The following is a 72,089-nucleotide window of genomic DNA, read 5'->3' as shown; positions in this document are numbered from 1 at the left end:
CTTGCTTCACTCTCATTTCTTTTCCCAGTTTTTCCTCTCTCTCTCAATCTCTCTCTCCCTCTCTCTCTCTCTCCCTCTCTCTCTCAATTTTCTTTGAGGTTTTACACGTAGCTACTGTGGTTTAATTGTCTTCTTCTGGGTTTGTGTCTTGATCTTCCCTGTCTCCATAATGACTTTTTATTGTCAGGTTCTTGCTGTTGTTGTTTGCTCATTTTTCCAGACTATTTCTTGACTTTTAACTTTATGTCAAAGTTGGACTCTGCTCCCATAGTGGAGAGAACATTGTCCCAAGCTTCAAGTTGTTTTTTTTTCCTTGTTTGTTTATTTATTTTTCTGTTTTTGCACTGCTCAATCAAAATTAGTGTTTTGTTCTTCCAAGGCAGTATGATCTAGTGAGAGGTGTGGTCACCACTCTCCTAGACTGTGCTAAGGACTGAGAGCTTCCACAAACACTCCTCTATGCCCTTGGTCCCCTGTGGGCCTGAGTGTTCTTACTCTTTCTGATCCTGTAAATGCAACTCAGGCAAGGGATAGTGCTCCTCTTAGCCTGGGACCTGAGACAAACCTCCCTCCAACCCTACCATAAGAAACCACAATCACTCCTCACATCAGTGGAACTTGTTCCCCTGGAGCCACAAGTGCCAATGAGACAGTAGTTCCATTTTTTTCCCTGGGACCCAGAAGTATGCAAGGGCAATACAATAGAGTCCTTTGCCGATTGCTGGCAAAGGGTATCTTGTAGTCTTCTTCTGACCACTTGTCTGAACCCCCCATCTGTGTGCTGAGAGCTCCTGAAGCTACTACAATGCTGATGCAGGAACCCTGAAGGCCTGGCCGGCACTATGTTCCTGGGGTCCACTACTAGCAGGGTGAGACAGACCTTTCCTACTGACCTCTTAAGTTGTCCTAACCTGGAGAATTTGTTCACTCTGACCTTTTATTGTTTCTGATGTTCCTGGATTCAATTTTAGGTATTATTTTAAAGTTGTTTGGAGGGTATTTTGGGAGAGTTCAAGTAAGTTCCTGTTACTCTTCCATCTTGGCTCTGCTCTTTCCTTAGCTCTATTTATTTGAATGAGTGAATACTTGAAAACTATTCCTTCAATATTTCTACCACTTTAACTTCTCTTTCTTTGAAGGTTAGTTCATATGTAGTGTGTTCCATAAAGGCTTTTCAACATTCATCCAGCTAAAAAACACTTCTTTCTCATATTTTTAGAGGATTTCATCCAGGCCCCCCCTTTTTTGTCTGTCCCATATTCTACCTTGTATAATGTTTATTTCTATACATGTCTTATCCTCACTTTACAATGCCCTTCCCTAATTCTTGTGATTGTAAGGTACATGACAGCAAAGATCATATTATTTTCACCTTTATACTCCAGAGCAACTAGCACAGAACCTGCCCCATAATATCCACTTCGTAAGTGTTGAATTTGTGCAACTCAATTTCTTGCTTTACAATTTTGCAAAAAGCTGTGTGTTATTACCCTTCTCTTTTCCCTCAAATCAGCAAGCACTTATTAAACACCTACCATGTGTAAGACACAGTTCTAAGTGAAGTAGATACAAAGAAAGCTGAAAGATAACCCCTACTCTCAAAGAGTTCACAATATAATAGGAAAGAAAACATGCAAACCCCAATTTACATATCTGTGTGTATACCTGCATGCACCTACACATACGTATGTATATATGTATACACATACACACACATATGTATGTTTCAACACATACATAGAGATAATCACAGAGGGAAGTCACTAGCATTCCAAAATAGAGAGATAACCCTGAATTGGAGGAGTAGCCTAGCATGGACAGAGATGCTAACTAGGTTTAGAAAAAAAAGGGGGGATTTAATGAAAATTTTGAGCAATTGATTTCCAACTTCTAATGCACCCCCCCAAAAAATGATAAAGAGACAGAAATGGAAGACATTGAAGAACTATGCAACACTCCAATTTTTTTCAAATTTTCTTTTTAAAAATGTGCATTCTATACACAGAAAAACCCATGAAGTCCATGTTGGCACCTGTTTCAAGAATATGCATTTTTGTAGCATGTAATTCTGCCAATGGCAAAAGGTTTGCACAAAAGCAGAAGAATTCATTTAGTCAGCCCTGACTCACAGATATGTATATTGTATTGTTTGGAGACTTGGCTAGAACGAGCAAGGGAAATAATTCTCCTGAAATGAGAAGAATCAGCAAAACATTTGGGAAAAATGAAATGAAATGAAAGAATAGAACAAATGAAACAAGAGAAAGATTGTGGGAAATGTGCTGAATTCTTCTAATTCATGCAGCTTTGGTAGTTTGGGGGAAAATGGATTTCTAATGATGTTTTTAAAGAACGGTTCTTATTTAGTGAGGCTAATGCAATTCCTGCTGCTTTCTCAGTTTGTGCCTTGAGTAACTGAATTAAAGAAGGAGAGCTTTTGCTCCTGCTGGAGTGACAATCTTCCTGGTTAGCAATAGCTGGAAGAATCTTTAGCCAAAAGCACCGATACTTAGAAATGAGGAGTCTCATTTTGTTTCTTGTTCCCTCAATGGAAAAATGGACTAAATACCACTTCCCCATGTCTAGGCAGTGTAAGGGCCTTTCTGGTGAGAATTATAAAATGCAAAACGATCTTCATTTTCAGACATAGCATCCCTGCTGATTCAACAGAATTTGTTCCAGAATTCAAGTTATAAGTCCCTAGTGGAATGTAGTCTCCTTGATGATGGGGGCTACTTTATACATTTCCTTTCCACAGGCTGAATGCTCAAGAGATCATAGGTAATAGAGTTTTATATTTAGAGTAGGAAGGGACTTCTTAGGCCATGTAATTTAACTCTTCATTTTACAGATGAGCAACTTAAGAACAAAAGAAGCTACGTGACTTGCTTTTGTCTCTGTTTTTAAAGCATACTGCACATAACAGACATTTTATGAATGGTTATTGCTGAAATAACTGAAATTCGGGAAGACTTCAAGTCCCAAAATAGAAAGACTAGGAATCAGGAGAAATAAAAATAATATAGAAGAGTGGGCCATGAAAATAAGGCTTTGATACCATTTATCATCTCCTAACCCTCTGTCAAACAAACTCTATCCCACTACTAAAGATGAACAGAAAAGCAATTGTCTAAATTTATTCAGAAAGTGGAGTCTTCAAAATATAATTAATGGAAATCTCCCATATGGCTTCAGACTTTCAATTTTCTCCAATCTGAATATGAAATCTTGCATGGTTTATAATTACGAAAGAGACTTCCTTAGAACTATAATTATGCACACAGCATTTTTTCTGTATCTCTGCTTTGAGGTACAGTATTTCCAAAGCACACTTGTCAAATCTGATTTTCCTTTTAATGAAGTCATGCTGGCTGACTTCCCCAATTTGCATGTTTTTGAGTCATGCAAAGAAAGACAGGTGCCACTCTCTGGATGCTAGATGACACTGCTAGGCAGATACACTTGTAGTGGACATGCAAGAAATGAGACTGGGGAATGAATGGGCACTGTAACCATGGGTTTAGTGTCCAATGTAATTGGTATGAGAAAGGGAGTCAAAGGTCTTTACTTTAGGAGATAATATCTGATCACTCTGATTTAAAGACACCTCAACATTCCTTTTTTACATCTACGTGATTATTCTTTATTGCATCATAGAAATGAATTTCTTCTGCTAGAGTTGCTAGGTGAGAGTCATCAAGGTATAATACAGGCTACTACAAAACATGACAAAAATGAGAGACCACCAAGCCTCTATGGTTCATTTTGTCCAGGAACCAGTAACATGTAATAAGTGGATCATGGAATCCATGAAAAGAACCTTAGAAGACATTGAGTTCAAACCCTCATTTAAAAAGTGAGGTAACTAATGTCCCAAGAGATGAAATGACTTGGCCAAGGTCACACTGGTAGTTAAGTATCAGAATGGAGTTCTAACTCAGTTCCTCTGACTCCACATCCAAAACTTGAGGTCCCATTGTTCAATGAAAGAAAGTGTTGCAGAACAAGCTCCTTTTCTTCAGAAAGAAAGTAAATTCTCAAGAGCAGGGACTGTTTCATTTTTGTCTTCATATTCCCATTGCCTAAAACTGTGCTTGGGATTTTCTAGGAACTTAATAACTGTTCCTTGATTGACTCTTGAAGCAATATGCTAGGTTTTTTAAGGTTAATAAATATACAACATATTAAGCTATTGCTGTTTGTCTTTTGTTTTTGACAAGGACCAATATACTATAAATTATGTATGTATTTTCTTAAGAAATTTATACTCATTGTCATTTTGCAATCAGACATAAGAACTAGCCATCCAAAACTCATTATTTACTCAGCTAACTATATTAATATATTCATGATAAAAGGCTGCTTTCAGCCAATGCAAGAGCTGGAATTTGCTCCTGCTAGCATGTCAAATAATAACTGAGATGTCAATATAACCACACTTTACCTTGATTGTTATCAAGGCCACCCCTCCTTCTAAAATCAACATCTATAACAAGTTTTGTAATGTTGATCTGTAAATCTAATTAACTGTTGCTTCAATAAAATCTGCATTCATGATTAATTATATCTCTTAAAGGGAAATGGTGGGTAATTTTTTTAAAATGATAAAGTTAATACAGATCACTTTCATAAGCTGAGCATCAGTAATTTCTACCAAGCAAAGGTCACAGAGGAGAGAGTTCTTTATAAAGACACAGGAGAGAAAGAATATCAGTTAAAAAAATAACACCCTTACTTGGCACAGGCATACATTTATTGTGGTGGTAGAAAAGTTCATAAAAATTCCATCCTTCAAGACAATGAGAGCAAAATGTTAAAAAGAAAAAAAAGACAAACAAAAAACCTAAAGGATGACTCGTACATATGGGTGTCATGTTAATAGAATAAATTTTAATCTAATTTCAATTTTCCTTCCAACTACAATAGTGGGCCCTAACCAATTCATATTGTTTATTACTACCTTTGGAGGGTTAAAAGTGAACCTTTTAAAATAAAAAAACCCAACACTTGTTTAATAAAAAAAAAATCTGGGGTGGAGCCAAGATGGTGGCATGAAAACAGGGACTTACTTGAGCTCCCCCCAAAATCCCTCCAAATACATATAAAAATGACTCTAAACAAATTCTAGAGCTATAGAACCCATGAAATGATAGACTAAAACAGGTCTTGAGCCCAAGATGGCCTGGATGGTCACTGGGAAGGATCTATCACACAGTGCTGGGAGCAGAGCACAGCCCAGCATGGGCTACACCAGAAGAGACCAGGCCAGAATAGACCTGATATAGCAGGCCTCAGGGCACTGAATCACTGGCAGCCATGGCAGTTTCCAGACTTCTCAATCCACAAACACCAAAGACAACAAAGCAGGTGAGTGGTAAAATTGTTGGACCTGGGTGAAAGAAGTGGTCAGTCTGGCCCCAGGCCCAGCGTGGTGGAGGCAGCTGCAGTAGCAGTGGCAGTAGCAGTAGCAGTGAGCTCCTTCCACAGCTCCAGGCCCACAGACGGTGGTGGGAATCAGGTGGCTGATCAGAGCACCAGTTCAGGGATCTCTTTGCTGGAGCTGACGCAGCATTCTTTGGTCTACCCTGCTTGGATCTGGGTTGCAGTCCTGGTTGGCAGTCCTTGGTAGAGGAGGAGCACTGGTGTGGTACAGGTTGTGGTGGATGTGGGGAGAGAGCCCTCCTGGTAGCTACACAGCAGAAAGAAGTGCCTGAGATCACTCACATACCAGAACACAGGCCAGGAGAGGAGTACCGTACAACCTCAGAATAGAAGTAGCTCTGAAATTAGCAGTGCAAAACCCATGAAGATAGGGACATAGCACTGTCCACTCTGAAAGCAGTCATACCTTGACAAAGAGCTAAAAAGTCAAGTAATTGGCTGGGAAGATGAGCAGGCAGTGTGAAATAACTCAGACTATAGAATCTTTCTTTGGTGACAAAGAAGATCAAAACATACAGTCAGAAGAAGTTGACAAATTCAAAGAGTCTACATCAAAAGCCTGCAAGAAAAACATGAATTGGTCTCAGGCCATGAAAGAGTTCAAAAAGGATTTGGAAAAGCAAGCAAGAGAAAGAGAGAACAAATTGGGAAGAGAAATGAGAGTGATACAAGAAAATCATGAAAAACAAGTCAATGACTTGCTAAAGGAGCCCCAAAAATACTGAAGAAAATAGTACCTTAAAAATAGACTAAACCAAATGGCAAAAGAGGTCCAAAAAGCCAATGAGGAGAAGAATGCCATAAAAGGCAGAATTAGCCAAATGGAAAAGGAGGTCCAATAGATCACTGAAGAAAATAATGCCTTGACAATAGAATGGAGCAAGTGTAAGCTAGTGACTTCATGGGAAATCAAGAAATTATAAAACAGAACCAAAAGAATTGAAAAAATGGAAGACAATGTAAAATATCTCAGTGGAAAAAGCACTGACATGGAGAATAGATTCAGGAGAGATAATTTAAAAATTATTGGACTACCTCAAAGCCATGATCAAAAAAAAAGAGCTTATACATCATCTTTCAAGAAAATATCAAGGAAAATTGCCCTGATATTCTAGAACCAAAGGGTAAAGTAGAAATGGAAAGAATCCAACTATCACTCCTCGAAAAATGTCCCAAAAAGAAAACTCCTAAGAGTATTGCAGCCAAATTCCAGAGTTCCCAGGTCAAGGAGAACATGTTGCAAGCAGCCAGAAAGAAACAATTTGAGTATTGTGGAAACACAGTCAGGATAACACAAGATCTAGCAGCTTCTACCTTAAGGCATTGAAGAGTTTGGAAGATGATATTCTGGATATTGAAGAAGCTAGGATTAAAACCAAGAATCGCCTACCCAGAAAAACTGAGTATAATACTTCAGGGCAAAATATGGATTTTCAATGAAATAGAGGAATTTCAAGTCAAATAGAAAATTTGACTTTCAAATTCAAGAATCAAGAGAAGCATGAAAAGGTAAACAGAAAAGAGAAATCTTAAGGGACTTACTAAAGTTGAACTGTTTTGTTTATGTTCCTACATGGAAAGATGATATTTGTAACTCATGAGACCTTTCTCAGTATTAGGGTAGTTGAAGGGAATATACATACATATAGACATACGGCACAGGGTGAGTTGAATATGAAAGGGTATTTAAAAATAAAATTAAGGGATGAGAGAGGAATACACTGGGAGAAGGAGAAAGGGAGAGGTAGAATGGGGTAAATTATCTTATACAAAAGTGGCAAAAAAAAACTCTTGTAATGGAAGGGAAGAGGGGGCAGGTGAAAGCAAATGAGTGAATCTTGGTCTCATCAGATTTGGCTTAAGTAGGGAATAACACACACATTCATTTGGGTATCTTACCCTACAGGAAAGTAGGAGGAGAGGGGATAAGAGGGGGATGAGAGAAGGGAGGTCAGATTGGGGTAGAGGTAGTCAAAATCAAACACTTTTGAAAATGGACAGGGTCAAGGGGGGACAGGATAGGATGGAGGGACATATAGTTTCACAACATGACTATTATGGAAGTGTCTTGCCTAACGATACATGTATAACCTATATTGAATTGCTTGCCTTCTCAAGGAGGGTGGGTAGGGAAGGAAGAAGGGAGAGAATTTGGAACTCAGAGTTCTAAAAACAAATGTTAAAAAATGTTTTTACATGCACCTAGAAATAAGATATATAGGCAATGGGGTATAGAAATCTATCTTGCCCTACAAGAAAGTAAGGGGAAAGGGGAAGGGAGGGGAGAGGGATGATAGAAGACAGGACAGATAGGGGAAAGGGGTAATCAGAATATTTGGGTTGGGGGAGAAAATTTATAACTCAAAATCTTGTGGAAATAATGTTGAAAACTAAAAATAAATTTTAAAAAATCATGGAAATTTAGAGTTGGAAGATAAGCCAGAAGCCATTTAGTCTCATTCATATCTGAAACCAACTTTTTTATTTGCCCCTCTAAACAGAATTTCTTTGTTGTCATTCCATTTATCTGCAACTTTAAATCTGGTTTCATTTGTTGCAAGAATGTCATTATGGATGGGTGTCAGTTTCTCTACTAGTACAATAATTTCTTGGTTGAAGGATAATAATTAGCATTAAGAGTAATAGTAGTTAAATTAACCATGTGCCCAAAGGAAAATTAAGTTTAAAAATGGGGAGGGGAGCAGAACCAAGATGGCTGAGTGAAAGGAGGGATATACCCAAGTTCTCTCGCAAATTCTTTCAGACACCGCTAAAAAAGTTAAAAAATATATATATACATATATATATATACACATATATATATATACATATATATGTATACATATGTATGTGTGTGTGTGTGTGTGTGTGTGTATGTATGTATGATAAATTGGGAGGAATCCCAGGGAGAAAGCTCTAGGATTAAGGCGGGCAAGGTAAGACTTCTTGCAGAATGACTACAAAGATATGAAATATCAGTTTTGTAGTCTATCCGTCACTAAAACACTGGAGTTCCAGAATCTGGAGTTTTGAGGCAGGAGATTCATTACCTAGATCAACTGTTTCCAAAAAGATTCTTTTTTTTTTAAATTTATTTAACATATTTGGTTTTCAGCATTGATTTTCACAACAGTTTGAATTACAAATTTTCTCCCCATTTCTACCCTCCCCCCCACTCCAAGATGGCATATATTCTGGTTGCCCTGTTCCCCAGTCAGCCCTCCCCTCTATCACCCCCCTCCCCTCTCATCCCCTTTTCCTTTCCTTTCTTGTAGGGCAAGATAAATTTCTACGCCCCATTGCCTGTGTATCTTATTTTTAGTTGCATGCAAAAACTTTTTTTTTTTGTTTTTGAACATCTGTTTTTAAAACTTTGAGTTCCAAATTCTCTCCCCTCTTCCCTTCCCACCCACCCTCCCTAAGAAGTCAAGCACTTCAACCTAGGCCACGCATGTATCATTATGTATAACCCTTCCACAATACTCATGTTGTGAAAGGCTAACTACATTTTGCTCCTTCCCAACCCATCCCGCTTTATTGAATTTTCTCCCTTGACCCTGTCCCCTTTCCAAAGTGTTTGTTTTGATTACCTCCACCCCCATCTGCCCTCCCCTCCATCATCCCCCCCTTTTGTTTTTTTTTATCTTCCTCCCTCTTCTTTCCTGTGGGGTAAGATACCCAACTGAGTATGTATGGTATTCTCTCCTCAGGCCAAATCTGATGAGAGCAAGCAAGGTTCACTCATTCCCCCCTCACCTGCCCTCTCCCCTCCTCCCACAGAACTGCTTCCTCTTGCCACCTTTATGTGAGATAATCCACCCCATTCTATCTCTCCCTATCTCCCTCTCTCAGTATGTTGCTCTCTCATCCATTAATTTCATTTTATTTCTTTTAGATATCTTCCCTTCATCTTCAACTCACCCTGTGTCTGCTCTCTCTCTTTTACATATATATATATATGTATATATATATAGAAACACACATATATATATATACATACATACACATGCATACATATACACATAGATACATACATACACATTCACTTATATATATACATAAGCATATATATATATATGCATATTCCCTTCAACTACCCTAATACTGAGGTCTCATGAATCATACACATCATCTTTCCATGGAGGAATGTAAACAAAACAGTTCAACTTTAGTAAGTCCCTTGCAATTTCCGTTACTTGATTACCTTTTCATGCTTCTCTTGATTCTTGTGTTTGAAAGTCAAATTTTCTATTCAGTTCTGGTCTTTTCACTGAGAAAGCTTGAAAGTCCTCTATTTTATTGAAAATCCATATTTTGCCTTGGAGCATGATACTCAGTTTTGCTGGGTAGGTGATTCTAGGTTTTAATCCTAGCTCCATTGACCTCCAGAATATCACATTCCAAGCCCTTCGATCTCTTAATGTAGAAGCTGCCAGATCTTGGGTTATTCTGATTGGTTTTCCACAATACTCAAATTGTTTCTTTCTGGCTGCTTGCAATATTTTCTCCTTGATCTGGGAGCTCTAGAATTTGATGACCATATTTCTAGGAGATTTCTTTTTGGGATCTATTTGAGGAGGTGATCGATGGATTCTTTCAATTTCTATTTTGCCCTGTGGCTCTAGAATATCAGGGCAGTTCTCCTTGATAATGTCTTGAAAGATGGTATCTAGGCTCTTTTTTTGATCATGCCTTTCAGGTAGTCCAATAATTTTTAAATTATCTCTCCTGGATCTATTTTCCAGGTCAGTGGTTTTTCCAATGAGATATTTCACATTGTCTTCCATTTTTTCATTCCTTTGGTTCTGTTTTATAATATCCTGATTTCTCATAAAGTCACTAGCTTCCACTTGCTCCAATCTAATTTTTAAAGTAGTATTTTCTTCAGTGGTCTTTTGGACCTCCTTTTCCATTTGGCTAATTCTGCCTTTCAAGGCATTCTTCTCCTCATTGGCTTTTTGGAGCTCTTTTGCCATTTGAGTTAGTCTGTTTTTTAAGGTGTTGTTTTCTTTAGTGTATTTTTCAGTATTTTTTGGGTCTCCTTTAGCAAGTCATTGACTTGTTTTTCATGGTTTTCTCGCATCCTTCTCATTTCTCTTCCCAATTTTTCCTACTACTTCTCTAACTTGCTTTTCCAACTCCTTTTTGAGCTCTTCCATGGCCTGGGACCAGTTCCTGTTTTTCTTGGAGGTTTCTGTTGTAGGCTCTTTGACTTTATTAATTTCTTCTGTCTGTATGTTTTGGTCTTCTTTGTCAACAAAGAAAGAATGCAAAGTCTGAGACTGAATCTGGGTGCATTTTCGCTGCCTGGCCATATTCCCAGCCAATTAACTTGACCCTTGAGTTTTTCAGTGGGGTATGACTGCTTGTAGATTACAGAGTTCTATGTTCCACGTTTGGGGGGGAGGTGCCCACTCTGCCACACCAGCACTCCTCCTTCCCCAAGAACCCCCAACCCGAACTGGGCTTAGATCTTCGGCAGGCTGTGCACCCCTGCTCTGATCCGCCACTTAATTCCTCCCACCAGGTGGGCCTGGAGCCGGAAGTAACAACAGCTGTAGCTGCCCCACCTCCACTGCCCCCAGGGCTGGAAGCCGAACCAGGAACTCCTTCCACTCCCGCAGCTTTTCCCACTAACTTTCTCCACAGTCTTTGGTGTTTGTGGGTTGAGAAGTCTCGTAACTGCCGCAGCTCACTGAATCAGGGCGCTAGGGCCCCCTCCACCTGGCTTCTGGTCTGGATGGTCCACGCCGCTCAGGCTGGGCTCTGCTCCACTCCGTTCCCAGCTCCCAGCTCCCAGCTCCCAGCTCCGAGCTCCGTGTGGGATAGACCTCACCTAGAGACCATCCAGGCTGTCCTGGGCTGGAGCCCTGCTTCCCTCTGCTGTTTTGTGGGTTCTGCCGTTCTAGAATTGGTTCAGAGCCATTTTTTATAAGTTTTTGGAGGGTCTCGGTACAGAGCTCACACTATCCCCTGCTTACCAGTGGCCATCTTGGCTCCGCCCCCTCCAAAAAGATTCTCAATAAAATAATCGGTGAAGAAGTGTGAGGACCGCATTCAGATGTAAATTTCTACAGACAGGGACTGCTATTTGTTTTCTTTTTTTTTATTTTTGTTTTTCTATCCCAAGTACTTAGTACCATTCCTAACCTATAGAAGGCCTTCAAATAATAGGCATTTAATAAATGTTTATTGATTGGTTGTTTTCACTGAGAAGGCTTTCTTCACAAAATGGAATTTGATGTATTTTAAGCCAGGTGTTTCTATATGCTAGGTTTCAGGCCTTTAGAGCAAAATGGAGAATCAATCAGATTTGAGGCCTTTACAAAAAAAAAGCCAAGTAGAGTACAGCTGGGCCTCTGCTCTATGGTGAGAAACACATGGTAAAATCCTTATTATGAGATGGAGTAGAGAGGTCCCAGAAAATTGAAGAGAAGAATTATGATCTCTCTCTCTCTCTTCAACCCAAAACACAAAAGGTGTGACTAGGGCTAGGCGACCAAGATTTTGCCTGAGGTCAGCAACATCTACCACTTCTTCCTCATGGCAAACCACTGACCCTGGGCCTCCACTAGCCTTGTGGTGTATAGTTGCATGGCACTACCTCCAAGGGTCAGTAATCAATAATAGCATCTACTACCTCACAGGGTTGTTGTGAGGATCAAAATAGATGTGATGGCTAATTTTGATAGACTTGGCTCTTCTCAGCAATGCAAGATACTAGGGTAGATCCAAAAGACTCATGATGGAAAAAGCTATCCACATTCAGAGAAAGAATTGAAGAATCTGAATGTAGATTAAAGCAAACTATTTGTGCTCTCTCTCTCTCTCTCTCTCTCTCTCTCTCTCTCTCTCTCTCTCTCCCTCTCTCTTTCTCTCTCTCGGCAGGGGGTGTTGTTTCTTCTTTCTCATGGTTCATTCCATTGGTTCATTCCATCGGTTAAATTCTTTACAACTTGACTATTGTGAAAATAAGTTTAATGTGAAGGTATGTGTAGAACCTATATTAGATTACAATCCATCTTGGGGCAGGGGGAGAAGGGGAGAAGAAAGGAGGAGAAAATTTGGAACTCAAGATCTTGTGGAACTGAGTGTTGTTAAAAAGGAAAAATAAATTTTAAAAACTTTAAAAACACCCACCAAAACCATTATTCCTTGAGACATTTAGTCTTCTCACATTTCTCTGCCCCTGACAAATAAAAATAAACTGGATAATATGAGGATAATTACAGATAACATCTGTTGTAAAGGATGAACAGAAAAAGGAATTTTATGAAGAATTTAACAAGATCTTCCAAATAAAGTTAATGTATCCTTTGATTCTTTGTAACTACCATGCAGATGCAAGCTTGAGAGGACAGTGAAACTTATACATTAAATATGGGAAGAAGAAATAAAAGGTAAAAAAAAAACCAACTTACACTTGTAGAATACCTTGGAAGCATTGTATCTCTAAATTATAAATATTTTCTTCAATAAAAGTCAGAAAATGCTGGATATGTCAAGCACCAAAAATTGCAAAAGATGGATATTACCTTCTCCAATAGACAATGAATGATTCATTACCAATGCAAAGCCCTTGCAGAATAAGTTGCCCATACATGTGTGGCTGGGTCACAATTAGGTCAAAATGAATAGCAAACTAGAAGAAAGGAAATAGAGATGTGTTTGACTGCAAGGGTTCCAACCAGATCTGCTTAAACAGTCAACTCAGAAAAATGGAAGATAAATAAAAGTGAATTTTTCCTCTTACTATATGTAATACTTTCTTAAGTAAGTATATACATTTAAATATGTGAAGAACAAAAGAAATCAATTTTTTATAAAATGCTAAGTAAAACAAAAACAGAAGGATGATTTCAATGTTTCAATAAATTTCTCTGTTTTATCCACTGAATTAAATTCAGCAAACATATTAAATGCTAGTGTGCAAGGCACTATGCCAAGCACTAGGGATAAAAAGGCAAAACGAAACATTTCTAGCTCTCAGGGAACTTATTTTCTATTGTGGAAGGAGAAAGTTTAAAGAAAAAAAGTGTTACATTTATATACTATACCAAGCTAGTAACAAGTTGTCTTAGGTATTTAACATGAATTTTAATGCAATTTAAGGTTATCTTTGATTAAGTATTGGTTACTAGTGGCATGCTTTGCTTTTGGTTCTGGTTTTTTTTTTCATTCTATATCACTTTATATATCTTCCTATATTCATTTTGATTCTTGAAATTCATCATTTATTATAGCACAAAACTATATTAATGCACCACAACTCATTTAAATTTGCTATTAATCAATCACTGGGCATGGTTTCTTATCTTTTTAAGCTATAATGAATAGATTCTAGGAATATTTGTGTACAAGAATAAAATTTTCCTGTCAATACTATCCTTCAGGAATAAATCTAATAGTGAGATTGCTGGGTCAAAGACTATGAATGGATTTTTTAAAAAATTTAATGATATAATTTCATGCTGTTTTCCAAAATGATTGAACCAATTGGAAAACATATCAACATTGTTTTGGAAACCATTTCCTCCCACCTGATCAACATTCAATTTTATAATATTTTACTACATTTGCCATTATGAAGCACGTTCTTATTTTAGAACTGGATTGATGTGAATTTCTACAATTTATTTCTAGTTCTTCAAATAGTTTCTGACTATGTTTTTCTTTCAATATCTGCCCATCCCTATCCTTTGACCACTTTTCAGTTAATAGCCCTTGATTCGATTAACACTGCACATATCTGAAAGTGTTAACAACAAAAAAGACAAAAAATAAAAGAAATGTGTGTGAGTTGAAGAATACTTGTTCTTGTCAAGCAGGGAGATCTAGCATTCAAAGACTACTAGTATAAAATACCTGCTCCTTTGTGGTAAAGAAAAAAAACACTGAAGAATGACTAAAACACTCCTGCCTCAGAAACATCAAAAGCAGTTGAAGTGGAAAAAAAAATGTGGCATGAGAAGCAGTCCAGCCAGATTGTTATGGGAACATCCTATGTGTAGATGAAATGTCAAGTACAATATATAGATGTGAAATGGAACCACTTTGTTAGAAGTTCTAGAATTATCTATTTTCATCAGTAAAAGTAGAGGAAGCAACACATTTGGAGACTTCCACTATAGTACTCAACAGGCTATGTAATATGAAATAAGGAAGGACAGATAGACCTAATCAAATGCATAAAGAAAAAAATCAATTCTGAATATAACAAAATTTTGTATTTTATTATAAACTTAATAACTAACATCTAAAAATAAATTTAAAAGAGTAAATACATACAGTAGGGAAACAAATTACACAAAGGCATTAGAAATTAACAGATAGGAATGAATCAAATGACAGTTAAGTTTTTATGTTCTGCATCCCATTTCAGAACTGTCTCAAGTTCTATTTTCTTTTCTTCTCTTTCTCCCATTCTCCCCATTTCTCTCCCTATTTCACTCTCCTTTATTCTTTTTCTATCTCTCTCTCTCCTCTCTGTCCCTCTCTCCCTTTCTTCACCCCTTCCTTCTTCTCTTGCCTCCCATTTCCTCCTGCTAGACAATGTGCATACATAAAGTTCTATTTTGGTTGATTTCTCTTTGCATCATTTCAGTTAGACCTTTCCATATCTCCTTATATGTTTCATATTTATCATTTTTGTGGTACCATAATAGTCTTCTAAATATACTATCACTTATTTATAGATGCCACAATTTTATAAGCATTCAAGGATTTATCTAAAAATATCTCAAAGCAAATAGATTTTAAGGAATGGAAAGGAAAACATAATATTTTTATGAAAATAAAAAATAGGATCAAGAAGAAATCAAAAGCTACTGCCCTACATGCCACCTTTTCTTTATAAAATCTTAGTAAGAAGAAGTTACCCAGGTAATACCTTCAGTGACAATGAAATTTTGTACTATTTCATATCATTCTTTGTGGGCTATTATTTTCAATCATGGAGAACTCATGGTAAGCATAAGAATAATGCCTGTTATCACTGAATAAAAAGGATCCTATGCATTCCTCTCCATGAGGAGCCCTTTTGTCCTTGGTGCATATTTCATTTTTTAACGCCAACATTTTGCGAAAATGACAGAGAAACGCAGAAAGTTGGAAAAGATTAAAGCCCAGAAAATGAAACAGCCAGGTGATGCCAATACCTAAAAAAAAAAAAAAAAATCTTAGTAAGAATGATCAATACATGCATCAAAGATATCCTTTCTTTATGAAAACATGAGATGAAAGCACTCTTGTTCTTAATTGAAAGTTTTCTATAGCAGACCACTGTTGTATCATCTTAAAGTAATCTGAGGTATAGAAAATACAAGATCGTGGTTGATCCATTGTTACTGACCCCCAAAGCAAAGAAAAACATTTTAAAATGTTTTCTTCATTTCTAATTACACATAAAATCCAATTTTAACATTTTTTATTTGACTTCTAAATTTTCTCCCACACTCCTTTCTCCCCCCAGTTGAGAAGACAAGCAAGATTATATGTATGTATTTATGCAAAATATATTTCTTTTTTTTTTTTTTAAAGAAAACAGATCCCTCAAAAAAAAGAAAAATTGAAGAAAGTGGGGAGGAAAGTATGCTTTGATTTCTATTGGTTATTTCTCTGTAGGTGGATAGCATTTTTCATCTTAAGCCCTTTGGAATTGTTCTAGAATCATAGGTTCCTGAAGTCAGTAATACTGCCCTCTGGGGAGGTGGCACTGGAACAATTGGGGTGGGGGATAGTGACCTTGGGTGCAATTGGGAGACATCGAATAAAAATAAGAGGGCATGGAAGTATAAGGAAAGAAGAGAAGGGAAGAAAATTTTGAAAAACCATTCATACACATTTCATCTGTTGTGTAACAGAGATAAAATTGTAGTGATTACATTATTATCCAAACAAACCCACAAAATGCAAGTTAAAACTGATCAGTGGTCAAGTCCACTAACAGGTCTTAACAAGCAATTCTTGGCAGGCAAGCATGTCATGCATTGTCAGGAAGTTCAACATGTATCATCAGGAATATGTGTGTGTAATGAGTTGTTTATAATATAATACTATATGGTTACATGACACAATATTGCATCATCAAAATTACAATGCAGAAAAAATATATAATAAATTACTAAATTTAAGATGTGTCATTTAAAAAATATATTTTATATTTTTTTGAAATGACACAAATTATTAAAAAAAAATCCTTTTAATGAAAGTAAATTTCCAGAGGAGGGGCACTAAGTAATTTTTTTTTTTTTGTAAAAGGAGCAGTAGGCCAAAAAATTTGGGAACCTCTGTTTTAGATTATTGTATTGCTGAGAATAGCTAAGTCATTCATAATTGATCATCTTATAATATTGCTGTTACTGTTTACAATGTTCTCCTGGTTCTGTTCATTTCAGTTAGCATCAGTTCATGTAAGTCTTCTCAGGTTTTTTCTGAAAGCATGTTGCACCTCATTTCTTTGATCACAGTAGTATTCATTCACAGTCATATATCATATGCCACAACTTGTTCATCTATTCCCCAACTGATGGATATCCTTACATAGATAGATAGATAGATAGATAGATAGATAGATAGATAGATAGATAGATAGATAGATTGAAGGTAGCCATTAAGCTCAGATCTGGAGAACTGGGAGAGACTGAGAACTGGAAGAGCTGCAGAGACAGAGAGACAGAGAAAGAACTGCAGGGGCTGAGAGGACTGCAAAGACAAAGAGACAGAGAGTCACAGAGATGAAGAGACATAGGGACAGAGACAGAGAGAAATGCAAGAGATCTCAGAACTGTGGAAGGAGAGGATGCAGGTAAGCAGACAGTTAGGATTCATGAGTGAGTGTTTATTATAAGGCCCTAGCAGAGGTGAAGGTTACAGGATGGCTTGGCTCCTTACTGCAATATTATGTTTTAATTTCCTTGCTGTTACACTGAAGTGGACTTACTGGTTTTGTGATAAAATTGTTGTTATATTGAATTGGAATTATTGGTTTGGGGATTTGATCCTCTGGCGTCTGAATAAATGTTTTACTTCTTCTGCCTTCTATATAGAGAGTCTCTTATATTTTGCGATTCCAAACTATACAGGCATATTCAACATCACCATCGATATCATGACTCTTGCATTACTGATACAAGTATATTTATGTATGCATGAATGTATGTATGCATGTGTGTGTATACACACACATATATGTGTGTGTTTATGTATATATGTATGTGTATGTATATATATATATGTATATAGATATAGATATATACACACACCTATATATCATATGGGTCCTTTTCCTTTAAAAAAAATCTCTTTGGGATACAGACCAAGTAGTGGTATTGCTGGGCCAAAGGGTATGCACAGTTTCATAGCCCTTTGGGCATAGTTCCATATTGCTATCCAGAATATTTGGATCAATTCACAACTCCAACACTACGTTAGTGTCCCAATTTCCCCACAACCTATCCAACATTCATCATTTTCCTTTTCTGTCATATTAGCCAGTCTGATAGGTGTGAAGTAGTACCACTTTTTCACACCACCATTTTCCCAAAAATGCTGCTATGAATAATGCTGTAAGTCTGCAAGTGATAGAAAACCAAATTTTCAGAACATCAAAATTAACATTGAAATATGTTAAAAATATTTTTCATATAGGAGGTGACTTCTCTGAGCTTCTCAAGAACACTTTGACAATAAGATTCACGTTCTTCACACTGGCACAGTAGTAAAATCCTATAAAATCAATGTAACTACAGTTAATACCTATACTGTAGTAGTGATGTAAGTATTAAACTGAAGCTTTTTTTAATATATGTGAGGTAGAAGGGGGGAAAGCCAAAGTTCAATCTAAATTAACACAAAGCTATTTAGGAAAAAATAAGAAAATCAGAGTTTTAAGAGCTTAGGAAATTGTGAACGGCTCAGGTCTTTGGCATATGAATTTGGGAGTTAATGGATTTCTATCAGGAACACATTAATACTGACAAAAATCTCCTTTATTCCCCTAAGTGGCCATGATGAGTTTCATGCACTTAGAAAGATCCCAGAGTCTGTACTTGATTTTTTCCATGACCAAGATCACTGTCATAGCCCTCCACAAATCTATTTGAATATGTAGTGCTCCCCTCCAATGCCAGGCAGCTGAATGAGATGATATGGGTTCTAATCTTGACTTCTCCTCATCTTTTCAAAGGATAATCATACCTGTGATTCCTATTCCACAGAATTTTTCATAGACAATGAATGTGATAATATTCATGAATCTTTAAAAATTAAAAAAATTATGTGTATGTATATATGTATAGACCCATAAATGATAATGAATAGAGGGTAACTTCACCTATCCTGAACACAACTGAGAACTAGCAAGGAACTACAACAAAGGGGCTCTGAGCAATCAAAATAAGTGGTCAGAAAGCACATTGATACCTTCATGCAGAAAACTCAATAGAAGAGATTATCCATGACAATAAAAGGAAGTAGACTGAAATTTGTCATACTGTCTTGATCGCTGTACTTTCCTCCTTCACTTTTGAGCTCCCTACACTGGCCTCATGCCTAGTGTCTTCTCCTATTAAAATCTACTCTTAGGAAACGATTAAACATTTATAAATTACACTCCAGTGTGAATATGTTATATTTAGGCTCCCTTAGACATGAGGTTCACATGATAAGGTAGACTATCCAAACTGCCAACAATTTCTTTGAAAGGCCATCTCATAATAGGTTCCAAAACACCAACCTTTTGCCACGTAATGATACTAACAAGTACTGCCACATACTCCGTGGATAAGGAATCTGGAACACTGGGAAAGACATATAAAAACAAAGAATATAGGCATACACACATGTATGCATGTCTATATGTATGTATATATATATATGAATATATGTGTGTATGTTATATATATGTGTGTGTATATGTATATATATAGTCTTTGAATACATGCTTATATTACTATATACATATATTTATATATAGTCTTTGTAGTCCCATGTATATGTATGTATATTCTTCGTTTTTGTTTTATGGGTCATCTCCAGTACACTGATTGGGGAAAATTTATAATGCAGAGGTGTTTCATCCTGTATATAGTCTAAATAGCTAAAGGCACAAACATGAGGAAATGTAATTAGATCTATTTTGTAATGGTGCTTCCTCTTCATTAAATACCCATTCAGGTGAATCTCCCAAATTTTACTTCCAGTAGATCTCAATGGTTTGGTGATATCCATTTCCTGAGTTCTGAAGAGATCAGGTGTAGGATTGTCTTGTTGCATTGAGGATTCAATTTGTATTATGAATTTTTTTAAATTTTTCTTAATTTATTTAATATATTTAGTTTTCAGCATTGACTTTCACAAAAGTTTGAATTACAAATTTTTCCCCATTTCTACCCTCCCCCCACTCCAAGATGGCATATATTCTGGTTGCCTTGTTCCCCAGTCAGCCCTCCCATCTGTCACCCCACTCCCTTCCGATCCACCTTTCCCTTCTTCTCTTGTAGGGCAAGATAAATTTCTATGCACCATTGCCTGTGTATCTTATTTCCTAGTTGCATGCAAAAACTTTTTGTTGTTATTGTTGTTTTTTGAACATCTGTTTTTAAAACTTTGAGTTCCAAATTCTCTCCCCTCTTCCCTCCCCACCCATCCTCCCTAAGAAGGCAAGCAATTCAACATAGGCCACATGTGTATCATTATGTAAAACCCTTCCACAATACTCATGTTGTGAAAGATTGACTATGTTTTGCTCCTTCCTGACCTATCCCCCTTTATTGAATTTTCTCCCTTGACCCTGTCCCTTTTCAAAAGTGTTTGTTTTTGATTACCTCCTCCCCCTGTCTGCCCTCCCTTCTATCATCCCCCCTTTTTTATCTTCTTCCTCCTTCTTTGCTGTGGGGTCAGATACCCAATTGAGTGTGTATGGTATTCCCTCCTCAGGTCAAATCCAATGAGAGCAAGATTTACTCATTCCCCCTCACCTGCCCCCTCTTCCCTTCCTACAGAACCACTTTTTCTTGCCACTTTTATGCGAGATAATTTACCCCATTCTATCTCTCCCTTTCTCCCTCTCTCAATATATTCCTCTCGTATCCCTTAAATTGATTTTATTTTTTTAGATATCATCCTTTCATATTCAACTCACCCTGTGCCCTTTGTGTGTGTGTGTGTGTGTGTGTATACACACATATATATATACACACATACACATATATATATACATATATGTACGTACACATATACATACATAGACACACACATTTGTATATATATGTATACGCACACATATATATATGCATATTCCTTTCAGCTACTATGATATTGAGGTCTCCTGAATCATACACATCATCTTTCTATGTAGGAATGTAAACAAAGCAGTTCAACTTCAGTAAGTCCCTTATGATTTCTCTTTCTTGTTTACCTTTTCATGCTTCTCTTGATTGTTGTGTTTGAAGGTCAAATTTTCTATTCAGCTCTGGTCTTTTCACTCAGAAAGCTTGAAAGTCCTCTATTTTATTGAAAATCCATATTTTGCCTTGGAGCATGATACTCAGTTTTGCTGGGTAGGTGATTCTTGGTTTTAATCCTAGCTCCATTGACCTCCAGAATATCATGTTCCAAGCCCTTCGGTTGCTTAATGTGGAACTTGCCAGATCCTGTGTTATCCCGATTGTTTTTCCACAATATTCAAACTGTTTCTTTCTGGTTGCTTGCAGTATTTTCTCCTTGACCTGGGAGCTCTGGAATTTGGCGACAATGTTCCTAGGAGTTTTCTTTTTGGGATCTATTTGAGGAGGCAATCTGTGGATTCTTTCAATTTCTATCTTACCCTCTGGTTCTAGAATATCAGGGCAATTCTCCTTGATGATTTCTTGAAAGATGATATCTAGGCTCTTTGTTTGATCATGGATTTCAGGTAGTCCAATAATTTTTAAATTATCTCTCCTGGATCTATTTTCTAGGTCAGTAGTTTTTCCAATGAAATATTTGACATTGTCTTCCATTTTTTCATTCCTTTGGTTCTGTTTTATAATATCTTAATTTCTCATCAAGTCACTAGCTTCTACTTGCTCCAATCCCATTTTTAAGGTAGTTTTCTCTTCAGTGGTCTTTTGGCTAATTCTGCCTTTCAAAGCATTCTTCTCCTCATTGGCTTTTTGGAGCTCTTTTGCCATTTGAGTTAGTCTATTTTTTAAAGTGTTGTTTTCTTCAATATTTTTTTCAGTATTTTTGGGGGGCGCCTTTAGTAAGTCATTGACTTGTTTTTCATGGTTTTCTTGCATCATTCTCATTTCTTATCCCAATTTTTCCTCTACTTCTCTAACTTGCTTTTTCTACTCCTTTTTGAGCTCTTCCATGGCCTGAGACCAGTTCATGTTTTTCTTGGAGGCTTTTGGTATAGGCTCTTGCACTTTGTTGACTTCTTCAGGCTCTATGTTTTGGTCTTCTCCATCACCAAAGAAAGATTCCAAAGTCTGAGACTGAATCTGGGTGTGTTTTTGCTGCCTGGCCATGTTCCCAGCCAACTTACTTGACCCTTAAGTTTTTCATCCAGGTACAACTGCTTGAAGAGCAAAGAGTACTTTTTTCCAAGCTTCAGTGAATGCACTGTTGATTTCAGAGCTATTTCTATATAGCCAGCTCTGCCACCCCAGCACTCCTCCTTCCTCAAGAACCACCAACCTGGACCTGACACAAATCTTCAGTAGGCTCTTCACTTCTGCTCTGATCCGCCACTTAATTCCTCACACCATGTGGGCCTGGGGCTGGAAATAACTGCAGCTGTAGTTCTGTAGCTGGACCTCCCCTGCCACCCACGGGCAGTGGCCTAACCATGAACTCTGTCCCCCGCAGCTTTTCCTACTAACCTTCTCTGTGTCTTTGGCGTTTGTGCATTGAGAAGTCTGGTAACTGCCACAGCTCACTGATTCAGGGTGCTAGGGCCTGGTCTGCCTGGTCTGACTGGTCCTGCTGCCTCCCACTCTGAGGTCCACTCCCCTCCACTCCGTGCACAATAGACCTCATCCAGTGACCATCCAGGCTGTCCTGGGCTGGATCCCTGCTTCCCTCTGCTATTTTGTGGGTTCTGCAGTTCTAGAATTTGTTCAGAGCCATTTTTTATAGGTTTTTGGAGGGACGTGGTGGGAAGCTCATGCAAGTCCCTGCTTTCCAGCCACCATCTTCTGTATTATGAATTTTAATTTGTAGTGGAGCCAGTGAGCATAAATAACTTGCCCAAGGTCACTCAGCTAGTAAGTGTGTCAAGTGTCTGAGCCTGGATTTGAACTCAGTTTGTCTTCAGTTTTCTCATCTCTAAAGAGAGGCTATGAACTAGGTGATTTCTAAAGTTCTTTCCAGTTCTGAGATGGTAGGATTCTAATATCACTAAACTAAACAAGGATTGGCAGTGATCTAAAAATGAACCCAGGGTCCTTTAAGAAAAATAACTAATCTGTTGCTGTGAAGCAAAAAAAGAAATCACTGGTGCAGAATCTGCCATGTTAAAATACAATCGAATAAGCATTTGTTTAGCATCCACCATATTATTCATTGTACTGTGTTTAGTTCTGGGAAGGAAGGAAATAGGGGAAAGAGAGGGACAGAGATAGAGACAGAGACAGACAGAGAGATAGCTAGAGACAGAATCAAAGAAGACCCAGGAGTTGACAAAATGGACCTTTTTTATTTCACTTTGTTATACTGATGATACTTTCTAGTCTGAGCATAAAAAATAAGTAAGCAAGCTCAAGACTTGTGAAATAGTTAAAAGAAAGGAGGGAACAAGCATTTCTTAAGTACTTCTATGTGCCAGCCACTGTGCTAAATACTCTAGAAATATTATCTCATTTGATCCTTACAACACCTCCCTGAGATATATGCTGCTGTTATTCCTTTGCAGTTGAAGAAGTGAGGCAGACCAATTTTAAGTGACTTGCCCAGGGTCTTGCAGCTAGTAAATGTCTGAGGCTGGCTTTGAACTGAAGTCTTCCTAACTCCATGCTCAGCATGCTAGCCAGTATACCGCATAGCTAACTTTTCAGCTTGCCTTAACATTCTAGAATATTAGAGTCAGAAAGGTCCTGAGCAAGGGCAACTCCTTCATTGTACAGGTCAGGAAAATTTACAGCTGAGGCCCCCAATTTATACAAATAGCCTGAAGCCAAACAACTAAGCAGCAGAACACTGCAGCAGATGAAGCCAAGGCTTAACTTTATGGTTTAATTTATACTACACCAGGGTGGAAGAAGAGCATTCCTTTTTCTGCTAGTAATCTACGAACATTCACCCACATTTATCTGAGATTTTCAAGTCCTACAGAAATTCCAGTGCAGTCACTGTTGACATTTAAAGAAGATATATTTCAATACCCTTTGAGGGTGATTGCTTTTTTTTTTCTTTTATTGTCACAAAATAAGTGGGATTTTGTGGAATGTCAAGCCAACTACCTCAATTCAAAGAGCCTGGAGAACGACTCTAGGAGTCTAGGTTCAGGGGAGAATAGTAATTGACTATACATCCAAATAAGCAAATGTGCTTTATGTTGCCTCTTCCTCATAGGCTCATAAATTTAGACACAGAAATGGCCATAGAGACTTTTTTGTTTAACCTCTTCATTTATAGATGAGGGCAGCAAGACGTTGTGACTTTACTAATAATCACAATACAAAGGTTGCAAGAGGAAAATCTGAGATTCAGTCTCAGTTTCTGTCTCCAAATTCAATAGTTTTTCCACAGCACCACACTGCCTCCCAAATTCTTCACTACTACTAATATTTTCTCCAGACCTTTATAAACTGGTTTTCATCTAAAATTCTGTCTTACGTCCTCTCTCAAAAGTCACCAATAACCTACTATTTCACCAAGCCCAATGGATGTTTTTCAGGCCTCATACTCATTCACTTCTCTGTAGCATGTGATGCTATTGACCACCCTAACCTTCTAGCTCCTCTGTCTTCCTCTACCTCAAACTCTCTGCCAATAACAGAATAGATAATAATCCCTTGATTAGCCTTAAAGATACTTTTTTTCTTTTAGACAGAGAAAGGAACTAATTAGGAGAACTGCTAAATTGAACTTGATTTCCATCAAAGAGGAGCTAGTTGCTGGAGTGGAATAATAGAAATAGTAGGATTATAAATCAGAATTTCAGAACGATATTAGAAGTGCTTTCAGAATAATCTCTGGCAGGTCTTTGTCACAGACTTTGCCAAAAACAAACAAACAAAACAAAAACAAAACAAAAATAGATAAAATGTGTGTGCATGTGCATATGTGTGTATGACTATACACATGCGCGCACACACACATATAACTGAGTGTATGTACATATACATACACAATCCTTTTTATTTCTTTATCTTAGAAACTGTAATAATGGTGAGAAAAGTTAGCCATAGTATTACATGTACTGCAGATTTCTGGAGAACAAGATTCAAAGGCTTCAGAGAAAGGATAGATATGACTCCTTGCTCAAAATTCCTGTAGAGAAAGACAGCCCAAAAGAGATGACAAATTCTTTAAAATGACAATCTGGAGACATAAATAGAAACAATTCCAATGAAGAGGAAAATATATGAGCTGTACAAATGACTGATATAAATGCAGAGGGAAAGCATCAGCCAATTTATATTTCAAAAGCCCATGTACACCAAAAGCCATTCTAGTAGATAAGTAGTCAAAGAACATGAACAAACAGTTCTGAAGAGAATTGAAAGCTATTAACAACCACATGAAAGGTTTCTCTAACTCATTAATAATAAGAAAATTGCAAATAAAAATAACTCTGAAGTTTCACCACATGTCCAGAAAATTGGCAATTATGACAAAAGATAGAAATTGTCAGTGTTGTAGAGGCTTAATACAGATAGGCATACTATGAAGCTGTGAATCAATTCAACCATTTTGCAAACAATTTGAAATTATGCTAAAAATAAGTTAGCTAAAATGTCCATATTATTTAACTCAGAGGTCCCACAGCCAGGTAAATATCCCAAGAATGCAAAGGACAGAAAGAAAGGTCACACACAAACACAAAATGAAAACAGTGCTTTTGTGTTAGAAAAGAAGTGGAAACAATGTGAGTGCCTATGAATTAGGGAACGCTAAACAACTAATGATGCTTAACTGTAATGAAATATCTTTTTTACCTTAAGAATTCAGAAAAGCATGGGAATACTATATGAAGTGAACCAGAGTAAAGAAAGCAGAACTAGAAATAACATACATAATTACTCTAGCAATAGAATGGCTATAATAGAAATAACCAAAAAAAAAGGAAGCAAAAGTAATGAATATAACTGTAATGACCAAACTTATCTCCAAAGAAAAGATGGGCAAAATGCAAGTCTTTCCCTTCTTTGTATAACTGGCTAACTATGAGTATGGCACGTTGGATATTCCATAAGATTCAGTTGTTATGTGGCCTCGTTTTACTGAGCTTCTGGGTGTGTACATATGTATTTGAGAGAGAAAGGGGGAGTGAGAGAGATAGAGAGAGAGAGAGATAGAGAGAGAGAGAGAGAGAGAGACAGAGACAGAGAGAGACAGAAATAGAGAGAAAGTTTGTGTCTGTGTGCTATGGAAAGTAGGTCACTGGACCTGGACTCAAAAAGAACTGGGTTCAAATTCTTCATCAGATATTCACTGGCTGTGTAACCTTAACCTAAGTGTGTGTGCTTGAGATTTCTCAGCTATAAAATAAGATTGGACTTAATGGCCTCTAAGTTTCTCTCAAACTCTAAATCTATGATCATATGGTCTTTTTCATTCTTTGTTACTAGGGATGTCTCATTGAGGAGGATGAGGAAGAAATATTTGGAAATTAAGGTGATAAAAAAACCCAAAAGATATTAATACACTTGGCAATAGTAGGCACTTCATTCTTCTTGACTTAATTTTAATAACTTTAAAAAGTGCTAATATATATCAACCACCACTAGAGTCACCATCCCTAATTCCCACTCACATCAGAAGGCTGTATGATCAGTCATGAAGTGATTGCTACTATTCTCTCTTAAAGATCTAGAGGTAATTCTGTAGGTTGACAAGCTTTTCTACTATAGTCAGTCATGGCCCCACCACTGGTGTGATCCTTATTAATCCTCAGATAGAGGATTATTCACTCTTAGAAAGGATATCTACTAAGCAGGGTACAGATAAGCCACTTGTTAAAGAATGAACACCTCCATTCCAACCAAGGCACATTCTACCCTTGTACACCCAAAGTCCATGAGGATAGTGGGCTCAAACATCTACTGTTAAATAGACATAAAGGGATCCCATGTGGCAAAGATGTAACTCATAATTCCTGGTTACTGACAGTCATTTCTTCCTTTTGTGATTTCTCATGAAGCTTCTACTGGGCTTCAAAGGTTGTTGCCTTTCAGCAACGAAACTGACTTTCCTCAATGTACCTAGCCTGTTCTGAACATATTTTTCAGCTCCCAATACAGATTCTGCCCTCAGCCACCAATGATCAAGGGATACTGCAACCAATGTTAATGAATTCCAGATTTTCCAGTCTTTGGAAGTTCACAAGTTTGTAACCTAGTCAATTCTGTCTCCAGATGCTTGATTGCCTTTTCTCTGGAGATATTCTGTTTGCCCTCAGCATGTGTCTCTCTTCCCAGCTGGATGTGCTGTCATCTACTAGTCAGATCTCAAAGGTTACATGATCAATGAAAAGTGGGGAGGAGAGAGAGGGAGACACTCTCTCCTGTCTCCAAGAGCGATTCTTTCTCAAGAACCTCAAATCTTCAGCTCTCAAATATGATAAGCATTTTGGAGGCATCTTGGATACTTTATTATTTTATAATGTTTGCTGAAATTTTATGAGACCAGAACAACAAGAGTAATTTTACATTTTTATCACATTTTTAGGTTTAACAAATCCTTTACAGCAATTATCTAATTTGATCCTCACAATAACCCTGTGATGTAGGTAGACAATTAATATCCTAATTTTATAGATGAGAAAACTGAGTCATTGAGAAAAAGTAGCAATAATATTATTCAAAAACAGTCAATGCCAAACACTTTGCTAAGTGCTTGAAACACAAAGAAATACAAAAAGCAAAAACAAACAAACAAATAAACAGAAGAAATCTAGACCCTCCCTTCATGAAACTCCAGTCTAATGAGGGAGGCAACATGTCAACTACGTACAAAGTATATACAGGATAAATTGGAGATAATCAACTGAGGAAGAGTGTTAGAATTAAGAAGTGAGAAAGGTTTCCTGGAAAATATGGGACTTTTTTTCTTTCTTTTTTTTTTTTTGCAGGGGGCAAGGCAGGGCAATTGGGGTTAAATGACTTGCCCAAGGTCACGCAGCTAGTAAGTGTGCCAAGTATCTGAGCCTGGATTTTAACTCAGGTCCTCCTGAGTGCTCTACTCACTGTGCCACCCAGGTGCCCCAAATATGGGACTTTAGTTGGAAGTTGAAGGGAGTCCTAGGAGCCAGCAGTAGAGGATGAGGGAAAGAATTTCAAGCATGGGAGTCAATCATGGAAAATTTCTGGAGTCTGGGTGTGGAGTGTGTTGTTCAAGGAGCAGCAGGCTAAAACCAGTGTTATTTTGATTATATCATGCTTCCTTTTAACACAGCTTTCTCTGGGTAATGTGAAGGAAATGTTCCTTTAATAAGATGATTCAGAGCTTGATGGGATCTCATTGATCCTCTAGTTCAACCCCCTCATTTTTCAGAAGGTAAAACAAAACAAAACAAAATAAAAAATAAACAACTAAGTCCCAGAGAAGTGACTTGCCATAGGCCACACAAGGAATGAATGATGGGGCTAAGATCCAAATCTTAGGGGTGCCCCCCCATTCCAGATCCAGCAGTCTTTCCATGACAACAATCTAGATTATTTGGCAGTGGACTATCTATTCCTATAATACTTTCTGCTCTAGAGCAATCTGCTCAGGGTGATAAGAGCAGTGAATTAATCTTGATGCCACTAACTCCTCCCACAGGATAAAGGTCCAAATATTGCATCCCTCTGGTAACTAACTTTGCCTGTCATCTTCTTGAAAATCTCTATCTTTACATTTCGTGCTTTTAAAAAAAAGAAAAAAAAACTGATAAAAGTCCCTTGTCACTTCAACGCCTCCCAGAACTCAGTAGATCAGGATATGATGTCTGTTTAATGAATGCTGCTTGCTTCCCTAGAAAAAATGTTCCTTTACAAAGTCCTCCCAAGCCTGACGGGCACACTGAAATAGATAAAGAAAATGGTAACCAAGATTCATGGCTGAGTGTCTTCAATACCTTCTATAACTTCCCTTGCTCTTATTCCCCTCAAAGAATGGAGGAGGAAAACTATTGTAGCAGCTTCTCTTCAGGAGTATGTCAAGACTGAAAGGAAAGACATCTGGCAGCCATTTGCTCTTAAAATGTACTTTTAAGAATCAGTCTCAATAAAATGAGGCATAGGAATCTAATTAAAGTAGGGATTTACATAAAACTCAAATATAAATTTGTACCTAGCAATACTTTTACACTTAAACTGCACTAAAATGACTAGAATACAAAATAATAGAGAAACATGGGATTGCAGTTTGTAACTCTTACTTATTATCAAAAAAAATTTACATTTCTCTTGTAGGCCCACTTTTTTTGAGTTCCTACATCCTCCACTCATCTATTATAACTTTTAGTGTTTAAAGCATGTGGTAAAATAAAATTGGTTATTTTCCCTTACCCTAGTATATCAGTAACTAGAGGCATATGAGTGCAATGGAATGGAATGGAAAAGGGGAAAGCATTTATTAAGTATTTACTATGTACATACAAAGCACCATGGAGATCAATGGTGATATAGAAAGAAAATTGAGATAGTTCTGCTCTCAAGAAGCTCATATTCTAATTGGGGGATAAGACACATAAAAGAGGGTTTATGTTGATGGAAAGGCCAAGTAGTACATAAGTGCTGATAAGCATATCACTAAGTAATCCAAATTTCTTGTAAAAAAAATATCAGTTCAGATATAAGAGAAATCAGATAATCAGTTTAAAAGGAATTCCAATTCTCTTACTTCTCCTTTCTATTCTCTTTCAGTTTTGTTTTCACAGACACTTGCTTTGGTACTATGAATGTCTCCAACTGTCATTTGGGTTTCCTTAGTCACGTGAGGGAAAAACAGGACAGACAACTGCTAAGTACCTCTTTAGTCCTGAGATTATCTGATCTCACCTATAGGTCTGAAGAATAAGTGATACTTAAGGAAAAAGATTTAAAATCAGGATGACTGGGTAGTCCACTCCATAAGATGAGAAGACAGTAGAAATCTTAAAGATCTGTGATTTTTAAAAGAATGAAATCTTCTGTCATAAGCTAAGCTTTCTTACTTTTCAGATTATACATGGCTCCTTGAGGTCAATTCCTCCTAACTCCAACATTAAACAAAAAATCCATTCTTTCTTCTTTTTAGTTCATGTTTTCCACTATGGGGATTATTTAGTCTTGCTTCAAACTTCCTTCCACTCAGCAACAAGACAGAGAAAGAGAAATTTCATTTAAAATAACTACAGGCAATGTAAAATACTTGACAGTCTACTTGCAAAAACAAACCCAGGAACTATGTGTTGAAAAAAATTATAGCACATTTTTCATACACATAATGATATATCTAAACAATTGGAGGAATATTAATTGCTCATGGGTATGCCAAGTCAATATGATAAAAATAACAATTCTACCTAAGTTAATCTACTTATTTAGTGCCATACCACTAAAACTACCAAAGAAATATGCTATAAAACTATAAAAAAAAAATTCATCTGAAAGAACAAAAGGTCAAGAATATAAAGTTAATCAATAAAAAATTGTGAAGGAAGGTGTATTAGCAAGGCAATAAACACAACATTGATGATAATTGTGAATATGCCTATGTACTTCTGTATTGCAAAATATAAAAGACTCTCCATATAGAAGGTAGAAGGAGTAAAACTTTTATTCAGAAACCAGAAGACCAAATCCTATAACCAATAAGTCCAACCCATCCAAGCAGCAACCAACTCTCAAAACCCTTAAGCCCATTTTATCATTACAACAAGGAACTTAAAACATAATATCAAAGCATGGAGCCTCACCTTTCCATAACCTTTTGCCCCACCACCCCCACCCCCCCGCCGCTGGGGCCTTCCCACAAACACACTTACAGAACAGCATATGTCTGCTCTTTTCTTCAGCTCTAACCACTCTCTGAGCATTTCCTGTGACAAATTTTCCTTTTTCTCTCAGCAAGCTCCTTCCATCACATGTGACTTAGGTTTCTTGTGATGTAAACAGGTCTCATGGGCCTATTGATAGGTGGGAAAGATCATCAAATCTAAATTGTCATTACAGAAGGCAGCCTAGTAGTTTCATATTTCAAACTATATTATGAAGTGTTAATCATCTCAAAACAATCTAGTACTGCCTAAGAAATAGAGTGATGGATCAGTGGAAAATATTAGGTATATAATATTAATTTTTATTATATTGGCTTGTCTTACTCATGAGCAATTAATATTTCTCCAATTGTTTAGATATGTTCACATAGTTCCAGGGTTTATCTTTGGAATTGTCTTGGATCATTGTCTTGATAAGTTTAGCTAAGTCTTTCACAACTGGTCATCTTTGCAATATTGTTGTTACTATGTACAATGTTCTCCTGGATCTGCTCACTTTGTTTTGCATCAGTTCATATAAGACTTCTGAGGTTTTTCTGAAACTGTCCTGCTCATCATTTTCTATAGCATCATAGTATTCCATCACAATCATATACCACTTGTTTAGCAATTCTCCAATTGATGAACATCCACTCAATTTCCAATTCTTTGCCACCACAAAAAAAAATGCCATTGGCTTACATTCTAAGGGAAAAAGATAACACATAAAAAGATGCTGAAAAGGGGATGGGGAGAAATGAAGATACCATGATAAAGGATGTCTGAAGAGTAAGGAGAGAAACCAAGAGGAGTGAAGACACAGTTGGCTTTCATGTCTACTTTGAAACGAAGTTTTGGAAGGAATTGGATAATCATAGGAAGAGGTCACAAGAGCAGAAGATATTTGCAATGTGTGAAATTCAGGAATGAATTAAGTTTCCAGAGAGAAATCAAAGGCATGGTAGAGAAAGACTGGAGAGTGAGGAAAGCAGTTTGGAGAGGAATAAGTCAATCAAATATTTATTTACTATATTGTTTTGTTGTTAAGTTGTTCAGTCATGCCTGACTCTTTATAACCCCATGGATCATATCATACCAATACTGTCCATGGAGTTTTCTTGACAAAGATACCTGAGTGGCTTGCCATATCCTTGTCCAGTGGATTAAGGCAAACAGAAGTTAAGTGACTCATCCAGGGTCACATAGCTAGTAAGTGTCTGAGGCCAGATTTGAAATCAGATCTTCCTGACTAGCTGCCTCTATTGACTACCTACCAGAGCCTTTTGTCTATTTTGCCCTGGGGTGTGCTTTGAGTTATTTGACCTAGATAAATAAATTGCTGGCTATTGGCTATCTACTAGGCCAAATAACTCAAAACACAGGAGGGCAAGTGCACAACATATACTATCAAAACAGATCTACTGGAGGTAGTGGAGCTGGAGACCCCAGGAGAGCAGAGCATTACCAGACTGGAAAGGAGCTCACCTGTGGTCTGGCCCCTGGCTTCCCATTTTAAATGATTATTCTTCATACTAAATGTCAGGATCAACTGTATCTGTGCTACTAAAGACTGCAAGTGCTGTCATTGCCCTCTAAATTTCAATGTCCTATAAAGCAAAGCCTCTATCTCCCCATCCTAGTTATGGCTCCAGTATCTATTATGTGCAAGATTGTAGGAAGCACTGTGGGGTAGACAAAATTTGAGTTCTTATCTTCAAAATGCTTGCAGTCTATTTGGGAAGATATAAATCTATAACAAAGATAGCTAACAAATGATAGGATTAGTGGTAAGCATTTAAGAGTGCTAGACAAGGAATAAGGAAATCTGGCTTAAACCCTTCCTCCTATCTTTGTCAATAACTAGCTAAATGACTTTAAGAAGGTTTCTTCCTCTCTAGGGATTTCATTTCCTAATTAATTACTGGTTTGGCTTCAGTGATCTCTGAGCCCTTCTGTCTCTGACATCCTACAATTTTATCATGATATAGATATGAAGTGTAATGGGAGTATGAAGAAGGGAATTTTCCCTATTGGCTGGGGGGCAGTCTTTGAAGGCTTAATGAAGGCAAGTAACTTTAAAGGATGAGTAGACCAGATAGATAAGAAGGGGACCAACACTAAGTGCTTCTCATATTTCTTAATATCATCTCTGCTCAGTTTGAGGCCATCCTGTCCCTTCAGGCTCTCAATCCTATGTTCTTAAAAGTGACCCTCAAATAAAGGAATAGTAACCTCGTTGGAGTTCCACTGCAGGCATGCAAACAGTTGGAGGCAGTTAAAACACTCAACCCCTTGCTGCTTTTCCTTAGCGGATGTGAAATGAAGTTAGAGAAACTATATGCATTGCTGCAAAGAACATGCCCCATCTAGGGAAGAAAAAAAAAAAACTAAATGATTCAACTTGTAACTGAAGCATAGTTTTGCCCCCTGGCCTGATGGCTCTTTTGCATTTGTTTACTGCTTTCCCTATGTACTTGATGCCACCAGGGAGAGAAGCAGATGCACTATCCCCCCCTGGTAGCTGTAGTGGCTTCTGTGTGTCTGAATTGCTTAAGAAATAGAGACCTCTTTGGTAAATACAAAAGTACGTGTCAGAAGAATGATTTGAAGAACCTAATAGAACTAAAATATGGTCTAACTATTAGGAACATAGATTTAGAGATGAAAGGGACTTTAGGTGTCTTTTAAGTCTAAATCTCTTCCTTTACAAATGAGCAAACCAAGGTTCACTCAGATATGTTAAATGGTTTGTCCAAAGTCACACAGGTAGTAAGTGAGAGAGCTCAAATTATGAAATCCTTTGACTCCACACCCAGTAACATAGGTTTGTAGAGCATGTGGTCTGGGTGTGATGGTTACCCAGCCCACACCCACTGCATGCCAATGGCTAATGTTCTTTCCAACACTGTGAGTGGCTGCTCTCCTTTAGCTTCTTTTAAATCTACTTATGTCAACATTGTTAAACTCATTTATACCATATAGGAAAACATCCCCCCATATTCGTGTTTAGAAAAAGGTGACCACTGAAATTTGCTGAAAAATAGAGGTCATCAGTGGCTTTGGCAAATACTCAGCCCTGATCATGCGAAAGGAATTTTATGTATTAAGTTTCAGGTAAAAGTTCTATGGAAGGAGAAAGGGTTTGCATTTTATCTTCAAGTGTATATAAATAATAAATTATTTTAATATTTAATATTTTAAACTATTTTAATAAACTAATAAACTTTTTAAAAAAATCTATCTAATAAGAGAAATGCAAATTGAAACAACTCTGAGGATTCTCTTCATTGTCACAAAATTAGCAAATACTCTTTAAAATGGAAAAAAAAAGTCACTGTTAGAGGGACTATGGAGGGACTATTAGCAGATCAGTTCATTGGTCTAACTTCTGGGAGGAAAATGGAATTACAGAAGGCACATGATTAAATAATTCACGCCCTTTGACTCACAGATCAGATGACTAGTCATATAATCTAAGGAATTAAATAACAGATAAAAAGTTCTATATAACCAAATATTCATAGTAGCAGTTTTGTGGTAGCAAAAAATTAGGAAATAAAATGTGTACCCATTGACTAGGAAATGGCTGAACAAATTGAAATATATGAATGTAGTGGGATATTATAGTCCCATAAGAAAAAGCAATTATGAGTAATCGTAACTATTAGGTATAACAATAACTGGAAAATCTGTTGAGAGTCATATTTGCATGTGAAAGGCAGTAATGTAGAACAAGAGATTTGAGGGAGAGGGAAACAGGCTCACTGTGGTTCCACCTGGCCCTTTTGTTCTTCCTTCCCCTACCCATTCATATGAAAATTAGACCCAGAGAATCTTGAGAGCTAAAGGAAGTCATTATTCTTCAGGTCTATACAACCTTTTGCTATTTATTGGAACATAGTCCCCTAAAATGGGGTTAGAAGGAATGAAAATCAGTTAGGATTTGACTAGGGTCAAGATTTTCTAGATTTCTGGTTAAGATGGTAGTGTAAAAATTCTTAAAGGAGCCCACCTCTCTTTTGGGCTCTAGCAATGGTCTTTAAAAAAAAGAAAGCATCAGATTGAATAATCATCAAGAAACCCAAAGAAAAATATCAGTAATCTGCTTCATGTTGCCCAGGTTTGGTGAACAAGCTAGAAATTCCCCAGACTGGGGAATTCCCAAAGGGGAATGGAACCCCATAATAGTGTCTAGAAGGGGAGGAACCAACTGGAGAGAAGCCTGAAGTAGCACCTAGATGGGGGAAAGCCAATCATAGAGCTTTTACCAGGGACACGAAAGCCTGAAAGTACTCTGGGAATAGATAGACATAACAAGGGAGATGGAAATCAATGTTAGGAGTCCAGGAAATTGAGGACAGGAATGAACATGGCCTCATTACTCTCATTTAAGGGTGTAGGAGGGAGGAAGAGCCTGACCCCAGTATATGCACATTCAAGTACATGCACACACAAATTGTTGCACACACACACAAACAAATCAGGGACTGAACATTAAAGAAATGACTAAACAAAAGACATTGAAAATTGTGAAGAAATATTTTTGGGAAAAGAGATGCCTCTTTTAACTCTTGTGAAACCCAAAAGAAGAGAGTAACTCAACCACAACTAAAAGCAGAGCCTCAGAGAAAATAATGATATCATCAAAAACTACAATAATACCTGGGAGAAATGAAGCAAGATATTTAAAAAGTGGAATTACAAATAAAAACATAACACTGGATAAAAGAATTGGAAGAAAACAAAATAGCTTAGAAAATAAGGTAGATAACCTTACCCCCCCCCAAAAAAAAATAGGCTACCTAAAATTAGGGTATATATTAAGCAAAACTCAATGACTCCATGATATAAAAAGAAATATTAGATTAAATAAAATTTAGAAAAATGCAAGAAAATTCAAGGAAAAAGCACATGAAAATCACAAGTCTCCCTGGAAACCTTTCTCTGTACCCTGACTAAAAAAAGCTTAGATATGGTATTTCAAGAAATAACAAATGAAAAGTCAAGATCTACTAGACCCAGAGGGTAATTTTAAAATGTTACAAGTTAGTCAGCCAATAAACATTTATTAAGCACCTACTATGTGGCACCTAGCACCATTGCTAGTACATAGTAGGCACTTAATAATTGTTTATTGACTGACTGACCACTAAGCATTGTGTTAAGTTCTTAGGGTATAAAGAAAGGCAAAAGACAGTCCCTGCCCTCAAGAAGCTCATAATGTAATAGGGAAGAAAACAAGCAAAAATAAATAAATAAATACAAAAGAACTACATAGAAGATAAAGAAGAAATAATTAACAGAAGGAAGGTACTAGAACCAAAAGTGTTTGGGAAAGGCTTCCTGGAGAAGATCAGATACTGGTTGGGATTTGGAATCCATGAAGATATGAAATAATTCCATGAGATATGGAATTCCATGAGATATGGAATCCATGAAGCAGAGATGAGGAGGGAGAACATTCCAGGAATTAGGGACAGCCAGAGGAAATCTCCAAGAAGAGAGCAATGTTCTGTTCTTAAATAATAAGGGGACCAGTGTCACTGTTTGAAAGAGTAAGTAGAAAGGTTTAAACTCTAACATGACTAGAAAGTCATAGAGGGTAGTTTATATAGGATTTTGAATACTAAACAGAGGATTTTATATTTGATCCTAGATAGGATAAGGAGCCACTCAAGTGGTCATATCAGAGATTTAGGAAAATTACTTTAGTGGTTGAATAGAAAAAGGACTGGAATGAACAGAGACTTGTGGCAGGCATCCTAAGCAGCAGGCTATTACAATAGTTCAGCTGCAAGGTGATGAGGGCCTATACCAGAGTGGTGGTAGTATCAGAGAGAAGGGGGTATATTCAAGAGATGTTACAAAGGTGAAATTGACAGCCCTTGGCAAAAGATTGGATTGGGGGTGGGGCAGAGTGAGAAACAGTGAGGAGTAGAGGATGACAACTAAGTTGTGAGCCCTGGGAACTGGAGAAATTATTGTGCCCTCCATGGTAATAGAGAAATTTGGAAGCAAGGAAGGTTTAGAGGGAAAGACAAAAAGTTCAGTTATGGCTATGTTGAGTTTAATATTTCTACTGGATATCTAGTTTGAGATGTCTAAATGGTAGTGGGATAGTTGGAGATTAGAGATTAGAGGTGAGCAAAATGGATCCACCATACACTCATCACCTGAAACCCCAAAATGAAAGCTCACAATACAGCATAATACAGCAAAATCCAGGGCTTCTGGGTCAAAAGAAAAAAAATATACCATAAGCAGCCAAAATGAAGGAATTCAAATACAAAGGAATCAGAGTTAGGGCTACACAAATCTTGGAACCAAGAAGAAAAAATAATCAAAAAAAAATGATACAGTTTACAACCAAGAATAATTTAATTTCCAAGCAGAACTACAGCCCTATAGAGGAAAAAAAAGGATCTTCAATGGAGTAAAAGACTTTCAAGGATTCCTGATGAAAACACCAGTGTTTAATAGGCACTTAGATTGTAGTAAATACTGTAGACTAGAAAAATTGTAAAAGTAAATATATTTGAGTAATTACAAGGGACCTCACGCATTAATTATGTTACTTCACATTGTTTTCCTACTCTCCATTAAAGATTGAGATTTCCAGCTTTATTTCTTGAAACTACTTATACGTCTTTATACCTTTGTTCTAAGCACTCAAAACTTTTTATGGACAATTATTGTTTCTTTTTTAAATTGTATTTTCTTTCAATGAGCAAAAATGTGTTTTCTGTATCCACCCATGCACTCCTCAACCATTGGTGGAAAAAAAGGAAAAGAAAAACAAAATCCTTGTAACAAATATTCTTATCAAAACTAATCCCCATATTGGTCATATCCAAAAATATGTGTCTTATTCTGCACTGAGTCCATCACTTCTCTGTTGGGAGGTGAGTAGTATGCTTCATTGTTTTTTGAACTGTGGTTAGTCATTGTACTGATCAGCTTTCTTATGTCTTTTAAAATTGTTCTTCTTTACAATTTTATTATTGTATACATTCTCCTGCTTCTGCTCACTTCACTATCACTTCATGTAAGTATTCACAGATTTCTTTGAAAAGATAAGTTTCATAATTCTGTATAGTATATTTCATGCTATCATTTGTTTAACCATTCTCCAACTGATAGGAAAATTTTTAGTTTTCAGTTCTTTGACACTATCAAAATAGCTGATATAAATATTTGTGTACACATGGATCCTTTACTTATTTCTTCAATATCTTTAAGAATATAGCCCTAATAGTGGTATTACTGGGTAAGGGGATAAAACTTTTCAACTCTATTCACATCTCTTTGTTTCAACAACTCCACAACCACATCCACTTAGCCTTGCACCTATCACCTGTTTGTTTTAACATTGCCCCACTCACTCTAAAAATTTGCATAACCCTCTAATCACTCCATTTTTCTCTGTGTGTGTTTATTTTTTTTAATTTGGTATTTTATTTTCCCAGTTACTTGTAAAAACAATTTTTAACATTTGTTTTTAAAACTTTGGGTTTCAAATCACTTATCTTCTCTTACTTGCCTTTTGTTGCCAAATATTTTTACTTTATCCTTCTTGTATCTACTTCTTCAGGTACAGCACCTTAATCCTCCTTGTTCCTTCTTAATCCTGCTGTTGTGGTTGTTCATCCTTTGGAGGAACCAATGAAAACTAATGACATCACAAAAGTGATGTCTTGACTTTTTAGTATTGGATTTAGATTAAAGAAAGACAGAGCTGAATTGTGTGTGCTCTTGCTTCTCTTATAAACTGAAAGTAGATTCTGGATCAGTATCTGGATCTGGAAATTGTTCAAGTTTTCCTCAATTTCTCCTTCCCAGATTCAACCTCTGATTTATTTCACTAGTCTAAACCCTTCCAAGTTAACTACATGATTCCCCTTTTTTTATTAAGCTTAAATACTCTTTTCTTCCACTTTTTCTCCCACTAACTTCTCTCACTGAAGCTGGAAATAAACACAGTATATGTTATCTCAAATATCACATTATTTAATAGGGAAACAGGTTGGCATGGGGAAGAAGGAATGGAAGTTGAGTTTAGGGAGTGGTTGCAAGTAAAACAAACTTCAATTTGGAAGGAGGAGCATAAATAGAAGATATAAGGGGGAAAATGGAAGTGTAATAAGAAGTCATCAAGGTCTTGCCAAGGGGAGGACAAGAGAGGTGGTAGAGAAGAAGTAGATTGCTTTAATTACTGATTTCTTATATTGATCACCTTTCTTCTCCTTCACAAACTTCTTTGCAAAGAGGAAGATGGAATTGAAAGAGAGGAAAATGCATGAGGATATGATAGGGAGAAATACGTAATTAACAATTATAACCATGAATGTGAATGTATTAATTCACCTAAGAAATAGAAAATAATAGTAGATTGGATTAGAAAGTAGAAACATAAAGACTCACATAAAATTAAAATGAATGGAGAGGAATGGACTTTATTGTACAAATCTTGGTCTCAGAACAGAAGGAAAAATAGAGATGACTAGAAGAGATAAATAAACAAGGGAGATAGATTACATTTAAAAGTATTATGGATAGCAAAATTATTAATATTTAACATATATGCACTGATTGATACATAACCTAAGTACTTATTGGAAAAGTTAGTCAAATTACAAGAAAACATAACAATAGTTGGGACATTATAATTATATAATAATTATAATATGTAATAAAACATTATAATAGTTGGGACATTGATCTATCATTTTTAGATTTCAGCAAATGTAACAAACAGATAAAGAAAAAAAAGTAAAGCATCTGAATAGGACCATAAAAATGTTAGATATGAGAGCTCTCTGTTGATTGCTGAATGGAAAGGGAAAGTAACACAGATATTTTTAGCTGTGGTAGCAAAAACCAACAATGTTCTAGGGCATAGAAATCTCAGAAGCAAATTCAGAAAAGAAGAAATATTAAACACATCCTTTTCTGATAACAAAAATAAAATTCTAATCAACAAAGGACTTTGGAAAAAAAGATTCAATCTTAAATGAAGATTAAATAATTTAATCCTAAAGAATTGTTGATATGAAGAACAAATGAAAGAAATAGTAGATAATTTCATTAAAATATGACAATAATAAGAAAATACACCAAATTTTTTACTTGAAGTGAAAGCAGTTTTTAAGGGAAAATTTACATCACAAAACATTTTCTTTAGAACTAAAAAACTAAACTAAACTAAGAAGCATTTGAACTAAAAAAAAAAAAAAACACCAGAAAAGCAACAAATAAAAAATCCAACTAAACTAAAAAATATAAGACAATAACAAGATTGAAATAAAAAATAGGTGGAATAGATAGATAAAACTATGAGCTTATTTTCTGGAGAAAACTAATAAAATTTATTATCTAATCTGGTTTTTAAAAAAGGCCAAGGAAAATTGAATTATCAATATTAAAAATGGAGAAAAAAAATCACAAAATTAAGATAATCACCAGGAACTATTTTACTCAGTTATGTGCTAAAACAAATTATAATTTCAATAAAATAGCCAAATATTTATAAAAACATAAACTACATATACTAACAGAATAAGAAATATAATTAAATAAGTCCTTAAAAGAAAAATTGAACAACCTATAAATAAATCTTCAAAGAAAAAAATCCCAAACAGGACGTATTTGCAAGTAAATGTTGTCAAATATTTAAAGTTACTTTAAATACTGCATAAACTGTTTGCAAAAATAGAAAAAGTGAGAATGCTACTCAATTCCTTTCATGATATAAATATGCTCTTGATCCTTCAACTGAGAACAAATAAAAAAAAAACCAATAGACCAATTTCCCTAATGAATATTTATGCAAAAATTTTACTTAAATATTAATAAGGAAACTACAAAAATATACTAAAATATTATATGCTATCACCAGGTGAGAATTGTACCAGAATAGCAGCATTCAGTTGTAGTAAAACTAATATATCATTTAAATTCCAAAAAGAAATGAAACTCATATGCTTATATCAATAGATGCCAGGATGGGGGGAGAGAACTTGTTATTAAATACAACACCCATTCCTGTTTTTAAAATATTAAGAAGCCTAGGATTAAATGGACTTTTCTTTAAAATAATAAGTCTCATCTCTTGAAAATGCAGGACTAATATTATCTGTAATGGAGAAACACTAAAGGCTTTTCTAATAAAATTAGATATATAATAATCATCACTATTTTTAATATAATTCTGGAAAAGCTACCTATAACAATAAGACAGATAATAAAATTTGAGAGGATAAGCACAAGCAAAGAAGAAACACAATTATTATTTTTGCAGATAGCATGATGGTAACTATTTAATCGTCTAGGCTAAAATTAATTCAAGCAATTAATAACTTCAGTGAAATGGCAGGATATAAAACAAATCCAGATATTATTGGACTTTCTACATATCACCAACAAAACCTGGAAGGAAGAGATGAGTAAATAAATTCCATTCAAAATAAATACAGAATACATATACTATTTAGGAGTCTACTTACCAAAACATATGGGAATTATTTAAAAGAAACTACAAAATATTATTTATTCATTTATATTATTTAACATATTGGGTTTTTTTCCTTTACTACAGTTCTAAATAACTGGAGAAATAATGATTGTTCATTCTTGAATTGGACCAATATAATAAAAATGAAAATATTATCTAATTCGGTTACTCATTGTTCTGTTACCATAAAACCCCAAAAAGGTCACTTTGTAGAGCTAGAAAAATAGGAAAATTTGTATAAAAGGCAAAATACCAAGAATTTCAAGGGAAATAATTTTTAAAATGAGAAGGGAAGACATCTGGCAATATTAGATTTCAAAGTATACCACAAAGAAATAATGATCAAACCTATGTGAAACTGGTTTAAAAATATATAGAAGTTGATCAGAGAGACCAAATAGAAATACAAGATCCTGAACACAGGTAGCATAGTGCTTTGCAAACTTCAAAAATAATTTACAAATCTTAATTGTTGCTTTTGCTATTATTATACTGAAAAATCCAAATTACTGTATTGAGGGCTCACTAATTTATGAAAGAAACTAGAAAGCAGTCTAGGCAAAATCGGGTTTACACCAGTAACTGTCACCATGTACCATAACAATAGGGAAGGAGACAATTTTCATAATTATGGTTAGCAGAAGAATTCTTGAACAAAAAGGAATAGAGATGATAACAGCAAATACAATACACAAAATTTAAAATCTTTTGCATGAATAAAACTAATACAGCTAAAAGTGGAAGGGAAATAGGTGAGTGGGAAAATTTTTGTAATAAAAAGTTCTGATATCCATATATATATATATATATATATATATATATATATATATATATATATATATATATATATATATATATATAAAGGATTGATTCAAATAAATAAAGACAAGAGTCATTCCCCTCTGAGGCAGAGGAAAGTGAGCAGAACCAGACCATAGAACAAGGTATATCATAGCAACAATATTGTAAAGATAGACAACCTTGAAAGACTTAGGTACTCTGATCAAGGCAACAACCAACCACAATAAAGAATGCTACTATCTCCTGACAGAGAGCAATGGACTAAGGGAATAAAATGAGGTACGTATAGACACACACACACACACACACACACACACATGCAATCACACACCTACTTATACCTATACAATACACAAACATATATGACATACATCTAAACATGCATCTATTTATATGTGTGTATAAAGATCATCAATACAGAAATTTGTTTTGCTTGACTATGCATATTGATTATAAGTTTTTTTTTCCTTTTTCTTCCTCATTTCTCCTACCCCCACAATGGTTGGGAAAGATATAAAGGAGACAAAATAGATTTTTGTTAATGAAAAAAAAGAACTATAAACTTAAAAAAACACTTAAGGGAATGGGTGGGGAAAATTGGAAAAACAAAGTCTAGATAGAAATACTATGAGATTTTCTACATTCACTTCAAATCCTTTGTTAAATTCTTTCTATCCACATGCAAATGGAGTTGGCACTAAACCTCTCAGACTTTAATTCCACAGTATAGGTAATGAAATATAAGTTACTTATCTCAAGAGAGGTGAGAGACTATGGGTGAAGAATAAGACCTGTACTTTCAGAGAGAGCCATTATTTTTATTAATTTAGCTTATATAGTTGTCTTTGTTACAAAAAAAAAGTGGGTTCTTTTTGGGGAGGTGACAGAGGTGCGTTAAGTTGATATGACTGTAATATAAAAAACAACATGCAACAATAAAATTGAAAAGAACAACCCTATAGTTATGCCATCACTTCTAGCCCATGAAACTATTAGGTTGGACATTAAAAATATCAGGTAAGTTCTAAAAGCAATTTCAGTTGTACAGCCTGCCTTTACTGTCCCCTTCCACTTCATTTGTAATGAGAACTGCCTTACCTGGCTGGCATGTCTTTGCTTCAGACAGTTTCCCATGTTTTCTCCTCTGGGTGAAACAGGGAGTATTAATATAAACAGTGTTTTGTGAAGTCTTATTAAAAACTATTTAAGAATTCTTGGTGGATACTCTTTATGATTGAGAACAAGTACAATGTTAGCTATGAATAGGACCACAGGTATCATTTTGGGTACTAACACATTTTACTCTGTATGCTTATTCTCAATAATGACTGAGATAGAGTAATCATCTATTTCTGAGAATCCTATCATATCAATTGCAGCTACCAGTTTTTCCTTGATGGTCAGAATAGGATCCAAAGAAAGGGTTCCCCTTATTGTTTGCTCCACTTTTTGAAAAACTAAGTTATCATCAATTCAAGTTGTAAGTTCCTCAGCTGCTCTGCTTTTGCTAGGGAACAAGCTCTAACAGTTGCCCAGATAGATAAGTGTCCCCAGGATTTTTTTCCAGATCCTCATCTACTTCATTTGTAGGAGACAGGTGGTTTGTAGTATACTCTAACAACAGTATTGCTTCCATTTCTCCTTTGATTGATACTCAAGCAAATGTTCTTCATCATGTTCTCCACACCCTTCAGGATACCAAGTATATCTTCTGATATCAGACAATATAAATATTTCCCTCTTCCTCAGGTCAGGTCAGGTACCTGTGTAAGGTTAAGCTGGCTTCTCTTTCCAAATGTGCCTTTTCTCTCCCCAAAGCTTGTAATCAACAGCAGTAGTGTTATGGTAATTAGGGCGGGATTTTTTTTTTCTTTTCTCTTTTAGAATGCTAAGGTAATCAAGTACCTTTGATAAGCCTTGCCTTTCAAATGTAATGGCAAGCAAAGTGGACTTTTTGTGGTCTTTTGCTTCTTTGACTGAATCAAGAGTCTTTGACTTGTTTAAGAAACAAGAAAGCCCCAGGCCCCAAGCCCCATACCTTTTTGCTAAGTAGGCTCTGAGCCCCCAAGGCCCTGAATAGGGTAGAAGAGCTCTGAGGCTGGCGTTTTGTTTTGGGGCACTCATTCACTGCAAGAGTGCCCTGTCATTTGACCACACAAGACTCTGGGTAGCCGCTGGAGCACCCTAGCTTTGAACATCAAGATGTTGGTGCCTCCGTCTCTGGTAATGATGTAATTCTTTGGTCAGGTAGCTAGATGCCTGTTGATAACTGTGTGTGTTTGCTCTGTTTGTATTGTCTCTGTTTGTAATTTCTGTTTGTTTTTGCTCTGAAGTTCAGGGTGCTGGCTTTTCCCCCTGAACTAAGTGAATGATATACGTGTGTTTGATTAAAGTGAGATTGTTAACCCCTTATTGTTACTTTCCTTAGAAAAGCAGACAAAAGAAATTGTGCTGGCAGCCCTTCTGTGTGCTGGTTCTGGTCTTACACAGTCACAGTAGCGGCAAGCCACACTGTTGTTACAAGTAGTGAGCGATTCCTTACTTCCCCTATCCTCCACACTCCCCAGTCCCTAGGGTCTTCAGTTCCTCACTTGGGACTTCAAAATAAGCAGCAATGACTTCTAGGCTTTCTTTCATCATATCATTTGTCCCCACATACAAATAGATATATAAAAACAAAACAGAAACAGTTAATGACCAAGACCTTTAAAAATATTCAAGAATCTGTCCATCACTCCCTAGATACACACCCTTCCAAATAATGTTTACACCAGGTGGTCAACTCATTACTCTTTAGCATGAAGTTATCAACCACTACTACTCATCTCTTCTTCCCTAGGTCATTGCTAAGTTATATCTTCCCCATTAGTACTTGGGCTTCTACATCAAACTTTCTTGGAACACAAAAAGCTACTTCTTCCTAAGCTAATCTCCCTTCTACAGGAAGGCCCTTCTTCCTATTTCTTAATTCAGAATATATAGATAGAGGCCTCTCTTTAATTGCATCATATTTTTTTACCTTCTACCCTCCCAACATAAGTAAGGATTATCTTCAGCTTCTTCAAATAATTTTCCTGTTTGATGCTCTTGTTTCATTCTTCCGAGGACCACTTCATTCTTCCTGATAACATTGAAAGTAAAGATATGCTCCTCCAACTCTCTAAACCTTCAACCAAATCACAGACAAAACTCTATGTCCTATATAAACAGGATTCCCTTTGTCCTGGCAGAAACATAAATATGTTAAACTCTCTGCAGATGATGGCAAAATTGCCCTCATCCTCCATATTTGCCTGAAGTCAGGGCCTCAGTACCTTGTCTTCTTTCTAGATGCTCCTTTGACTATATCTCATGGCTAAATGCTGCAGCACAAAACGAAAATAGTTTATTTAGGGCAAGTATTCCATGTTTTTGGTCAATTCAATCTGGTCAGTAACTTCTATTTGTCAATTAAACCATTTCCACAATTCACTGTCACAGAAGCAATTAATGACTCGTGCATAATCAGAAATATGCTATTTACCTATATGATCTTGGGCAGGTCAAGTAACTTTATTGTTCCTGTGTTTCCTCATCTGTAAAATGAGAGGATTGCACCAGAGAAGCTTTATGGTCACTTCAAGCCCTAAATCTGAAATCTTGTGATTTTTTTTCCCTACCTTTAAAAGCTATGGTCAATCCTCCTAATGAAGGGAAAGGGTTAGGGTCCCTTTTGGTTATAACATATCACCAATGAAGATAGACACCCTAAATGAGGGAGACAAGGGAGATTTTCATATAAAGTGAGCATTGAGAGAAAGAGAGAGAGCAGAGAGAGGCTGGGCTTTGGTGAAAGATTGAATAAATAGTCTTGAACAGCCAAGGATAGTTTAAAGGCACTGTAGGGATGGGGGCAGAGCCAAGATGGCAGCTGGAAAGCAGGGACTTGGCTAAAGTTCTCCCCCAGGACCCTCTAAACACCTATAAAAATGGCTCTGAACAAATTCTAGGGCTGCAGAACCCAAAAAATAGCAGAGGGAAGCATGGCTCCAGCCAAGGACAGCCTGGATGGTTGCTGGGTAAGGTCTATCATGCGGAGCTGGGAGCAGAGTGATGCAGAGCACAGCGTGAGCCATGTCCGGACCAACCAGACCAGGAGCTGGGTGGAACAGGCCCTAGCACCCTGAATCAGTGAGCTGTGGAAGTTACCAGACTTCTCAACCCACAAACACCAAAGACAACAGAGAAGGTTAGTGGGAAAAGCTGCAGGGACAGAGTAAAAGGACTTTGCAGTTCAGCTACCACTCCAGGGGGCAGCAAAGGTGGTGCAGATCTGAGGACAGAGCTCCAGCTTCAGTTGCTTCCCAGCCTCAGGACGACCTGGTGGGAAGAACTAAGTGGTGGATCAGAGTGGGAGTGCAGAGCCTGCTTAAATCTGAGTTGAAGTCCTGGTTGGCAGTTCTTGGGGGAGGAGGAGTGCTGGTGTGGCAGAGGTTGCTGTGTAGAAATAGCTCTGAAAACAACAGTGCAGCCCCTCAAGCCTGGGACAAAGTACTCTCTACTTTATAAGCAGTTGTACTCTACCAGAAAGCTCCAGGGTCAAGTAGTTGGCTGGGAACATGGCCAGGCAGGGAAAAAGGACTCAGATTCAGACTCAGAATTTGGAATCTTTCTTTGGTGACAAAGAAGACCAAAACATACAGCCAGAAGAAGTCAACAAAGTCAAAGAGCCTACATCAAAAGCCTCCAAGAAAAACATGAACTGGTCCCAGGCCATGGAAGAGCTCAAAAAGGATTTGGAAAAGCAATTTAGAGAAGTAGAGGAAAAATTGGGAAGAGAAATGAGAAGGCTGTGAGAAAACTATGAAAAACAAGTCAATGACTTGCTAAAGGAGACCCAAAAAAAATACTGAAGAAAATAACACTTTAAAAAATAGACTAACTCAAATGTCAAAAGAGCTCCAAAAAGCCAATGAGGAGAAGAATGCCTTGAAAGGCAGAATTAGCCAAATGGAAAAGGAGGTCCAAAAGACCACTGAAAAAAAACCACCTTAAAAATTAGATTGGAGAAAGTGGAAGCTAGTGACTTTATGAGAAATCAAGATATTATAAAACAGAACCAAAGGAATGAAAAAGTGGAAGACAATGTGAAATATCTCATTGGAAAATCCACTGACCTGGAGAATAGATCCAGGGGAGATAATTTAAAAATTATTGGACTACCTGAAAGGCATGATCAAAAAAAGAGCCTAGATATCATCTTTCAAGAAATTTTTAAGGAGAACTGCCCTGATATTCTAGGGCAAGGGGGTAAAATAGGAATTGAAAGAATCCACAGATCACCTCCTCAAAAAGATGCCCAAAAGAAAATTCCTAGGAATATTGTCGCCAAATTCCAGAGCTCCCAGATCAAGGAGAAAATACTGCAAGCAGCCAGAAAGAAACAATTTGAATATTGTGGAAACACAATCAGGATAGCAGAGGATCTAGCAGCTTCTACATTAAGGGATGGAAGGGCTTGGAACATGATATTCTGGAGATCAATGGAGCTAGGATTAAAACCAAGAATCACCTACCCAGCAAAACTGAATATAATGCTCCAAGGCAAAATATGGATTTTCAATAAAATAGAGGACTTTCAAGCTTTTTCAGTGAAAAGACCAGAGCTGAATAGAAAATTTGACTTTCAAACACAAGAATCAAGAGAAGCTTGAAAAGGTAAACAAGAAAAAGAAATCATAAGGGACTTACTAAAGTGGAACTGTTTTGTTTACATTCCTACATGGAAAGATGATGTGTATAATTCATGAGACATCAGTATTAGGGTAGCTGAAGGGAATATACATACATACATGTACACACTCAATTGGGTATCTTAATCCACAGGAAAGAAGGAGGAAGGAGATAAAAAAGGGGGCATGATAGAAGGGAGGGCAGATGGGGGAGGAGGTAATCAAAAGCAAACACTTTTGTAAAGGGACAGGGTTGAGGGAGAAAATTGGATAAAGGGGGATAGGACAGGAAGGAGCAAAATATAGTTAGTCTTTCACAACATGAGTTTTGTGGAAGGGTTTTGCATAATGATACACATGGCCTATGTTGAATTGCTTGTCTTCTTAGGGAGGGTGGGTGGGGAGGAAAGAGGGGAGAGAATTTGGAACTCAAAGTTTTAAAAGCAGATGTTCATAAAAAGAGTTGTTTTTACATGCAACTGGGAAATAAGATACATAGAAATCTATCTTGCCCTATAAAAAAGTAAGGGAAAAGGGGATGGAGGGGAGTGGGGTTACAGAAGGGAAGGCTGATTGGGGAATGGGGCAATCAGAATATATGCCATCTTGGAGTGGGGGGAGGGTAGAAATGGGGAGAAAATTTGTAATTCAAACTCTTTGTGAAAATCAATGCTGAAAATTAAAATTTTAAATAAATGAATAATGATTTTTAAAAAATAAATAAAGGCACTGTAGGGAAATATGGTGTTCAAGGCTTACCAAGAAATTGGTATTTTGAATATTCTCACTACAAGATTTTAAATTCTTAATGATTACTCAATTTCCTTATCTGCAAACGCGAAAAGTTAGACATTCTGGTCTCTAAGGTCCCTTTTAGTCCTAACTCTACAATTCTATCATCTATTATTCTGAGAAGCCAAAGGTTTTTGAATAATATGTAGATCACAGAAAAATAATCTGGGTAAAAAGTCCCTTCTTACTCACAGGCTCCTAATGTACATGTTAAGCTGATTTTAGCCAATAAGGAATCAAGATTGTTTAATGGAGAAGCAAATATTTGCCGTTTGACTTCTTTAAAAGAAATACACATACACACAAGCACACACACACACACATGCACACACACACACACACACATGCGCACGCACACGCACACACATAAACACACATATATACGTAGTACATATATATATATACACATATACATATACACACACTTATATGCCTGAGATATATACCTATACATAGTATGCACACATACATGGTATATATATATATATATATATATATATATATATATATATATATATATATATATATATATATAGATATAGATATATATATAGATATAGATATAGATATATATATATAATATATAGATATATATAGATATATATATAGATATATATATAGATATACACACACACACATCCATATACATAGTGTATCTATATACACACATACATACATAGTAAATATATACACACAAATGTACATAGTATATACACACCCACACACATGTACATATAGTATATGTGTATATTTACTATATATTATATATATACACATATACATAGTATTTCTAGCTTTCCTGAAAATAGATGATTTTCCTCCCAGCCCCCCAACCAAAGTGTTATTGATTAGCATTTCTAGGAAAGGTGTGCTGAGTTCCAAGACTACATATCACCAAGCAGAAAGTCTATTTCTCATTATAAGATATTTTATAATTGTTTAAATAAGCTAGCTACTAGATAAGATCTGGTAAGACCAGCTCTGAATTTTCATTTTAACAGCCTGGATCTTCACTGAAGTGTTACTGGTTGTTGTATCTGTATTTTCTTCTGTGATAATTTCTCTATCTGTGTCTCGAATCCTCCTGTTTTGTTCATGTAGTTAAATCTGCCTCCACTCTTGGCTACCCTCAATTAATAAAAAGATTTGCTTGTTTAATAAAGGAGCAATTCTGTTTTCACTCTTCATTCTCTCTAATCAGAAGCTATCTAGAGGGCAGAACACATTTTTTTTTCCCTTTGGAAGCTTCCTGGTAGCCAGGCACTTTGCTAACTTTATTAAACTCAGTGTATTTTTGGAGGTGGGGGAAGAGATATGTGGGCTTCAGAAGACAAGGCCAAATCTTCTCTCCCTCAGCTCCACCAGCCTCAGAAAAATCTCCCCTTTCACTTGTCTAACATGAAAAAAAAATTAAAGAGAGGCGAGGGAATTTCTCTTTAGTCATTTTTCAGTTGTGCCTGTCTCTTCACAATCCCCATTTGGTGTTTTCTCGGCAAAGGTGCTGACATAGCTTGCCATTTCCTCCTCCAGCTCATTTTACAGATAAAGAAACTGAGGTGAACAGGGTTAAGTAACTGCCCAGGATCTAGTGTTGTGTTTGTCCTTCCTTTTTGAAAAGGACCATGACATCAGGGAAATGATGATATGACTTGCAGTTGACTTTGATTTGAGTGACAGAGGGCTGCACAATGTCACCAGCCTCACTTTCTCCTCCAGAGCCATCTGGGTCCAGTGGCCTGATATTCACCAGGATGAATGGAGATGGCCTAGGATGCTCAGGATCACAGAGCTAGTAAATGGTTGAGATCAGAAGACCAGACTTGACCTCAGGAAGGGGAGTCCTCTGACTCCAGGCCCAGCTCTCTATACACTACGCCACCTTGCTGCCTGAGAGAATTTGTGGGGGCTTAATTTTTGAAGGGTTCTTATATACCCATTTTCATGAAAAGAAAGCTCCTTAGATATTTCAGGAATATAACTCATCTATTCCAAACCCTTCATTTTGCAGATGAGGAAACTGAGACCCAGAAAGGGAAAGTGAGTTTCTCAAGAACAGCTGTGTAGTAAGTGGCTGAGCTGGATTAGAATTTAGGTCATTTGCAAAAGCAGCCATTTTCCCCCTTAGTATATCACACTGACTCTCACTAATATTTCAAGCGTTTCTTACCCAACAAGTCAGTGTGTCTGTGGTGGATAGAGTGCTGAACTTGTCAAAAATACCTGAGTTCAAAACCTGCCTTTGAGACTAACAAAGATCATTTAACTCTCTGAGCCTTAGGCGGTTCTCTAAAAGCATCAATTATAAATGGATTCTAATCTACAATTTGTGGAGAGTTCACATTCAGAGAAATTGTGCGGTATAGGTGAAAGAACACTGAATTTGGAGTCACAGAATTTTTGTTCAAATGTGAATTCTGTAACTTACTATCTGTGTGACCTTGGAGGAATCATTTAACCTCAATGAGCCTTGGCTTCTTCATCTGTAAAATTAAGTATTTAGACTAAATGACTTGTAGTTGTAAAATCTATGGTCTTATGATTTAAAATTCCCCCAACAATAAAATCACAGACCCTTGATATGTTGTGGTCTCTTACCTTCGCACTAGACTATCTAAACCTATTAGTATGTCATCTAATCCTGTACCAGTATTCTTTGGCTGTCAGCAAAATGGAAAATAAAGGGCATTTATGGGTGCCAACTGCATAGCTACAATCCATCAAAACACAGAATAATGATAAAAAAATCTTTCCAACTTACAGGATCTTCTCTTTGAAAAGAAATAAATCCCAGAAATGATGGCTGAGCACTTGATTGTCTACAGTCACAAGCAGATGATTCTTTGACCCAGCAAGAAGAGAGCTCAGTCTGTGAAGGGCTCCAGAAGCAGACCTTGCCTTTGGAGACTTTGAGCTTTATGCTAAAACAATTTAATGTGTTGCTGAGTTATGTAATCCTTCTAGTGACATGAGGAATAGACTTCACCACCTAGTAACTGATCTCATAATTCTCCAGGGGACCTGGAGACACTCCTGAGGCCCAGCGAGGGTAGCTAGACACACTCCACAATTATTTTTGCTGTCCGTAAGATCAGATAAGGTTTCCAAGGTGGCCTGGGATGGGATGTACATCCAAGAAAGTGGTAGGAGAAGAGATTGAAATGTAAACTGCACAGGTTCCAAGGTGCACAAGCTTTAGTATATGGAGAACCAATTAGAAGACAACTTGTAAATGCCCAGGTAGAATGCTTGAGTACTAGCATGCTGTGATTTTAAGTGTATCCATAAGGACTCCCTCAGCCAAGATGTTCTTCGCTCTTGATAATTTCTCTGCTCTGTTATTAAACAATCAAATCTAACTGAGATTAACTGAGGTGGATTTAGCTGTGCAAGCAAAGTATCTCTCCCAATAACTTGGAAAATGCCACCATTAGCCATTCATTCCTTAAGCATTAAGTTAAGCATTGCCCTCTCTCAGTGTCCTTATCTGTAAATTGTGAACATGCCTGGGAGGTGTATCAGATTGAGTCTCTCACTCCTTAGAGTGAATGATTGTATGGGATTACTTCCTTTCTTCCATGGCAGAAGGTGCCAAGACATAATGGGAGCAATGAAAATGTAGGGAGAGGGTTCAATGGGGTGATTAAAGGGGTCCCAGAAAGTGGAGATCACCACCAAAGACAAACTTTATTTCTTTTACCATCTGCCGAGCTCTGTACTTGAGGGTCTTCTGTTTTGTGACTGGGGTTATCAGTAGCTTCCTAGAGAATGGAAGTCATTTCTCTGGTTCTTGTTGTTAATGAACTAGAGCCAGAGAACTAATGACAAAGCACCAACAGTAAGAAGTTCATTGCATGAAGACAAATCCCTCTTCCAGTGTCTTGAGATTATGAGATAAAAGATTACTTACTATTCATAGTAAGTCCTTAATAAATACTTTTTCATTCATTCATGACAAGGACTGTTTTAATAATTTACACTTGAGGGAATGATTATGCAGTCTAACGCTGGCCTTCATACCACACACCCAAACTCAGAAAATCTGTGTTAGTGTTCATAACAGAATTGTGTTTGACTCTCTGTGACACTGTAACTAGAATGGCCTTTGTTTTCTTTGAGTGACTCAATTTATCTCAGTGAGCTTTACTAGGTGCTAAGCCCCAGGCCCAAACCCCAGTAAGTGTTAACCTAATCCATGTGGATGTGAACCTCCCAGGGTCCTAAGGGGAGGGGCCAACTCAAGAACCAATCACCAGAGCCTGAGCTCTGGTGATTCAGATGATGTGTGACGTCTGAAGCCCTATAAGAAGGGAGGACAGAGCCATTTGTGCAGGGCTCTGGAGATGGTGTTGATGAGGAGACTCCGGGCAGCTGTAGCTAAGGAGCCCTCCAGCTTGTAAACCCGGATGTTGAGATTTTGTTGAACTCTGGTAACTATGTGTTGGGATTGAATCAGACAAAGTCTGTTGATGTTTGTAATTTATTTGCATTTTGTTTTGAAGTTCAGGGTGCTGACTTTTTCTCCCTGAACTAACTGAATGATATTTGAAGGCTGAATTAAAAGTAAGCTTGTCAACCCCTTCACCTTGCTTCTCTTGCTTAAGCAGATCAGAAGAACCTGTGCTGTTGGCAGCTTTCTGGGTGCTGACTGTGGGTGAATCTTATACCCCCACAGAAGCTGCTAGCCAGATTGTTGACACAGACACCATCTGGAGTTTTCTTAGGAAAGATACTGCCATTTCCTTCTCCAGCTCATTTTGTAGAGGAGGAAACTGAGGCAAACAACGGTAAGTGACTTGTCTAGCGTCATACAGCTAGTAAGTGTCTGAGGCCAGATTTGAACTCAGGAAGATGAGTCTTCCTGACTCCAGGCACAGCATTCTATCCACTTCTATCCATTGTGCCACCTAGTGGCCCAGAGAACCAGTAAACAAGACAAAAAAAGCACCCATGGAAATGTAGAGCTGGCAGAGATAATAGAGATCTTCGTGCCTTACTCCTTTATTTTACCAAAGAAGGTCCAAAAGAGTGAAGTGACTTTTACACCTCCAGTTCTCAGCAGGGCAGGGCTAGAACAGCAGTCTCTGGTACCTGGCTCCAGTACTCTTTACGCAAACACCTCACTTTTTGCCCTGTCTTGCATCTTTATTCTCTTTGGAGAATGCTTTGAATTTTCAGAATATTTATTTACTGCAGTTATTGCCCCTCCCAACTCTTTTCCTGACTCTCTGGTCTTCAATATCATGCCTCTACTGCCATCTCAACCTGAAACTTTTCCCAGCACCTAAGGCCTCCTTTTCTGGAACATTGCACCATATCCCCTTATTCCTTCTCCCAGTGGCAACTTGGGAACCTCCATTTTATGAAAGACCCAGGATTAAACTGCTTTCATTCCCCTACTAACCTTGTTCCTTACTTGCTGAACTTCAAAATCACATCCCAGTGCCAGGTATCTTCATTCTAGTCCCAACCCCCCCTCCACCCCTCTCTGTTTTAAGCTCCCTTTTGCTTATACTATTCCCCCTATCAGAAAGTAAGCACCTTGAGAGCTTTTTCTTTTTAGGGCTTAGCTCAGTACCAGAATCTGAGAGAAGCTTAATAAATGCTTTCTTCCTTCCTATGCTTCTGCTGTCATTTGGCACCAGAACACACCAACAATTAATAATCCATTATAATAATGGTATTAATAATCATTAAGTAATGAATCTGCTATTCTCCTGTCTAATAACCTAAATAATACAGTGAAATTTATTGGTATTCCTGTCCTACTTATTAAAAAACATCACCAAAAAATCAATATAGGAGAAAGAAAATAGTACTTAGCTTTAATGCTATCTTGGGATCCGGGTCTTAAGAAAGCTTGATAATGAGGTCCTTTAGGTATTCCAGGGACTTAAGCCCTGCTGAATGGAATGCATCATCCTTTCAAAGAAAGGGGATCCATTTAGAATAACATTAAAATTGTGCCTCCTTAGAGAGAAGAATAGTGACATTGTGGATAGAATTAGCCAGACCCAGGTTCAAGTTGTGAGTCTGACATGCACTGGCTATGTGACCTTGGGTAAGTTATTTTCCTTTTCAGTGTCTTGACAACACTCTAAAACTAGAGATTGAAGAGAAGGTGACAATCTTCATAGGTACTGTTAAGGTGATCAAAGGGCATTTTCAATGCCTATGAAATGAATGGCTTGGACTCAGAAGACTTATCTTCCTGAGTTTAAATCTGGCTTCAGACACTAGCTTTGTGGCCCTGGGAAAGTCATTTAACCCTATGTGCCTTAATTTCCTCATCTATAAAAATTTCTTGGAGAAGAAAGTGGCAAACCACTCTGGTATCTTTGACAAGAAAATTTCAAATGGCGTAATGAAGAGTTGAACACAACTGAAAAATGACTGAAAATAACATGAAATAAAGTATGATGTGGCCATTTTTTAATTGCTGAACTATTAGAACCAAGATGTGAAAATGGAAGAAATCTAGTTTTCAAAGTAAAATCAATCATTTCCTGGGCCTCTGGGGAAAATTCTATATTCTATATATATTATATGACTACTGGACATATAATGGAATTAGGAATTTATCATGTTCTGGTGACAATTCAGAAGAAAATTTGAGATTCTAGAATCACAGATTTAGAGCTGGAAGGGAACACAGGCATCAGCAAAAACGAAAAAAAAAAACACTTTATTTTAGAGTTGAGGAAACTGAGGTTATGAAAAGTTAAGTGACTTAACCAAGGTCCCAGAGGTAGTTAGGGTCAAAGGCCCTGTTCTTAAAAGCCATGTCTTCTGATTCTATAGCCAATTCCACTGTACAGTACCACCATGCTCCCCATCTATTATAGCACCAAAGATTTCTGTTCCCACTGTAAAGTATGATAATTGACTCGGCAAATAAGGCTTATATTCCATTCAGTGTTTTGAAGGAACTTTGCTCTAATTAACATGGGTGCATTCCAAAAGTTTTATTGTCCTGCGTTTCTCTTGGTCATGTCCCATAAATCTTCCCAGGTGATCTTCAAGGTTCCTTTTAGCTCTAAATCTAAGAAGTAGGGAGGGATGGTATGTTTCCTTTGATTACATGACCAGACCTATATGACTGCAATAGATTATATGTTACAAATGTAATATTATAATATATTCTTATTTTTAAGAGGTAGACAAGAAGTATTGCTTGAAAAATTGTTCTCAAAGTCAGGAAGGCCTAGCTTCAAGTCTAGCCTTTGACACACAGTGACTCTGTGACCCTGTGCAAGTCACTTGGTGACCCCTGTCAACTATCTAAGAATCTATGTTACAGATCAGGTGATAGATCTGCTTTGGTGGGGGGGGGGTTAGACTCTGACACTGATGAAATCATAGGTAAAAAAAATCTCCAAATTTAAAAACTGAAAACCATATAATGAGGGGCAGCTACCATATCCCCACAAGGTCCATAACCCCCACAAGGTGGTGCAGTGGATAGAACACCAACACCTAAATTAACTCACTTTCTCCTCCAGAGTCATCTGAGTCCAGTCGCCAAGATTCAATTTTGGGCCCTCCTGGCTCAGAGAGAATGTAAATAGTAACTGTTTCTCTTTTGGCCAGCAACCCTGAGGGTTTTCCCCTCCCAGTTTGATTTTTTTTTTTATTAAAGGGGCCATCCCTTGACTCACTTCTTAAAGAGACCTATTCACTGAATGGCTGTTACCTCACTCAAAGTGAGAACTTGAGAGCAGTTGTTAAACATTTACCAGAAAACCCATGGAAAGGTTTATCAATGCTTCCTCACTGAATCACTGGCAATCAAAAGACTAGAATGTGGGCCTTCTCACTCACGATGCTATCTCTCATGGTAGGAAGGTCAGAAATCCTACAAACCAGAGAAACGTTGGCGCCTTAAATGTTCTGTGCTAAGTAAGAATTATTAAACCTGGAAAACTCCCATTATGGAGAATTATGTCCCAAGGAGGCTAAGTATGTATGAATAGGTTATAAACTTGAAAACAATTTCAACAAAATGAAATTGGTCTGTCTATAGCACCATCTTTATCTGTGGAAAGTTAGGAGTTGCCTAACTGCCTTTTTATAGTCCCACAATAGACTCCATCCCACCTGTTACAATGATTTTGGAGGGGAGGGGGAAGGAAATTTTAAAAAAAAACTTCATTCTCTTCCTTCAGGCTCCACAGAACACTCATTTAAAAGCTTTAAATATAAAGATGCTCTAAATCACTATTGATTAGAGAAATGCAAATAAAAACAATTCTTAGGTACCACATCTCCTGTCAGATTGGCTAACATGACAAAACAGGAAAATGATAAGTGCTGGAGAAGAGGTGGGAAAATAGGAACATTGTAACATTGTTGGTGGAGTTGTGAATGGATCTAGGCTTTCTGGAGAGCAATTTGGAACTATGCCCAAAAGGCTATAAAAATATGCATCCCCTTTGACCCAGCAATACCACTTCTAGGGCTCTATCCCAAAGAGATCACACAAATGAGAAATGGACCAGTATGTACAAAAATTATTTATAGCAGCTCTTTTTGTGGTAGAAAAGAATTGGAAATCAAGGGGATGCCCATGAATTGGGGAATGGCTATACGAGTTGTGGTATATGAATGTAATGGAATACTACTGTACTATAAGAATTGAGGAGCAGATGGACTGCATAACAACCTGGAAAGACTAATGTGATCTGATGCTGAGAGAGGGGAGCAGAAGCAGGTGAACATTATACATGATTACAGACACACAGTATCTTTGATGACTAACTTTGATAGACTTGACTCTTCTCATCAATGCAAGGTTCAAAGACAGCTCCAAAAGACTCATGATGGAAAAAGCTATCCACATCCAGAGAAAGAATTAGGGAGTCTGAATGCAGATGGAGGCAAACTATTTGCTCTCTCTCCCTTCTTTTTTCTTCTTTACTTTTGTTTCTTCTTTCTCATGGTTCATTCCATTGGTTATAATTCTTTACAATTTGAATATTATGCAAATAAGTTTGATGTGAAGGTATATCGGATTACATACCATCTTGGGGGGAGGGAGGAGGAGAAGGAGGGAGAGAAAATTTGGAACTCAAAAACTTATAGAACTGAGTGTTGTAAACTAAAAGTAAAAAATAAATTGAAAAAATAAAAATAAAAGCTTTAAATATTACCAATGCAGCATAACATTAAAAAACTGTAAATATTGCTAATATTCCTGTGAAAATTTGCCCCAAAACATAAATGTGTTATAGGATAAGATTAGGTTATTTAAATGAATATGGAAAAATCTGGAACAGTGTACTTTATCAAGTACACCATACCTTATTTACATAATTTATTTCTCCCAAAGTCCTATGCTTAGATGGTCTAAAATCCTTGCTGTCCCTCACAGATGGCATTATATGTTCTGTCTCTAGACTTTGTATGGACCATCCCACCTGCCTCACTTCATTTCAGCCTCTTAGAATCCCTAATTTCTTTCCAAACTTAATTCAAGCACCAGAATCATACAAGACATTTCCCAGTCTCTGATACTGTTAGTCCCTCCCCTATAAAATAAGCATACATTTATCTGCCATACATTTTCTACCTATTAAGATACATACATATTGTTTTCTCTGATAGAACATAAGCCTCTTAGGGGGAGGAAATAGCTCAGTCAGTCAACAAATATTCATTAAGTGTCTACTATGTGTCAGGTACTATGCTAAGTGCCATGGATACAAAATGGTGAAAGACAGTCCTTGCCTTCCAGGAGTTCACAATCACAGTCTTTGCATCCATAGTTCCCAACATAGAACTAGTTACATCATAAGTCCTTGATGTGCTTAATGTTTGTTGATTGATTGGCATCTGCACTAAGAACCCTCCAGACTTTCCCTACAAGACATTTCTCCCTGCTTTTATCCCCACCCCCCAACCTTTTTCAGCTTCCTTTTATGTGTTGTCTCCCACTACTACAATAAAATAATTATAATGTAAGCTCCTTGAGAGTGGTGACTGTTATTCTTTCTACCTGTATTTATATTTCTGGGACCGAGAACATAGTTAGCCCTCAATAAATGTTTGTTGATGACTTAATAATAACAATAGTTGACATATATGTATATATATACATGAATGTATATATTCAGTATATATGTATGTTCGTGTATATATATATATACATACATGCATGTGTATAATAATGGAGCTTTTACAAAGTAATGCTTACTTCAAAAGATAATATACTTACTTCCCCGAAACATGGGAGGTGAAATTTTCCTCCTTCCCTGTACCACTTCAGAGTTGGAGGAGAGAAAGGTTCATAATGTAGCTCAGTTCTTATAGAGCACAGTTTCAGTTCTGAGTCCAAAATCCCCCTGAGGATTGAGTTTCAGGCACCCTGGCTTCTCAGGACTTCCTGCCAGGATGACCGGCTGAACCATTCCACCTATATTCCTGGCTCCAAGGTAGCCATGGCTCAAATCTGTGAGGATCACCTCTGGCTTGTCAGTTTTAAGAATATAAGCAGAAAACCAAAAACGGTTATCCCCACCCACGTGGTAGGGGGTATAGTGGGCTCGATGATAGACAGACTGGGCATCCAATGTAATAAACAAGCATTTTTGATGTGCCAGGCACTGTGCTAAGTGCTGGGGACATAATTCATAATAATAATAATCATTATAGTAATGAAAGACAGTCCCTGCCCTCAATGAGTTTACAATCTAAAGAAGGAAATGACACACCAAAGGAATCAGGAAGAGGTGAGAAGAATGTGGCTCTAGGGGATGCCTGGCCAAGTAGCATCTTGTTCCATAGAGTTGAAAGCAGGTAGCAGATGCAAAGTCATGTGACCTTAGGAGTTCAGTTTCTGCCCTCTATAAAGGAACTCCTCAGGAAAAGTTTGATACTGTATCCACCAGAGGAGGCTGAAGGACGTGGAGTCGATCAAGGCTTGATTCAGTTGCATAGTGATGAGAACAGAAGTGTTAAGCTTGTCTTGGGAGGGTCATCTTGTTCAGTGGAGTTGAAACCAGGCAGGGTGGCAGAGGCAGAATGAGGTATTCAAAAGACCCCTGAAGGATATCTCCATGTTAGAACTGAGGATGCCCAGAAAATCCTGTTGTGTGAGTGAGCGTGGGGGGGGGGGCGAGGAAGGAGGGAAGGGGTAATGGGTGTGTGCACACATACACATTCGTGTATGTAAAATCTCATTTAATCCTTAAACAGTTCTGGGAAGTAGGTAGTACAAGTATTTTTATCCATGTTTTAAAGATGAGGAAGTCGAGGCTTGCGGAATTTAAATAACTTGTCTACAAGTTTTAGAGGTAGAAGGAGCATTAGAGATCAATCAAGCCAGGGGTTCTCAACCTTCTTTATATTGTAAATACTTTTGGCAGTCTGTTGAGGGTAGACTTTCAGAAGCAGGCTCTTACAGATACAAGATAAACAACACAGACTTGTGAATTACAATAAGATAGTCATTATTTTTAAGCAGGTCATGGACTCTAACCCTACCCTCTCATTTTATAGATATGGTTACTGAGGCCCAGAAAGTTGAAGCGATATGCCTAAGGTGTTACAGAGAGTAAGTATATGGCTGAGATAGGATTAAAACTGAAGTCTATAGATGCCTAATCTAGTACTCTTTCCACTAAATCATATTGCTCCCTCAGTGACAGCACCAGGATTCAAATTCAGTGGACTTCAACATTGTTTCCTTTAAGCCACTCCAAAAGCAGTCACAAGAACTTGTTATTTGAACAAGCATCAATTTTACTAAACTGGAAGGAATGGTGTAGGTGACAGCTGTCAAATATGCTGTGACTAGACCCAGATTAAAATATAATTGGCAAATATTTAACAAAATAAGTGAAAACACAATATGACATAGGTAATATTAATATACCATATGAGAGGAATGATTATTAATAACCCATGATTTGGGTAGATCCAGCATTCCCTCTTTTTCTATAGTCCTTATTTCAAAGTTCAGTCTCTTAAAGGACATTATTATAAAGAGATTAAATTAGCTCTCCTCAATCTTGGCCACACCCCACCAAACTTTACAAGGAATTTACTCTAAGGTAGGGTAGCCCATCTTGTTCTACTCACGTATTGGGTGGGGATAAATTCTTTGATTAGATTTCTTGAACTTGGGGGTGGTCTGGGTGTAGAGATAGTCTCTTGGTCTAAGAATGGCATATCACTTTCTCAGCCTCTCATTGGAATGAGCCCACTTCTCTGTAAGATCCGCTGCAATGTTCATTCTCTTATTAATTGTTAACCAATCAGAGTTGATTGCTACTTTCTGGAACATCCACTTTTTCAAGGGCTTATAAACCATGATCTTGTTGCATAAGACAGGTAACACATAGGAGGGCTGCTAGCACAGCATTACTCTTTATCTGGTCAGACAGGAAGACAGCTTTGGAGGGGTTAATAATCTTACTTTGTTCTAGTCTAGTCTTCTCAAAAGGGAGTTGCTAATAATGTGAACACCAAGTCCTACAACATTCCCTAATCACCCTTCTTACAGAGGTCAACAAGAAGGGGGGGGCAACTACCCCCACCTCTTGATGAGTTAATTGAGACAGGCACAGCTTGTACGCTCCTCTAAATCCTCTCAAGCCTCAATGGAGGCTGGTTGAGGCAAACACTGATTTTACCCCAAGCCTTGATGGGGCCTGATCAAGGCACACACAGCATTCTAGCTTGTGCATTCAACCCTAAGGGTTCCCTATTCACTGACCAGTGACCAATTGGGCACCTAGAGCAAGAAACAAAGAAGGCATTTTGCTAGCAATAACCTCACCTGTTTACATTATCTCACTGTTATATCTCACTGCACAGTCGCAGTGGATATTCCATTTAAGCACAAATGTTTATATTGTTTATCATTGTATAACACTGCACAAGCATGGTGGAGATGTTTTGAACCATGAGCTTGGGAAATAGAGATTATTATGGCCATGGGATCCTGGAAAACTAAACTCTAAGAAAGAATAACAAAAATCCATCTTACACACACTAAAATCCACCTTACTTACATATTGCCATGATGGTCTTTGGTATTTGAGTGCCATCGATCTCTTTTATTAAAATGCTAGCCTTATTAATAAAATGACTACCCAGAAATCATGTCTCTCAAACTTTTTAAGCATCACAGGTATGTGGTCTACAGGGAACCTTATGTATGATTTAATGCCCTTCCCACATTCTATTTGAGTTTGACATCGCTAAGGTAGAGCTGGCAGTATGAGATGCCTGCTCCTCACACCCCACAAGATATGCCAGCATTCACCTCTAACTGCCTGCCCTGGCCACAAATCAAATCTCATCATGACCATTTCCAATGAAACCACAAGCAGAGCAGCTGAATAAAGCTATTGCCCAGTCCTAGGTGAGTGGAATGGCTGAAAGTTTCTCATTTAAGGGGAAAGATACCTAATACTTTGGTTTCTATAGAGCTTAAGCCTTGTTACCCTAAACCATAAAGATCTGAAGCTGCCCCCCCACCCCACTTAAACCTGCACACACATGAAGGCTTTCTGAAGAGAAAAGCCATATAGTCAGATACACCCACATCCTGCATGCACACACAATTACAAACTTTGCAACTGCTATCTCTATCTCTTTTAGCTAAATAAGGAAACTAACTGAAATATGTATTCAGGCCAGGTATGAGGGTCCTTCCTTGTTCCTAGAATGTGAGGACATTCGTCTCCACCAATAGAGATGGAGGTCCAGGCATTAAGGAAAAGGTCTTTCTCTGAATTGTTTTTATTGGGGTTTTTCTCTGAATTGTTTTTATTAGAGTCTTTCTCTGAATTGTTTTTATTGGGGTTTTTCTCTGAATTGTTTTTATTGGGGTTTTTCTCTGAATTGTTTTTATTGGGGTTTTTCTATGAATTGTTTTTATTGGGGTGTTTCTGATACATGAATGCCTGCCTGCTTTTTGTAAGGGGCCTCCCTACACCAGTCCACCCTTGGGTAGGAGATGCCCAACTCTTGCGTGAGACTTGCTAATAAAGTCTCTGTCTGACCTCGAGAGACCTCTGATTCTTATTTCAGTAAGGACTTAGTGTCCCACACATAGGCAATGCTCACTTCTCAATGAAACTGAATGCAACCTAAATTCCAGGACTAGGATATAGTCTAGATAGTGTCTCATAGTGGGATTTAACCTGTAGCTTTTTCTCAGTGCCCAGCAGGCTTCTAGACACAACCAAATGTTAACTAAGTCCAAAAGGAGTTACAGGAGCAGAGACTCATTTTGAACAAGAACTATGTCTCGAGGTTTTGCTCCAAGCCCAACCAATTTTGCAAATTTTCTAATGCATCTTAAACTAAATATACCTAAGCTATGAAACTGAGATTCAGTTCTAACAATGGCTTCCCCTGGCCTCTCTGGAGTTAGGAATTGTGTTAAGGGCAAAATAGAACTGTTGCTAATAAGGCTAAAACTCCACAGGTGAGTGGTATTGGATGACTCATGTAAGGAGCAACATTCAAGTGCATTACTAATTCCTCTGTGGGATGGCTGATCCTATTGGTGAGGAGTCTGTTACTATTATAAAGCAAGCAAAGCTTCATCCACCTAGTTATCTGACGCTCATTTTCTCTTTTCCCTCCTGTCTTTTCCTACAAGGCCCACCTTCCACCTGAGGCAACTATAGGAAAGGGAATGAGTAGGTGTGTAAGATAGGGATGATGATGGGAGAGGAGGGGTTGAAAAGATTCTTTGGGGATCTTCATGAATTTCTTATATCCTCCCCTAATCACCCCCTCCAAAAAAAACCCACAGAAATTGCTAAGTTATCATGAAAAATTCTAAAATACAAGCTGAGTCAAATTTGTGTATCTCAAAGAGCCCTTGCCAATTGTTACAGGAAGTATTATCTCCTTAAGCAAGCATCTGCTTGTTACCTGGGGGGTCACATCCTTCAGTGACAGAGTGATAAATAGAATTTAAGAGCTGAAAAGGACATTAAGAATTATTGTATCCAACCAGCTCATTTTAAAGATGAGGAAACTAATAGCCAAGGAAATAACTTGCCTAAAGACACACAGTGGTTAATGGCAGCATTAAGATTAACAATAGTAGCAATAAAATGATGACTCCTAAAAGAGGTACCATGATGCAGCAGAGAGAGGGCCTGCCTTAGAGTCAATAATGAATTCATTTGACTGATGACTTCTAAGGTCTCTTTCTACCTCAAAATGTGCAATCCTATGATCCCAAGATCTCTGTTCAAGGCCTTCTTCTGATACATACTAGATATATGACCATGTGCAATATATTTCTCCTCTAGGGACCCCTACTCTAAGTTGTAGACAAGTTGCCTGACAGTGACGATGAAGAGAGTTTTCATGATTGGAGTTTCCTACACTGATGAAATTGCAGGTCAATAGAGAAACAAACCACACACACACACACACACACACACACACACACACGCACACACCAGAAAACCAAACAACAAAATATGTTAAACACCTACTATGCACTAAAAACGTTGATTATTGTGGGGAATATTAATCCAAAACTGAAGCAGTTCCTGTCCTCCAGGAATTAACCTTCTAAGGAGAGAGCGTATACACACATAAGGATGGGAAGGGCATATGCAAAATGAATACTGGGTAGTAAGAGCTTCATGAAGCAAGTGGCATTTGACCTAAGTCTTCAAGGAAATCAAGGCTTCCAAGGTAATGAAGGAGTACTTTTTAGGAGTAGGGGACAGTCAATAGAAAGACAAGGAAATAAGAAATGATGTGTCATGTGCGCCAAACTAGCTGGATCACAGAGTCCATGGATGGGGATAATATCTAATGAAGCTTGAAAGATAGACTGGCATCAGGTTAAAAAGAATTTTGATCCTGAAGATAATAGGGAACCATTGGTACTCTCTGGGGGGGCGGTGAGTAGGTCAGACTCATAGTTTAGAAAAATCACCTTGGTAGCTGAATGGAAGCTGAATTAGAGTGGGGAGCAACATTAGACAGGGAGACTAAATAGGAAGTGATTGTTGCAGTCCAGGCAAGAAGTCATGTGGGCCTGAACTAGGGTGATGGCTATATGAATGGAAAGAAGAGATGGAGTGCAAGTGATGTTATGGAAATATGAAAAACAATATTTGGCAGCTGCTTGGATATGTGGGGTCAGAGACGGAAAGTTTTATTTCCAACTTGGGTGACTACTAAAATGATGGGACCTTTGATAGTAATAGGGAAGTTTGGAAGCAGAGTGAGAGTTAGAGAGGAGATAATAACCTATGTTTTGGACATATTTAATTTCACATGCTTCCAGAACAGTCCATTTCAGATAGATAATAAATACTAGGTGATCAAGGAGTAACTGGAACTGTATATATAAATCTTGGAGGAGTCTTCTACATAAAGATAATAAATGAACCCAAGGAAGTTGATGAAGGTGCCAAGAAAGAGAATCTGAAGAGAAAAGAGAAGTCCTGGGGCAAATTTTTGAGGGATACATATTGTTATGATGAATCATTGAAGGAGAATGAGAAGGAATAATTGTATAGGTAGGAGTAGAACCAGGAGAGAGCAGCGTCCTGAAAACTGAGAAAGGAGAGAGTATCCAGGAGGAGAGGGTCATCAACAATCTCAAATGCAACAGTCAAGGTCAATGAGGATTGAAAAGAAACCATTTGCTTTCATGATTAGATCATTGGTAACTTTGAAGAGAACAGTTTCAGTGGAATAATAAAGTCAGAAGCCAGATTGGAGGGGGTTGAAGAAGAGAGTGAGAAGAGAGGAAATGGAGGCACCAAGTGCAAATAGCTTTTTCAAGGACACTTCTATAGCATCCAATAATTAGAATGCACATTCCATATATTATTTACTTCAGTCAGTGAAACAACTTTGTGACATAGGTAGCATAAGGATGATCTCACCGGTGAGAAGTCCAAGGCTCAAAACAGTTAAGCAATTTACCCAAGATCGAACAGTAAGTGGTAAAGCTGAGACTTAAATCCAAGTCTTCTGATGCCTACATCGGTATTCTTCCTTACACATTATGTTGCCAATCTAGATTCATTCAAAGATTACTTTGTACCTATGACTTTACCCACAAGATCTGTCTACGTTTTAACCTTTTTCTGTGTGTCATGGACCCCTTTGGCAGTCTGGTGAAACCTATCACCTCCTTCTCAGCATAGTGTCTTTAAATGAATAAAATAAAACACAAACTTGCAAAGGAAACCAACTACATTGAAATAAAACGCAATTTTTTTCATCTAAGTTGTAGACCTTCTGCATTCTATTCATGGTTGCCCAGGTTAATAAACTCTGCTTTAGAGGACAAGGGGAAGATAACTAGGTTTATACCATCTCTGTGAATGGTCCTAAGTGGATTCAGATGCTGAATTAGCAGTCTCTGTGCTGAGAATATCTCTTCATTTTAGACATGTCCAAGAATCCCTAGATTACAGATTATTTTGTGATGCCCAAAATGGCTTGTACACTCATAAAAGATTCATATTTATTTTCGGTTATTTCCATTTTTTCTACTCTAAAAAAACATGTTCCATTTCATATTTCTTTTCCAACTCCTAATTGCTTGTTTCTTTCTCAGAATGTTTGCCTTTCATATCTGCATATTGTAAGAAACAAAATGGAGGGTGATCATTGCTCCATAATTCAACCAGTTTCAATTCATGAATCTTAAAAAAAATGTTTTGAAATTTAGTTCCATTATAGGATGTATCTTGGCAGGTTTTCTCTTGCTGAGCTTAATTTATCATTCTAGTGTTATCAAGATTCAATGGTAGCACTAATTGTGCAAGTTCCAAGTATAATTGTTTTAAATGATCATTAACAGTTTCTCATTATCACCTCTGAAAATCCTAAATATACACTTATTCTTCATGATGTTGGCTCACCAATGTTGGCATTGGTGCAAAAACCAAGTTCTTTTTGTAATGGAAGTTGGCATATTGCACAGGGCCACCGAAAGAGCTTCTTTAGTAGTTCAACACTTTGATAGGGCTGTGATCTCCATGATGCCAATGTACCCTTCAGTGATTCAGATTACTAAACATTCAGGGCTATGTTTGATGGGTAATTGTTATCAAGTGCCATGTAGGTCCAGAGGAAGCCCACTAAACATGGTCACCTTTGTCCGTTAGATCTCTTGATAATGTGTGGGTGCTATTGGAGCATAATGACTATTTGTTGGTTATCCATATTTTTGACACGGGAACAACCCATCTTTCTTTTTCCTGATTCATACATTCATTTGATGTCACACATTTGGCCACCTATTCTGTAAAGGTCCTGCTCTTGACTCCTGTGGGCTTCTCTACTTCCATTTGGCAGAACCTAAACCAGTTCTTTGGAGATCACAGCCTTCCATAGGTCTCAAACAATAGCATAAGAAGAATATCAGAATCGAATATATGTATATATATATATGCATATACATACATATATACATATATAACCATATTAAATAATTTTTGTAAATATATAAATAACATATCATTAAATAGGTAGCTAGTTCTATCCACCTCTACATCTTATTGTTCTCATAAGGACAAAGAATTCTAGATTTGGAAGGGCTCTTAGAGGTGTTCCTATCCTAAGCCTTCTAACAATGGAAAAAATCTCTATAGAGCTTTAAGGTTTATGAAGCACTTTGGCAAGGGGAGGGAATAAGTACCTACTATGTGCTGATCACTATGCTATGCTTTACAAATATTAGCTCATTTGATTTCCACAACAGCTCTAGGAGTTAGGTGCTATTATTATCCCAAGTTTACAACTGAAGAAACTGAGGCAGACAGAGATTAAGTAAATTGCCTGGGGTCACACAGCTAGTGTTAAAATCTGATCTTTCTGACTCCAGGTCCAGTGATGCCACTAGCTGACCTTTACATTTGATCTTTGAAAGTACTCCAAGAGTAGGAGGCTATAACAAAGTCAGTAGAAAGAATACTGACTCTGACTTCAAAGGACTTGAGATCAGATTCTACCTCTGACTCTTACTATCTGTGTAATCTTGGAGAAGACTTTTCACCTGCTTGAGCCTCAACTTTATTATCTGTAAAATGAGAAGATGGTTTAGGTCATGTTTGTGGTCTCTACCAGCTCTTGAACTATGTGCTTATCAGCTCCGTTTTACAGCTGATGAAACTGAGTCTCAAAAAGGTAAATGACTTACCAAGGGTCACAGAGCAAGCTATCATCTAAAGCAGCTTTTATACCTAGATCCTCCTTACTGAAAGTCCAACATTCTATCCACAAATAATAACAAACAATTATATAATACTTGGGAATTTAGGAAGGGCTTCACACACACACACATACACATACATTCATACAGACATACATACACACATATATGTACGATTATATGCGTATGTATGAATATAATCTCATTTTATAGATTGAAAGCTCTCTGAAGGCTGGGATAATTTCATTTTTGTCTTTGCATCCCCAAATGCCTAGCACAGTGTCTGCAATATAGCAGGAGCTTAATAGGATAGGTAGGATTCTAACTCAGATTTTCTTGACTCCTTGTCCAGTACTTTATCCATTATACCAAATTGCCTTGTATAAACAAAATTGAAAGCAATTCAAGGGAAATGATATATGTCCTAAATATCCTTTTTAAAAACTCCTAAGACTAGATATTTTAAATTATCTCAGTGGTCCAAAGGTTCATACAAATCTAACTGAAGTAAATATAGAGCCATCCAGAGGTTTTATAGGCAATTCAAATTCTGTTTTTCTACTGTTGTGCTGATTTTCCATTTCATTAACTTTAGAGCATATCAGAGATCTCTTCTCCTGCTTTATCTTTGCAAGAGTTTCTCTAGCCATTAATTGACAGTGTGTATGTGTAAGAAAAAGGAGAGAGAGTGAGAGAGAGAGAGAGAGAAGGAGAGTCAGATTGCTAGGTAGCTTGTCTCCCTCGAAATCTGGGATAATGCTTCTGTGGCTTTTGCACACCTTTGATAGCTATTATTTAAGTGGCAAGAGGCTCAGCAGCTTTTTCAGACCTTTTCCCTTTAGCCTTGAAGTTATAAACTACATTTGAGCTGAGACACTAACAAGCATTATCATTATGACTTAGCTAAAGACCTCAGGGGGCCATATTTTGGCAGAGGAAGCTATGGCAAGGAAGGTCAGGAAAGCAATGCAGTGCAGAGCACCTCAGGGGACCATATTTTAATTCATACTGGATTACCTAGAAATGGCAATGACATTTTGTCATCTATTCTAAGACATTTTGTAGGTCCATTCACTTGTGGGTGATTATAATAATTTACAGATGGATATAGATTATTGAATGCTTCTCAAAGCCCTGTCACATTCATTACCCCATTTCATCCTTACAACAACCCTGGGATGGAGGGAGAATCATAGGATCATCTATTCATAGAGGTTATTTAGCCTAATCCCCTCATTTTACAAATAAAGAAACTGAAGCTCTGAGGTTGAGTAGCTTGTTAGGTCACACAACTAAGTGGAAGTGCTTTACAGTTAAGGAAACTGAGTCTCAGAGAAGTGAAGTGACCCGCCCAAGCTCATATAACTCATAGGTAAGAGGTGAAGCTATGAATAGAACCCTTGTCTTATTGACTCCTAAATTGGCAATTCTCTTATTATACTATGCTGCCTATAATAATAAATGCTATATAGTACTTTTAAGCATAAAATTTATTTCATTTTAAATCACTTGCTACTTGAAATTTATATTCAGGAATAAACTCCCAGAAATGCTCAATCAAAGCAATGCAATACCTCCATTGAACTTGCATAGGACTTTAGAAAAGGTTTCCCATATGCAGGGTGCCCCACAGGAGCATCAGAGAAATTGTGAGGGTCACTATTACTAAGTATATCAGTAAGGCAAAATTCATGACCTCTGAGAGGACTATGGGAATACCTGAATGGTTCAGAGTCACAAAGTATAATGAATTCTCTAGGTAGAAGGGAGAGGACATATAACATTTATTTAGACTCCAAAGGATCAGACTCAAGGACCAATGCCCCCAATTCAATATTGTGGCAATAACATTCCAAAACTGATAAACCCATATCACTACAGTAACAAGGAGATTATAACAAAATATTATAGCAGGAAATCAAACCATACTTGTGCTTCCCCTCAATGCTAGGATCCTCCTATAAGAAGATCACTCAAGAATCCTAACTCCCTGCTGAGCACTCTCTTCTCCAGCTCCACTGACTCCAAGTTTTGCAACACCCTCTTGTGTTCAGCACTCTCCCCTCTGCACACTCTGGAAGCTGGCCTTCAGCTTCTGAATCCTGCTGCTCTGCACTCCACTGCTTCTGGCTCCATTGTGTCCAGTTCTGCTCTCAGTCCTCAGTCCTCAGTCCTCAGTTTCTCAGTTTCTCCTGTTTCCAAATTCTGTTCTCTCTTTTTATACAGTCCTTAGGTGTCATCTGATCGACTAGAATGTCATCTGATTGACTAGATCTCAGGCACCTACCATTGGCTCTGGTCTTAGCAACTCCCCTTAGGGCCCTGAGGGCTTCACACCTCTCTCAAACTAGCAAACTAGTTTGCTAACTAGCCTGGGACTTCACATCTAATTAATGAAAGGGTGTGGGCCTGTCTCTAATCAGACCTCCCTGAAGCCTATTCAGTGGGCAGGAAAGATCTTTTCACTTACAGATTGGCTTTACAGTAAGTGAGGAATTTGTGACTCAGATTAAGTGACTTGCCCAAAGTTCTACAAAAACAATAAGTGGGATGGGGCAGCTAGGCAGTGCAGTGAGTAGAGCACTGGCCCTGGAGTCAGGAGGACCTGAGTTCAAATCTGGCCCTCAGACACATGACACACTTACTAGCTGTGTGACCTTGGGCAAGTCACTTAACCCCAATTGCCCTGCCTTCCCCCTCCAAAAAGAATAATAAGTGGGAGAGGCAGAACACAAACCCAGGTTGGAAGATTTGAAGTTCAACGTCCATAGTATCATATAATAATATAGGGAGGAATGATCTCAGAAGGAATCCAGTCTAACACACTCATTTATAGATGAAAAAATGGGAGGAGGCCCAGAGAAATTAAATGGTTTCTTCAAGGCCTCACACATAGTTAGTGGCTGAGCTGGAATTTGAAGTCAGGTCCTCTGATTCCAAACCCAAGACTGTCCAGTAAGCTATTGTTGCTCATCTCTGACCAATGATTATATCTGTTAAGGAATTACTTTCCTTTTATCTGAAAAATAATTTAAAGAGATTCATTTTCCCCCTTCATTTCTTTTATCTCATTCAGGCAGCCAATATTTATTAAGCCTTTATTTTGTGCCAGGTACTGTACTAAGCAATGGATACCAAAAAAAAGGTTAAAAACATGGTTCCTACACTCAAGGATCTTGCTTTCTATTGGGAGATGCAATATTCAAACAACTATGTAAGTAAATGATCTTTACAGTGTATATAGAATATAATCCCAGAGGGAAGGCAAGAATAAGTCTCCTTGTATATTGTGGGTAGCATGCTCTGTAAACCTTAAAAATATAAGTAAATATGTGTTACTATTATTACCATTATGATCTTTCTTCTCATCTTTTTGATAAGATTCATATAAATTAGTGATGGGACAAGAGCCTATCCTGCTGACATTCTTTTGCATGTAATGTTCTATGGACCAGAGCACAAGTAGATAAAATTGCTTTATGTATTTTAATAAAAGTATTAGCATATAAACTGATCCTGTGTTGGATCTCTTAAGGCAACTTCTATAAAACTTTAATAACATATATGACAACAGGGATGATAATGTGCTTCATCCTTTTCACACATGATCTCTAGATCTTTATCTCTATGTTGTGGAAGCTTTTCATTCCATGTAGTTTGGAGATTTTGAGTATTTCATAAAGCAACATGATAATAAGAATAAAAATAGCGTTTATATATTGCTTAAAGGTTTGCAAAAGCACTTCACAAACATCTCATTTTATCCTCACAGAAACCCTGGGAGGTAAGTACTATTATTATCCTTATTTTACAGATGAGGAAATCAGAGTTTGGTAACTCATCCAAAGTCATACAGCTAGTATCTAAAGGCAGTTTTGAACTCAGGTCTCTTTGATTATAGACCTAGCACTCTATCTGCTCAGCCCCAGAGTTGCCTCTAATCCTAACTCAAACAGTGGTATTGCCCAAGCCTAAATTGACAGCATTTAAATGTTCCTGCCAGGCTTTTCACAGCTACAATGGCAGTCTTATATAGCACACAGTATCCCCACTGTACATCATCTTGTCTGGCATTTCCTTATTTTGCCATGACACTCCTTCACACCACCTTTTCTTTTCCCCCTACCTTACTACAACATAGATGATGGTTTGGGCATCTTCTTCTTTCTGGAAGTAATGTGAATTTCCAAGGAAAAGAGGAAGTCTCCAAAAAACCCATTCTCTGACTGCCAACCCTGGATTAGTCCCATCCTAATACCCTTTTGTGATGCTACTCATGTGCTACTGAGTGAAGCTGGGGTGGGGGGAGTTATCAGGATACTTTCCAAATCTATTATAGTATATTTTAAAGTACCATAAGTCTATATAGTGAATGTGAATGTAGTTAGTATAGTGAATGTGTTAATTGTTTTCAATATGTCCTCATTAAGTTTGTTTTCAGGATGCCAGCAAGTCTCTTAACATATTTAGCCATGACTTTCTCTTTAATATCTTTATGTTCAATTTGTCTTTCTTCCAGGAGACAAC

The sequence above is a fragment of the Trichosurus vulpecula genome, chromosome 9, assembly GCF_011100635.1.
Source record: "Trichosurus vulpecula isolate mTriVul1 chromosome 9, mTriVul1.pri, whole genome shotgun sequence".
Taxonomy (NCBI): Eukaryota; Metazoa; Chordata; class Mammalia; order Diprotodontia; family Phalangeridae; genus Trichosurus; species Trichosurus vulpecula.
Note: the sequence above shows the minus strand (reverse complement) of the source record.